The 71890-nt window shown below is 38.2% G+C and overlaps 6 protein-coding genes across 6 annotated transcripts in view; 3 read left to right on the forward strand and 3 right to left on the reverse strand.

Moving 5' to 3' along the window:
- The window catches only part of LOC103514355 (ATP-dependent RNA helicase WM6), a 15497-nt gene extending 15130 nt beyond the window's left edge, over positions 1 to 367 (reverse strand). Inside the window, exon 1 of the mRNA XM_026827039.1 lies at positions 229 to 367. The gene's annotated coding sequence lies outside the window, so the exon portion shown is untranslated. The remainder of the gene's footprint in view (positions 1 to 228) is intronic.
- A 645-nt stretch (positions 368 to 1012) lies between these two features.
- Positions 1013 to 2387, forward strand: LOC113469384 (ATP-dependent RNA helicase WM6-like). The gene is made up of 2 exons (XM_026827043.1): positions 1013 to 1291; positions 2304 to 2387. The coding sequence occupies exons 1-2, from the start codon at positions 1013 to 1015 to the stop codon at positions 2385 to 2387; spliced, it is 363 nt and encodes a 120-aa protein (XP_026682844.1).
- Positions 2388 to 6796: 4409 nt separating this feature from the next.
- On the forward strand, positions 6797 to 20261 carry LOC103514365. Its single transcript, XM_026827175.1, has 4 exons — positions 6797 to 6957; positions 7476 to 7618; positions 15292 to 15458; positions 20082 to 20261. Exons 1-4 carry the CDS (start codon positions 6815 to 6817, stop codon positions 20223 to 20225), a joined length of 597 nt encoding a protein of 198 aa, XP_026682976.1. The 5' UTR covers positions 6797 to 6814; the 3' UTR covers positions 20226 to 20261.
- Positions 20262 to 27360: 7099 nt separating this feature from the next.
- Positions 27361 to 33849, forward strand: LOC103514376 (synaptotagmin-9). The gene is made up of 7 exons (XM_008479254.2): positions 27361 to 27542; positions 27835 to 27977; positions 30454 to 30620; positions 30863 to 30970; positions 31727 to 31847; positions 32368 to 32567; positions 33721 to 33849. Exons 1-7 carry the CDS (start codon positions 27400 to 27402, stop codon positions 33847 to 33849), a joined length of 1011 nt encoding a protein of 336 aa, XP_008477476.1. The 5' UTR covers positions 27361 to 27399.
- Positions 33850 to 38351: 4502 nt separating this feature from the next.
- LOC103514386 (zinc finger protein 319-like) lies at positions 38352 to 53223 on the reverse strand. The gene is made up of 5 exons (XM_008479261.1): positions 53208 to 53223; positions 52453 to 52608; positions 51813 to 52113; positions 38632 to 38735; positions 38352 to 38414 (listed from the first exon to the last, which is right to left on the reverse strand). The coding sequence occupies exons 1-5, from the start codon at positions 53217 to 53219 to the stop codon at positions 38352 to 38354; spliced, it is 636 nt and encodes a 211-aa protein (XP_008477483.1). The 5' UTR covers positions 53220 to 53223.
- Positions 53224 to 53269: 46 nt separating this feature from the next.
- On the reverse strand, positions 53270 to 53668 carry LOC113469394. Its single transcript, XM_026827055.1, has one exon. It carries the CDS (start codon positions 53666 to 53668, stop codon positions 53420 to 53422), a length of 249 nt encoding a protein of 82 aa, XP_026682856.1. The 3' UTR covers positions 53270 to 53419.
- Between the last annotated feature and the right edge of the window lie 18222 nt (positions 53669 to 71890).

Below are 71890 nucleotides of genomic sequence, written 5' to 3' on the forward strand. Positions count from 1 at the left end.
TCAAGAAGAAATCACGTAGTTCTACAGCCTTTTGATTGTCCTTTTCTTCTGACTTTGCTTGTAATTTTATTATAAATCCCATCACTTTATGGCCTACCAAAGGAAACTTGCTCATGCGGCGTGATCCGCCGGTTACAACAAAAGGTGCAAGATAGGAAATCAAGAGCCATTTCTTGGAAAGATCAGAGTTGGTTGACGTTCTACAAGTAAATTTAGAGGTGGACTTACTTTGGAATGCGGAAAAGATGAGGAAAATCTGATGAAAGCTCGGAAAAAGAGGAAAACGTTACCGCTACCACAAGAAAGCTTCTCTTGACTTGAACGGCTTTCTTCCACCTTCCCCACAACCCACAAATGAATGAATGAAAACAAAATGGCGCCGTGTTGTTTTCTTTTACCTCTGTGGCCACAGAGATTTGTGTTTGAGCGTATTTTTTTCAAGGCTGGAGCTTACCACTTTTTATTGAAGATCAATCTAAATAAAATACGTTTACGAGTAGGTACATTTTTTTTGCTCTCTCAAAAACACTAGGAAATCCAGATGGATTCCATGTTCGGCATGTTCCATGGGTAGGTAAGTTAGTAAGTACCTACTTACTTTAATAGTAAGTACCAAGTTTATAGAGGGTAATGTAACTTAGTGTAACTGTAAAGGTCTTATCGTCCCGAAATCGAAGAGAGAAGGAAGACAGGATAGGAGAAAGCCAGCCGTTCCGAGAACAAACATCATGTCCGTGGAAAAGAAAGGCTCCTTTTTGTATTTAACCTAACCGTATAATAACACTAATCACTGCTCTAATTGTGAAAACTCCTTCTTGTGTTTAACATAACCCTTTAATAACACTGGTCACTGCTTGTTTGTGCCAGTTCCTTTGGTAGCAATATTCCACAGATGTGACTTCTGCACAAGTACTGTTATTTCTAGAATAGTTGAAAATTAATAAGCCATTCAGCTTTTCATATGCTTTGGTTCTCATTAATTCGGTTATAATATCCTCCCCCATTTTCAAATATGTACCAGCAATGTGAATTTCTTGTAAGTAATCAATTGCTCTCTATCTTGTTTTCAGTTCAACATGAATGTATACCCCAGGCAGTTCTTGGCATGGACATCCTTTGTCAAGCCAAGTCTGGTATGGGAAAGACAGCTGTGTTTGTTCTGGCTACACTTCAACAATTAGAGACAACGGACAGCAATGTGTATGTGTTGGTCATGTGTCACACCCGAGAGCTGGCATTCCAAATCAGTAAAGAATATGAACGTTTCAGCAAATACATGTCCAACATTAAAGTAAGTTTAATAATGAAAAGAGAAAATTTTAAAAATACAGCTTTTAAAATAGATACAGGAAAAATATTGCAAAAAAACCTAGCTAGGTATAAAAAGATTCTTGTGGGTGAATGGGATTCTGAGAATTATCTGAGTAGGTATTATTAGATAGGTACCTACCCAAAAGTAAACAAACAGCATTGTTGATTTTATTCATAAAGAAAGGTATTTATCTATTTTTTTTTTTTCTTTTTTTTTCTCTCTTGGGAATATTAAATTTCTTTGTCGAGTTCCCAGAAAATTCAATAATGGTGGGTACCTACCGAGCGAGTAATAGGTAAATACCTACCTACATAAATATTACATTTAGGTAGGTACCTACTTATTGTCGTATGTATCTCATATTACGTCTCCCATTTTCCTCTATTGATCGAACAAAGTGAGTTTTACGTTTCATCTCGACGATTTTGCATTTGGCATTCTCCGTCTGAGTACCTACCTAGAAGTTCTTTGGAAAAAAAGAGCATTTTTGCACATTGCATATACACCTGTATATGTCAGGCGTTCATACAATTTCGACTTGAGCGTTTCATCTCGACGATTTTGCATTTGGCATTCTCCGTCTGAGTACCTAGAAGTTCTTTGGAAAAAAAGAGCATTTTTGCACATTGCATATACACCTGTATATGTCAGGCGTTCATACAATTTCGACTTGAATAATGAAAATCTCCTCATGATTTATTATTTAAATTTACTTGAATATGTAATACTCAACAGATAACTATTTCTGTTTGTAATCTTGAAGAGGTAGGAGTTCTTTCCAATCTAATTTATCTGCACAACTTGATTTTTACCTTAATGAAAATCTCCTCATGATTTATTATTTAAATTTACTTGAATATGTAATACTCAGCAGATAACTATTTCTGTTTGTAATCTTGAAGAGGTAGGAGTTCTTTCCAATCTAATTTATCTGCACAACTTAATTTTTACCAAGATATTTATGTTAATTATTTTGTCTTTTTTGTTTTAGGTTGGTGTGTTCTTTGGTGGTCTCCCCATTCAAAAGGATGAAGAATATCTGAAAACTCACAATCCTCAGATTGTTGGGTACTGAAATTTCAGCAAAATCTGATAAACCGTTTCAGAACTTTCAGGTCGCGGTGTGTTAACAAGTTAGTCCATTTTGTCTACAACACTGAAATTTCAGCAAAATCTGATAAACCGTTTCAGAACTTTCAGGTCGCGGTGTGTTAACAAGTTAGTCCATTTTGTCTACAACAGATGTTTACATAACCTTTTGTCAACAGACGTGAAATAGGTGTATTTGCCTTTCGGTAAACTGTGACCTCTAAACACTGGCAAATGGACCACTGCTCCAATAGAAGCTGAATGGAGAAGTGGTCAAATTTCCAATGGTCAAGTTTCACGAAAGAAAAATTTACCTTTTGTGTACCTAAAAGTACCCACCAACCCACCGAATTGTAACTATGTACTACCTACCTACCTACCTACCTGAATACTTGTAGTTTTGTGTTTTACACCTATTTACTAGGTACCTATATGTAGGTATACTCGTATTATTGCATTGTATAGCTATACAGGTAACTTTCTATTCGAAGTTTGGAAACTTCTATGTACATAATTATTTGAATACGGCACAGTTTGGTCAATTATGAGACCAACCTCAGTGGTGTAGTGGTTAATGTAATGGACGTCAGATCTGGAGGTTGGTGGCTCGATCTTGAGGCCTTAATTTTATCAAAGTGTGCCTAATAGAAGTGGGGAACGACAATTGTGATAAGCATTTCAGCACTGCTTACACAAGTGAAAATTCTCTTTTTTTCTGTTCTTACGTTTAAGTGAATTTATTGATGAGTTTTTGAAGTCAATTATGAATTTTATTATGATGAACTTATCTTTTTATCCATCTAATCAGAAAACTATATATTGTATATAGGACAACATTACTGTAGGATCAACCTTGGGAAAAAATATCCACGTACCTACCTAATTAAATTAGTTAAAAAGAAGATAATTGCTGACCTACATACATTCTACATAGCAAAGATACATACATGATTTCAACGTAATGGACGTCAGATCTGGAGGTTGGTGGTTCGATCTTGAGGCCTTAATTTTATCAAAGTGTGCCTAATAAAAGTGGGGAACGACAATTGTGATAAGCATTTCAGCACTGCTTACACAAGTGAAAATTCTCTTTTTTTTCTGTTCTTACGTTTAAGTGAATTTATTGATGAGTTTTTGAAGTCAATTATGAATTTTATTATGATGAACTTATCTTTTTATCCATCTAATCAGAAAACTATATATTGTATATAGGACAACATTACTGTAGGATCAACCTTGGGAAAAAATATCCACGTACCTACCTAATTAAATTAGTTAAAAAGAAGATAATTGCTGACCTACATACATTCTACATAGCAAAGATACATACATGATTTCAATAAATTGACACAACATTTAGAATACAAATGATTTGCATAAATTTGCCTCAAAGCAAATAATAGTAAAAGGAGGTAAAAGAGGACGAAATTGAAAACAAAGTTCGCTAACATATGGCAGGTAAACTTGTTGATTTCGAAAGCAACAATGTAGAAAGGAATTCCGAAGGCATTTCATCCTCCCACCTCATTTCTCCAGATGTGAAATATTTTTCGTGACAAATTCTTCACAAATTGTTGCATAAAACAAAGAAAAAAAGGGTACTTACATTTTTATGTCCTCCGGATCTGTAGGAATTTTTTACAACTATTCAGACAAAGAGAATCATGGGGCCAAAATATCTTATGACACAATGAATTATTTTTTTTATAACTAAGACTTCTGTATCGCGGCCTTTCACAAATTGTTGCATAAAACAAAAAAGTAAAAAAAGGGTACTTACATTTTTATGTCCTCCGGATCTATAGGAATTTTTTACAACTTTTCAGACAAAGAGAATCATGGGGCCAAAATATCTTATGACACAATGAATTATTTTTTTTATAACTAAGACTTCTGTATCGCGGCCTTTGCAGCAAAGTTTATTACAATATGGATAGGAAAAAAAAATTCACTCGTGACCGAGAACGCACGAAAGGGAAATCGGGTTGGGTGGTACAGGGAGGGGGGGATTGGGTGTTAAATGGGTGGGGAGAGGTGGGGGTTATGGAAAACTTGTGGGTGTCGTATGTAAAGTGTTGCCATAGTAACAGAAGAGTTTTCTTTTGGTATTAATGAGAACCTCTTAAAAGCTCTTAAGAAAGAATTACTATGTAGGCATCACCTACAAAGGTGCTCGTACCTTTGATGGGCACCTTACAGCTACCTTCACATACCTAGGAACTAAAATTGTGTTACAAAAAGAGGTACCTACCTATACATGTTTTTTTTTTTTTTACAGACGTAGGACGTAGATAGATACCTATCTGGGGGGGGGGGGGGGTCTCTCTTCGCTTTCGGGACGATAAGACCCTAGCAGTTACAGTTCCCTCTGTCAAACCTCTTAAAAAAAATACCTTCGCACCCAAAAGATGTTGTTTTACAGCTTACACTTTACACCACAGTGCTGAGTGCAAAATTTGTAAAATGAGACGCGTTCTTCCGTCTCCACCAGAAATTTGCCTCTGGCGCTTAGCATATTTTTCTTTATCAACATTCAGACCTAGGTACCATGTCCATGTATCTACCATCAAATCCTATGTATGATTAGACAGATACCTACCTATTTGTGCTCTAGCTAAACGTGCCCTTTTTCTCTTCGATTCCGGAACTATGTCAGTTCCCTTTACCAAACCTTTTGGAAAAGCTAGTATTCTAGTAATCATAACACATGCATGTATCCATTTTTCCTTTATATTTATCAGTTGTCGTTGAGAAGTTAATTAGGAAAGTCGTGTTTTGGTCTGTGTTTCGAACATTTTTTAAAAAATTTTGTTTTCCGGAACTACCTATGTCAGTTCCCTTTACCAAACCTTTTGGAAAAGCTAGTATTCTAGTAATCATAACACATGCATGTATCCATTTTTCCTTTATATTTTGGTAGTTCGATAACTAATGTATCTGTGGTTACTAGGTAAGTACTTTGAACATTCTGACCAAACACCGTTCTTGTTCGTCTGAATATGGAAACTACAATCCGTACCCAGCCCTGGTATCTAAAAGCGTGTGTTTTGTTTGTCAAAGCACGTTAAACCCGTAGAAGCGTCTAATTAAACAAGACAGGAAGATCGTTTTTTTTTTCGTCCCATCTTTCCTTTTCAATCAAGAAAATTTCGGGGGGAAGAAAAGTACAAGGCGCCATGTCGGACAATCTCGTTCTGTCGGGAAATTTTATATCTCACACCCCATCTCGGTAGACTCAAATTATCCTTCATAGGTACTAGTCGTATTTTATAGCACAGAGGTGATTTTTTACCACTTTTGCTGTCAGGCGCCACTTATGTATTTTCTATGTGTATCTGAAAGAGGGCCTCCGAGTGAAGTTTTCCTATTGTTTGATGAAAAAATTCCAAGAATTAAAGAGTCTGTCTCTCACTTAAAGAAGATGTTTTCATAGGTACTTTTGGATTTCTGTGGGTAAACAGTGTAATCACACTAATCACCCATGGAATATGCTTTGGCAGCCAGATTTAAAATATCCCTCACCCTCACACTCTCACGTCAAGTGTTGACATACTCGTAAAGCGTCGAGCGGTCAGCGGGAAATGTGTGGTGGAAAATAAACTCCCTCACGAATTTCTAATTATTTCGTGTTCGAAATTTCCAGCCATAAGTGTTTTGTCCATAAGTGTGTCAAAAAAAAAAAAAAAAAAAAAAAAAAAAAAAAAAAAGGTGCTGTGTTACTGAGTATGCCATAAGTACAGACCTCTATTACATAGTACTCTCATGTGATTAGGGTAATAGCGAATTGATACTCGTATGTAAAAAAAGGCTGTAAAAGCGTGTGTCTGTAACACTTGACTAGTACATACTCATTACAATAGCTATTTAGAGGAGGGAGAGCGGATTCGGAGGAGAGTTACATTGGTAGATTAGGTATGGTTATGTTATACACAAAGAAGACACCAAAAAGAGAAAAATGGAGGAGTTATGTTGACAGTAAGGATATCTACTATGCGTGTGGGAGAGAGAGAAGAGAGAAGGGAAGAAGAAAAAAAAAATAACAAAAGTTTGAGCTATAAATAAATTAATTACGTACCTTCTAAAAAAAGGGGAAAGGAACATTAGAAACAAGCAGAAGAGGAAGAAGAAGAAGAAGAAAGAAGAAAAGAAGACGCAGAAGAAAAGGAGGAGAAGAAAAGAAAAAATAGTAAAAAAAGGGTGGGGTAAAACATGAACGAATCCACTCATCAGACTTTTTTTTTTACTCAGCTCGCTATACGTACTTTCGCACATACTAGTACTTTAGTAACTCATTACTAGGTATACAGCGAAAGCCTTGTAGAGTAAGAGAAAGTTTGCAATTGGCTTCAGGTAAAAAAAAAAAAAAAAAAAAAAAACTGTTCTCGTTCCAGGAACGCTAAGGACTACCGGCTCATGTACTTGGGCCTCTATGCCACCTTTTCCTTCCTGTTTGTCATTTTGGCGGCCCTACTATTCTATGTGGCGTGCTCCCGAAGATATCGACTCAACTGGTTCGAGAAGAATCTGCTGGAATCTGCCGAGGAATCCATGCAAAGGTAAAGAACACCCTATCATGAAAATTTGTAAATTTCTTCAAAGGTTTTTTTAACCTCCATTTGGTGAAAAGCGACAAGCTACCCAGTCTGAGTGGGACCAGAACCTCACTCGGTCTGAGAGGGGCCAGAAAAAGTCAGAATCACGCGATTGCCCAGATGGTCACCCATGGGGATATTAACCAAGCACAAATGCTGTTTAACCTCTGTAATCTATGGGAAACTGGTGCATGTAAATTGTCCTACATCTTATGTGCTTAAATCATCCTAGCTATGTACTTCTTCTGTCTCCAGTGAAAGCGACAAGCTACCCAGTCTGAGTGGGACCAGAACCTCACTCAGTCTGAGAGGGGTCAGGAAAAGTCAGAATCACGCGATTGCCCAGATGGTCACCCATGGGGATATTAACCAAGCACAAATGCTGTTTAACCTCAGTAGGTAATCTATGGGAAACTGGTGCATGTAAATTGTCCTACATCTTACGTTAAATCATCCTAGCTATGTACTTCTTCTGTCTCCAGTGAGGAAGCATTAGTCCGTGTGATATCTGAAGCAGGCAGCTCCCGATCCCTGAACAAGTCTCCCTCGCTTTCCAGTGACAAGTTCTGGGTTCCTGCCAATGTCAAGCGACACAGTTTGGTTTCCCCCGCCGACAGTTCTGCAGGTGAGTAACCTTGATTTTTTTATATTTGAGCTTTAATATAATATGGGTTATTATTAATACTTTTTAATTTAATAGCACAAATACAGTCATTTCGTTAGCAAACCTTATCTAAACGATTAAAGATCGAGCTAGGCGGGAATCCAAACAGCGCTTACCCAGGAGTCTAACAAAGGATAGATGTCCAAAAGTACCCATCACATAGATGAAGATTAGAAAAAAGTAGATAAAAAGTGGGAGTATAAAGTTGGACATCCATTCTACCTTTTTCAAATTTCGTAAATCCTCGAATATAAAACCTTTTGCTCTTAGCTTTTTACTTGATATTATTTTTCCCTCGTCCTCCTCTTCCTCCTCCTTCTTTTCTCTGAATTTTTCCAAAGCACACACACACTAGGTAGTTTTCCAAATTAAAACCCAAGTCCCAGGTGGCTATCATTGTTTTATTTCTTTTTTTTTTTTTTTGTTTTCGTTTACTTTATTTTCCAAAGAAGGACAAGGGGAAACATTAGAGAAATCCTCTCCTCTCCAAAAATTTCACTTACTCTTTGTTTTTTCCATCCCTTCGTCCTTTTTTCTATCTTTTTATCACTTCTCTTCCTCCCTTTACTTTCTCTTCCATTTCTTTTTTCTAAAATGAAATTAAATTCAAATTTCATCCTCTTGTTCTCCTTTCTCCTATTCCATTTCTCTTACCCTCTTCTTCTCCCTCCTCTTCGCTTTCAATTCCTTCCCATCCCTTCTATTGCTTCTCCTTGTTTCCATTACTTTTACACTCTTTCCCTCTCGTTTATGCTCCCTTTTCAAATTCTCTGCTCAATATTTTGCGTGGGATTTTTTGGCGAAGTATTTTTCCCCCCCCCTTCTTGTATACCGTCTGTAAAATCTCTCCTGAGAATTCTCCCTCCGTCCCTCCCTTCCAGTGCTATGATTGATGTAGGTACCTACGTGTTATAATCCCTCCACAACAGGAGCATTTTTAATGTGAAAATAAAATCTCGCCCTATGTTTTACTATTATTTGCTTTGAGGCAAATTTATGCAAATCATTTGTATTCTAAATGTTGTGTCAATTTATTGAAATCATGTATGTATCTTTGCTATGTAGAATGTATGTAGGTCAGCAATTATCTTCTTTTTAACTAATTTAATTAGGTAGGTACGTAGATATTTTTTCCCAAGGTTGATCCTACAGTAATGTTGTCCTATACATAGTTTTCTGTTTAGATAGATAAAAAGATAAGTTCATCATAATGAAATTCATAATTGACTTCAAAAACTCATCAATAAATTCACTTAAACGTAAGAACAGAAAAAAAGAGAATTTTCACTTGTGTAAGCAGTCATATTATTTTTCCCTCGTCCTCCTCTTCCTCCTCCTTCTTTTCTCTGAATTTTTCCAAAGCACACATACACTAGTTTTCCAAATTAAAACCCAAGTCCCAGGTGGATATCATTGTTTTATTTTCTTTGTTTTCGTTTACTTTATTTTCCAAAGAAGGACAAGGGGAAAAAGAAGAAGAAAACTCCCAATATTCTCAATTAATTTCTAACAAAATCATCCACTCCAGTTTCTTCTTCTTCTTCGTCGTCGTCTTCTTCTTCTTCTTCTTCTTTTCCTCTCCTCCTCTTCCTTCTTCTTCTTCTTCTACTTCTTCTCCTCCACCTTCTTCTCCTCTTCCTCCTCCTCCTTCTTCTTTTCCTCTTCCTTCTGCTTCTTCTTCTTCTTCTCCTCCTTCTTGTTTCTAGCTTTTATAAAGATTTGAAAGTTTGTTGTTGATGTTTTTTTTTTCTTCTTCATCATCAAGTGAACTATTTTTAGACTAGGTAAGGTAATTATCAACTTATCAAGTACCTACTTAGGTAGGTATTCGAAAGTGTGTTTTGTGTGTACTGTTAAGCTTATGGAAAGGGAAACTGCGGGGTTGTAGGGAACGATACACGAGTACTACCTCACCTATACCCACACAGCATGTTAAAATTACCTACTCATGTAACTCAAGCGGTGAACTTTTGAACATGCAATAACTATTCGCCTTGAAGCTGTGAGCCAAAGTAGTTTAGATATCCAGTAGTTTTCCAATAGGTTACTTATCAGTTTATCACATTTTATCATTATCACACATTAATATTTAGGCCTTGGGAATCTTGGGATACACAATTTTGAATTCAGATTTGGATTTCCCGCACATTTTAAATGGCATTTGACTTTGTATTACATACTTTCCCATCAAATATAGGAGACCTTGTTTAGACCCCTGCGCGCTGGGATAAACGGACTTTTCAGTCCCATTCAGGCAGGATATACAAAGAACGTATGTACCTATATTCTATTTTATAGGGCCTTCCGTCATAAATGTTTACCCAAAAACATAATAGGCAAAACCCTTTTCTTATTTTTCGCATGATTATTATAACTTTCTATTATTTTTCTTCCATTCGTGAAAGGTATTTGCGTGTGGCTACCTACCTGTTTTATTCAAGGTGTCTTGAATGAATTATAAGAACGGCTCACCTGTTGAAGATTTCAGGGGTAACTTTTATTCCACACTTTCGTGGAATGAGGCCCTGGTATGGAATGAAAAATGAAACCCACCGACAACGGTAATTTAATATTTTAGCTTCTCCTCGGGGGAACTAGAAAAAATGCCGGCAATTAACTATAGGGATATTTCTAATTAAATAAACAGAAGCGTATTGAAACGCAATACTCCACTCGGGGGGCGAGGACAGGCGGAAGGGAAAATAAATAAAATTGCAGAGGGAAAATTTAAGCGGACTTAAATTGCAGACGCTTTAATGCTTCGGAACTTCGGTGGCGTAGCTGATTGAATTCGGAGAAATGGACAGTGGAGGATGGACGAAATATGTATGTATCACGTGTTTTTGGAACTGACTCTCAGACTAGTTAGCTTGGAGGGTAGCGCGTCTATCTTGACAGCGCTAAGTCGCCGCGCCGCGTCCGTTAGATCTCCGAATAGGGCTAACTTTATCCTACGAAAATAGACGCGGCACACAAGGGATCAAGAAGAGACCGCCTTAACATAATAATACCGTTCTCGGAACGTTCTCGTTCGTTCTCGGAACGGCTGGCTCTCTTCGATTTCGGGACAATAAGACGTCCGTTGCTACAGTTCTCTCCATCGTACCTACTTTATTTATTTAAGAAAGAAAGGGGGGGAAACAAACTAACTATAATAACTAACCAACTAACTGAACCCTTCAAACTGATTGACTATTAACAACATCACAATAGCTGCGGCACTACTCACAACTCTGTTGATGGGGTTTTCATCAATTTCATCACAGGAGAGAATGTAACCTTCATAAATTTGGGAAATTCAATTATTTTATTATTCATATTTATCGAACGAAACATAGCAGCACCACTACATCGACAGCTTATAGTTTATTCACAGATAATAATTTGATTTTAAAGTTTGTTGTAGATGGATGAATAGGTAGTTATTTTATACGTAGTTCAGTAGTTATAAAACAGCACAAAGAATAGATAAGTAGATTGATATTTAATTTATGAACTTGAGCAAGATTGGTGGTGGCAAATTTGAAAAGTCCATGTTGTCAGTTTTGAAAGGATACTGGGTTCCACTTATAAAACATGGGTACCTAGAGGTATTATGATTTTAGAGAAATGGGGGACAATATAGGAGAAGGAGAGGATAGGAGAAAGCCAGCCGTAGGAGAGCCCTATAAGTTCAGGATAAAGTTCACCCTAGGCAAGAATCGAATCCCCAACCTAGTGCTTACAAGGCAAACGCGAAGCTAACTCTTCTTCTTCCTAGCCTTTTCGCCTATCTTAGAAGCATAGATTAAGCTTAGGATAAGAAACTCTTTGTAAAAAAATTGATATCAAATGATAGATAGGTAAGTAGATTGATATTTAATTTATAAACTTGAGCAAGATTGGTGGTGGCAAACTTGAAAAGTCCATGTTGTCAGTTTTGAAAGGATTCTGGGTTCCCACTTGTAAATCTTGGGTAGAGGTATTATGATTTTAGAGGAACGGGGGACAATATAGGAGAAGGAGAGGATAGGAGAAAGCCAGCCGTAGGAGAGCCCTATATGTTTAGGATAAAGTTCACCCTAGGCAAGAATCGAAGCCGCGACCTAGTGCTTACAAGGCAAGCGCGAAGTTAACTCTTCTTCTTCTTCTTCCTAGCCTTTTCGCCTATCTTAGAAGCATAGATTAAGCTTAGGATAAGAAACTCTTTGTAAAAAAATTGATATCAAATAAACCATAACTATACCTATTCCTATTTAAATAGGGTCGACGTACCTTCGAAGCTAACTAGACTGGCAATTTTTATTATTTCAGAGGACACAACTTCAACTTCCTTCCTCTCTTTGGGTTCTCTCTCTCTCTCTCACTTTCTTTTTCTTTCAATTTATCTTTTTTTTTCCTCTCTCTCTCTCTCTACCTCTCTTTCTTCTTCTATTCATCAGATTCCATATTTACATCTCCCTCTTTCCCTTCCTCTTCTTCTCTCTCTCTCCCCTTCTTGCTCTTATTTGTCCTCTTTGTGGCGGTGCTTTTTATTTTTTCCATTATATTCAGAAATAAATCCACCTTTGACCTCCACACTTTTTTTTCCTTTCACTCTTTCTTTCTCCTCCTCGTCTCTCTCTCTCTCTCTCCAAAGACTTCACATCCTCTTTAGTTCCCTTGCTTTATCGCCTTTTCATTCCTCTCCCTCTCTCCTTTTCTGCCAAAAAGGTTGTTATGGTTAGCACGGTGGTTTTTCGACTGCGAAAGACTAAAAGCTAGCGTAGTGTATAAATCGAGGAACGATATTTGTGACAAGCAGTTGTGGCTCAATTAGAGAAATCCTCTCTTCTCCAATAATTTCCCTTACTCTTTGTTTTTTCCGTCCCTTCGTCCTCTTTTCTATCTTTTTATCACTTCTCTTCCTCCCTTTACTTTCTCTTCCATTTCTTTTTTCTAAAATAAAATAAAATTAAAATTTCATCCTCTTGTTATCCTTTCTCCTATTCCATTTCTCTTACCCTCTTCTCCTTCCTCCTCTTCCAATTGCTTCCCATCCCTTCTCTATTGCTTCTCCTTGTCCTCCCCTTTCAAATTCTCTGCTCGATATTTTGCGTGGGATTTTTTGGCGAAGTATTTTTTCCCTCCCCTTCTTGTATACCGTCTGTAAAATCTCCCCTGAGTTTTCTCCCTCCGTTCCTGCCACCCAGTGCTATGATTGATGTAGGTACCTACGTGTTATAATCCCTCCACAACAGGAGCATTTTTAATGTGAAAATAAAATCTCGCCCTATAGAACCCCCCCCTCACTCTCTTCTCGACTCTTTTGCTAAATCTCCCCCTTACCAAGTTGAGAAATATGGCACTCGGTATTTGCCCTACATCAACGTTAGCCGTCTAAAAGGTAGCCGTCTAAAAGTTATAGCTATATATATTAGTATGATTATTTGATTATGCATTGTAGAGATAGGGAGGTAAGTACCTACCTCATTTTAGGTACCTTGGCATTTTTTTCCTCTAGAGCTAGAGTCTAGAGCAGGGGTTCTTAACCTTTTAGAATTGGCGGACCACTATTGATAAACCGAAAATCTCGCGGACCACTTGAGATTATGTATGTATAATTGTATATGCAATCAATTGTACATTGTACACGCTATGTGACAATGGGTATGTACAATCCTACATCAACGTTAGCCGTCTAAAAGGTACTTAGTCTAAAAGGTAGCTGTCTAAAAGTTATAGCTACATATATATATTAGTATGATTATTTGATTATGCATTGTAGAGATAGGGAGGTAAGTTCCTACCTCATTTTAGGTACCTTGGCATTTTTTTCCTCTAGAGCTAGAGTCTAGGTCTAGAGGTTTGATAGAGGAAACTTTAATTACGGATATCTTATCGTCCCGAAATCGAAGAGAGAAGAAGGACAGGATAGGAGAAAGCCAGCCGTTCCGAGAACGATCCTTATCTGTTTACGATAAAGTCCATCCCAGGTGGGAATCGAACCCACGACCTAGCGCTTACGAGGCAGGCGCACTACCCTCCAAGCTAACTAGGCTGGGTACTTTCACTTATTTCAGGTATTTTTCTCTCTACTAGGTAGTAGACACTAAAGTTATCCTTTCCCATAGCTGTGCCTCATTCCACGAGTAGGAGGAAATAATAGAATTTTCAAGAGTAAAGTTACCTACAATAATATAATAGTTTAGAAAAGTAAATTGTCACTATTGTAACTTTTACTCATGTAAGTTATTATTGTAACTCTACATTTGTAACTTTTATTCCACACTTTCGTGGAATGAGGCCCTGGTATGGAATGAAAAATGAAACCCACCGACAACGGTAATTTAATATTTTAGCTTCTCCTCGGGGGAACTAGAAAAAATGCCGGCAATTAACTATAGGGATATTTCTAATTAAATAAACAGAAGCGTATTGAAACGCAATACTCCACTCGGGGGGCGAGGACAGGCGGAAGGGAAAATAAATAAAATTGCAGAGGGAAAATTTAAGCGGACTTAAATTGCAGACGCTTTAATGCTTCGGAACTTCGGTGGCGTAGCTGATTGAATTCGGAGAAACGGACAGTGGAGGATGGACGAAAAATGTATGTATCACATGTTTTTGGAACTGACCCTCAGACTATTAGTTATCTTTGAGGGTAGCGCGTCTACCTTGAAAGCGCTAAGTCGCCGCGCCGCGTCGGTTAGATCTCCGAATAGGGCTAACTTACGAAAATAGACGCGGCACACAAGGGATCAAGAAGAGACCACCCTAACATAATAATACCGTTCGTTCTCGGAACGGCTGGCTCTCTTCGATTTCGGGACAATAAGACTCCGTTGCTACAGTTCTCTCCATCATACCTACTTTATTTATTTAAGAAAGAAAGGGGGAGAAACAAACTAACTAACTAACTAATTGAACCCTTCAAACTGATTGACTATTAACAACATCACAATCACAATAGCTGCGGCACTACTCACAACTCTGTTGATGGGGTTTTCATCAATTTCATCACAGGAGAGAATGTAACCTTCATAAATTTGGGAAATTCAATTATTTTATTATTCATATTTATCGAACGAAACATAGCAGCACCACTACATCGACAGCTTATAGTTTATTCACAGATAATAATTTGATTTTAAAGTTTGTTGTAGATGGATGAATAGGTAGTTATTTTATACGTAGTTCAGTAGTTATAAAACAGCACAAAGAATAGATAAGTAGATTGATATTTAATTTATGAACTTGAGCAAGATTGGTGGTGGCAAATTTGAAAAGTCCATGTTGTCAGTTTTGAAAGGATACTGGGTTCCACTTATAAAACATGGGTACCTAGAGGTATTATGATTTTAGAGAAATGGGGGACAATATAGGAGAAGGAGAGGATAGGAGAAAGCCAGCCGTAGGAGAGCCCTATAAGTTCAGGATAAAGTTCACCCTAGGCAAGAATCGAATCCCCAACCTAGTGCTTACAAGGCAAACGCGAAGCTAACTCTTCTTCTTCCTAGCCTTTTCGCCTATCTTAGAAGCATAGATTAAGCTTAGGATAAGAAACTCTTTGTAAAAAAATTGATATCAAATAAAACATACCTATACCTATTCCTATTTAAATAGGGTCGACGTACCTTCGAAGCTAACTAGACTGGCAATTTTTATTATTTCAGAGGACACAACTTCAGGCCCTGGATCCCCCACATCTCACGGCTCTGAACCCTGCGTCCGAAATGACAAACAGATCGTCCTAACAGCCCCCCTACCCCGGCCCCGCGTATCTTCCATGAATACGGCCCTGGACCATACCAAAATAGACACCTCCTTGTATCCGAATAAGGTAAGTATGCAACATTTCCCAATGGGTCACTGAAGTGAAGTAGCGTTGCGGGTGGTTGGATGGATGGTCATCTGGTGATGGTGGCTTCTCCTGACTCTATATACACCCATTTGACACATTATTTAGCTTGGGAGGAAGAGCGCCTGCTTTGTAAACTCTAGGTCGCTTGGTCGCGAAAAAATGTATGTTCAACTTGATTCTGTAAATCAAAACGTATTTGTCTTTTCTTCTTTAATTTCCAGCCTGAACCAGATGAGAAGAGCAAAGAGCCGGAAAATTGTCGAGGCATCATTCTGATTGGATTATTCTATGATCCGGCTGCTGAAATCTTGAATGTAAAATTAGTGGAGGTGAGTGGAGTACGCAAAAAGATCACATGGCTATATAGGTAACATAAAATAGAATATACCTTGTTCATCCTGCGCAAATGAGACTAAAAAGTCCCTTTACCTCAGCAGTCTTCTAAACAAGGTCTCTTCTATTCTACATAGTAAATAGTACATATACATAGTACATATATATTTAGTAACATAATACACAATGTTTACAACAAAAGGCATAACATAGATATATTATGTACATAGGTATATTTTAGCGTATTAAACTGTTGTAATGAAGGTACAGTCTAACTACACTACATAATATTATACAACTCATACTCATACATTACTATCCAAATATATCACAACAGATTATCCAAAAATATCACAACAGAGTGTTTATGACAGGTTTGACATTTTTTTAGTCTGGAATCATAAAAACAAGACTTCTAGAGCGATAAACGTACGAGTAAGTACATGGGTAAACAAACCAAGATAGTAATTTCTTTTATAGCCTTTTGCTTTGTTTTTATCGTCTTTGAATAAGCACATTTTTTTACATCATTACAACAACAAAAATTACACACAAAAAAGAGGGTTAGAAAAAGTTCATGGGGTAGGTGGACATATAAAAAAAAAAAAAAAAAAAATGTGTACATATTTTTATCGTTTCAAAGGAATGTTTTTCGTCGTTGTTGCGTTTGCGGTCTCTTCTTCTTCTCCTCTTCCTTTTTCTCTGCTCTTTCTCCTTGTGTTCATTCTTTTTTCATGCCTTGTTTATGATGGAATAGGACTGATAAGTCCCTTTACCCCACCAGTCTAAAAAGGAACAAGGACTCTTTTACTTGATGGGATGATAATGCGTAATTATGTATATAATTGAGAGTGAATCCCATTTCTCCAAGGAAGACAAGGTATGGGTTTTAGAGGTATGTCCCACTATTTTTTCAATGAGGTAGGTAGGTACCTATGTCGTGTAAGACGAGGAAATCATGACAACCACGTCTAACAATCCTCAAGTTACCTGAAGGTCCTGAAGTATGTACTTCATAAGTACCTTTTGTCACCTATTCGGGTAGACTATCCATTTAGTTTGTCCTGAAAAGGTCCATAAGATTGAAATAGACATGGAGATATTGCCCTGAACTGCTCTAAAGTGTCGGCTAAAATGACAGAGGGAATTGTAACTGCTAGGGTCTTATCGTCCCGATATCGAAGAAAGAAGGAAGACAGGATAGGAGGAAAGCCAGCCGTTCCGAGAACGAACATTATCCCATCAGGATAAAATCCACCCCGGGCGGGAATCGAACCCGCGGCCGAGCGCTTACAAGGCAGACGCGGCACCAACCAAGCTAACTAGGCTGGCCCTGTCATACCTTTGACCACAATTTTATTACAGGTTTTATGATTTTAAATTTTTATTAACATTTTACCTATTACTCACAGCTACGCAATACCTATACCTATTTTATGTTCTGAATTTTGAAAGATTTGCAGACCATTCAGCATTCAGCTATAAATTTAACTTTTTCTTCATGTCTTCAAGTCATGAAAAAGCATCATGTCTTTAGAAAACTCTCTCGTGTTGCATTGAAATTTCTTGTGTTACCAAATTAATAAGTTATAACTTACCTTAGTATATTCAATATTCACCTATTTTATTACCATTTATTTGAATTACCTATACTATACTAATTATGGTACTTTTTCATGCCTATACCGATATACCTATTATATAGCTATGCGAATTCCCTTTATTTTTTACAATAATTACCTTAAGTCAATTTTATTAATTTTGTAAATTGTATACCTATATCCTAAGAACTAATCAATTAATCAAAAGATATATAAATTATATATATAAATAAATTATATTTGAAAGTAAATACTATAAATATATACCTACAAAATGAAATTAGAGTTTTTTTCATTATCTGTACTTGTAAAGTTTAAGTAGTTGTGATGCAGGACAAGACGAGAAATGGATTTTGTCTCGTCTCTTAATAAAAAGACTAGGTAGAATTTCTCGTCATATACATAGGTAAAATACTTGAGTGATTAATTACAAAGGTAGATGTAAGTAGCGACGTATAAAATTATTCATGTTCTACACATCTACACCCTCGATTTTGACAAAATAGCTAATCAGCTATTAAATAATTCAAGTACATATGTGATCATGTCCAGTTGATGGTATCCCTCGTGTTCCTGCCGTCAGCAGAAAGACTCACTGTAAACATACTGAAAGCTCGCAACCTCCGAGTAGTGGACGATTCACGAAATTCTTCAAGTAAGTTCTAGTAATTTAGAATTAGGATTATGCTAAGCCACGCTCCAGCCTAGTTAGCTTGGTTGGTAGCGCGTCTGCCTTGCAAGTGCTAGGCCGTGAGTTCGATTCCCACCCAGGGAGGATTTTATCCTGAACGGATAATGTTCGTTCTCGAAACGGCTGTCTTCCTTCTCTCGTCGATTTCGGGACGGTAAGACCTTAGCAGTTACTAGCTTCTGTGGTGCAAGGAAAACAACAGCTAAAATTTATACAGTGGCGTCAAACCCTCACAAAAATAAAACAAATATCTGTGTACAAAAAATAAAACAAATAGGTAACATCATACTGTTCAGGGCCTAGTTTCTGGGACCTACTGTTGAGTGCTCTTGTTTTGTACCTGTACGTAATATAAGTGGTCATTAGTTACAAGAGTCTCGAAAATTTGGGGAAAAGTCACGTTCATAATAATGTAGGTGTAAGTCCTGCGTCCTCTTATGATAAACGCTCCGGAATCCCGCTAGTTCATCCCGAGGCATGGCCAAACTTGTGGAAAAGGCATGGCCGAACTTGTAGTTATCAAACTAAAAACATAAACGAAACTCAAATATTAGGCGAGCGAGGAAAAGTTTTCTCTCCCGCAGTCTCTGCAGCTGCACTCTGTGTATTTCTTATGGTGATTTTAGCGAATTGCGAAATTGTGATTTTAGCGATCAAAAATTGATCATATCTCAGGACCGGTTTAGATTTTCGCAAAATCCTTTCTTATTGCACACCCAGACCATAAAAGGAATATTCCTACCAAATTTAAGCTTTCTAGGTGTTGTGGTTCTCGAGATAGAGCGATCAGTGTGTGAAATGTGAAATGTGAATGAGTGAATGGATCTCGTTCTTATAATATAAGAAGATAGGGTGTTACCATTATGTAATATTTTGTCAATTGCCTGTATTGTATTCACTTTAAATAAATAAATTACAAAACTGTTCTCAAGTTTTTTGTAATTAATAATAAATATCTTAAAACACTAGAATTGACTAGAGCACTAAAGCAACCTGCGTGGCCGAGTGGGTATCACACTAGGCTTGTACACCGGAGGTGCCGGGTTCTTTCCAGTGGAAATTAATTGCAAAGGAGGCACTTAGTAATGCTGTGATATCCACAAAAGTTGTAAAAAAAGTCTGCTTTATCACAAATAAATTTCGAGAGAGATACATTCATAAACTATACACATATTACCCATTCCCCACGTACATTTTCAGATCCATTCGTGAAAGTGTCTATCATTCACAACGGGCGTCGCATCAAGAAGAAGAAGAGCACGGTATTTCACAACACGGTCAATCCGGGCTGGAGTGAAGCCCTCACATTCAGCATCAGTAAAGAGATCCTGGGGAGAGCCAAGATTGAGTTCCTGGTCATGCATGACAGTATTCTCAGTGAGTGACGATTGTAACGAGTCAAAATGTACCCATTTCTTATTCTCCAGACGGCATAAGCCTTTTTGTACACCTTCTAAGCGCTAGATTCGTAGAAGCATAACCCAACCTTTAGGGCATTCCTATTTAAATAGGGTCGACGTACCTTCGAAGCTAACTAGACTGGCAATTTTTATTATTTCAGAGGACACAACTTCAGGCCCTGGATCCCCCACATCTCACGGCTCTGAACCCTGCGTCCGAAATGACAAACAAATCGTCCTAACAGCCCCCCTACCCCGGCCCCGTGTTTCCTCCATGAATACGGCCCTGGATCACACCAAAATAGACACCTCCTTGTATCCGAATAAGGTAAGTATGCAACATTTTCCAATGGGTCACTGAAGTGAAGTAGCGTTGCGGGTGGTTGGATGGATGGCCATCTGGTTAATCTGGTGATGGTGGCTTCTCTCGGCTCTATACACCTATTTGACAGATTATTTAGCTTGGGAGGAAGAGCGCCTGCTTTGTAAACTCTAGGTTCCTTGGTCGCGAAAAAATGTATGTTCAACTTGATTCTGTAAATCAAAACGTGTTTATCTTTTCTTCCTTCATCTCCAGCCTGAACCAGATGAGAAGAGCAAAGAGCCTGAAAATTGTCGAGGCATCATTCTGATTGGATTATTCTATGATCCGGCTGCTGAAATCTTGAATGTAAAATTAGTGGAGGTGAGTGGTTTACGCAAAAAGTTCACATGGATATAGGCAACATAGAATAGGATATACCGCGCACCGCGCAGGATGCGCGAATGAGACTAAAAAGTCCCCTTACCCTAGCAGTCTAAACACGGTCTCGTGTATTTTGGTTTTAATAACATAATACATAATGTTTACAACAAAAATCATAACAGATATGTACATAGCCTACATAGATAGATATTATAGCGGTATTAAACTGTTAAAATGAAAGGACAGTCTAACTACACTATACTAACTTATACATATTTATATTACTGGTGGTTGTCAAAAAAAAAAAAAAAAACGATTGTAACGAGTCACCCATTTCTTATTCTCCAGACGGCATAAGCCTTTTTGTACACCTTCTAAGCGCTAGATTCGTAGAAGCATAACCCAACCTTTAGGGCTTTTGTGTATGGAGTTAAGTTTCTAAGCGCTAGGGTGTGGGTTCGATTTCCGCCAGGGGGGAATTTTATCCTAAACAGATAGCATTTGTACTCAGAAGGTTCAGAACGACTGGTATTCTTCTATACTGTCTATCTTCCTTCTCGATTTCTGGACCTCTGTTGTTAGTTCCCTCTATCAAACCTCTGGAAGAAAATTATTGAGACATGAGACTGTTAGTTGAATGAAATAATAAATTGTGAATATGTTCAATGACATTTCTTACTTTTCTCCCAACAGGTGGTGGAGAGGTGCTGGGCAAGGCCGAAGTGAGCCACGAGTGCGAGCGACAATTCTTCCATGAAATGCTGACCAACAAATCCGCCACTGCTCGCTGGCTGCTCCTCTCGGATCCCGAATGAGAACTGGAGAGCTCGTGCACTGACGAACTGGAGCTAATCGATCTGTGGAAAACTCTGTAACTCCGCGGCAGTTACTTCCGCAAAGTCGCGTTTTCAGCGGGTGATTGAAGACTCTGGGGTCGTGTGAAAGAAGCGTTCAAAAAGCTTCTGCTTCCTCTTTGTATTATTTTTCGTCGTTGTTGCGTTTGCGGCCTCTTCTTCTTCTCCTCCTCTTCCTTTTTTTCTGCTCTTTCTCCTTGTGTTCATTCTTTTTTTTATGCCTTCTTTATGATGGAATAGGACTGATGAGTCCCTTTACCCCACCAGTCTAAACAAGGAACAAGGTCTCTTTTATTTGATGGGATGATAATGCATAATTATGTATATGATTGAGAGTGAATCCCATTTCTCCAAGGAAGACAAGGTATGGATTTTAGAGGGCCAATAATTACCGATTATTATGTCCCACTATTTTTTCAATGAGGTACCTATGTATGTCGTGTAAGACGAGGAAATCATGACAACCACGTCTAATCCTCAAGTTACCTGAAGGTCCTGAAGTATGTACTTCACAAGTACCTTTTGTCACCTATTCGGGTAGACTATCCATTTAGTTTGTCCTGAAAAGGTCCATAAGATTGAAATAGACATGGAGATATTGCCCTGAACTGCTCTAAAGTGTCGGCTAAAATGACAGAGGGAATTGTAACTGCTAGGGTCTTATCGTCCCGATATCGAAGAAAGAAGGAAGACAGGATAGGAGGAAAGCCAGCCGTTCCGAGAACGAACATTATCCCATCAGGATAAAATCCACCCCGGGCGGGAATCGAACCCGCGGCCGAGCGCTTACAAGGCAGACGCGGCACCAACCAAGCTAACTAGGCTGGCCCTGTCATACCTTTGACCACAATTTTATTACAGGTTTTATGATTTTAAATTTTTATTAACATTTTACCTATTACTCACAGCTACGCAATACCTATACCTATTTTATGTTCTGAATTTTGAAAGATTTGCAGACCATTCAGCATTCAGCTATAAATTTAACTTTTTCTTCATGTCTTCAAGTCATGAAAAAGCATCATGTCTTTAGAAAACTCTCTCGTGTTGCATTGAAATTTCTTGTGTTACCAAATTAATAAGTTATAACTTACCTTAGTATATTCAATATTCACCTATTTTATTACCATTTATTTGAATTACCTATACTATACTAATTATGGTACTTTTTCATGCCTATACCGATATACCTATTATATAGCTATGCGAATTCCCTTTATTTTTTACAATAATTACCTTAAGTCAATTTTATTAATTTTGTAAATTGTATACCTATATCCTAAGAACTAATCAATTAATCAAAAGATATATAAATTATATATATAAATAAATTATATTTGAAAGTAAATACTATAAATATATACCTACAAAATGAAATTAGAGTTTTTTTCATTATCTGTACTTGTAAAGTTTAAGTAGTTGTGATGCAGGACAAGACGAGAAATGGATTTTGTCTCGTCTCTTAATAAAAAGACTAGGTAGAATTTCTCGTCATATACATAGGTAAAATACTTGAGTGATTAATTACAAAGGTAGATGTAAGTAGCGACGTATAAAATTATTCATGTTCTACACATCTACACCCTCGATTTTGACAAAATAGCTAATCAGCTATTAAATAATTCAAGTACATATGTGATCATGTCCATCAGGGAATCAGCTATTTTCATGTTTATTAGAGAATCAGTCAATGATTTTCATGTCCATTAGCCAGAAGAGAATTGATTAATCATTTTGATATCTTTTAATCCATTCCATCAGAAAATCAGCCAATAATTTTCACGTCCATCACAGAAACTGAAATCAGATGAAAATACTTTCAATTTATTGAATAGAATAGGTATTCAATAAATGGAAACTTCCGGAAAAATATAATAAAAATGATCAAGGTGAGGGTTGTTGCCTTACACCTCAGCCTAGTGTCACTCACTATTCACAGTCGAAGCTCCGTCCTTCATAAGAACCATGGTTCTCGTATTGACCATAAACACACACAGCAAATAATTTCAATTTATTGAATAGAATAAGTATTCAATAAATGGAAACTTCGGAAAAAATATAATAAAAATGATCAAGGTGAGGGTTGTTGCCTTACAACTCAGCCTAGTGTCACTCACTATTCACAGTCGAAGCTCCGTCCTTCATAAGAACCATGGTTCTCGTATTGACCATAAACACACACAGCTTGGCAATCACATCCACTTCAAACGCGACCACCTTGTTGTTTTTTTTCACCAGACGACTTTCAGTGAGGACTTTGGCCTGAGGAACCAACACCAGGGTGAATTGAGAGGCCGTAATCCGAGCCACGGTCATGATTTTCGAGCAAGCTTTGTGAAATATGACCTGCACGAACGGCGTCGCTTTGAGGGAGTTGAAATGGGAGTTGTACAGTTTGAGATGATCGGATAGTTTGCCCTTGACATTGATCTGTGAAAAAATAAATTAATTTTTCACCACCAATTTTATTACATTCTATTTTTCCCTAGCTATACATAGGTGTACAACAATTCCCAATGTTTACTTTTGTATTACATTATGTAAGGGGGGAATCTGTAGAATGCAATGAGAAAGTAAGAAAGTGGATCCAAATTTTCAAAATCTCCGAGAAGTCCAATTTATTTTTCTCTTATTGTAGCAATAAACAATCTAGCACCTACAGAGATCTGAGAATATTTTCTATACGTCATATTTCCTCGATACTCCCGTTAAAAGTTGCTCCACACACAAATAACTCAGCAAAATAAATATCATTATGCAAATTCAAATCGGTCTGGTTTTCAATGTCATAAATTTGTTTTTCTTATTCGGGAAACTTTGAGATAGAACACTGAATAATTTATCGTAGAGCGACATGGAAATCTCCCACAAGACTATGTGTGACCTATTTACAATAGATTATGACATAATTTATACAATACTATTTTGTATTATTTTTTATATTTATTGCCTGTCATAAAACTAGTTCATTTCAAGCAACTTGGATGTGAATTAATTCTTCGTGTTATCGCCGAAGCATAAATATCATATCCTCTTTGTTTTCTTCGTTTAATATCTTTTTTCCTGATGCGAGACATACTATAAAATAGTCAAAAGAGACATGCTATTACACAGGAGCTGTTTCATTACTACGATAAAGAAACCAAAAAAAGTTTGTAACCTGAGCACACACACTATCAGGTGTACCTGTTGTCAGGTCTATATGATAGCGAGTGGCTGGCCTTAGATGGCCACAATATTTTCTTTGTTGGCTCTGAAAAGAGTCCCTCCCCTTTCAATTTTCCCTCTTTTTTTTCCCTTGCTAAAACTCACCTCTTATAATTTTACCAGATAGGTATGTAAAACGAAACGTATTTACAAGAAGAATACATATCATTGTCCGCCATTTCGTTATCCCCTCCCCCTCTCTCTCTTCTTTCCCTCTTGTCCTTCTCTCTTCTCGCCAGCCTAGTTAGCTTGGTTGGTCGTGCGTCTGCCTTGTAAGCGCTAGGCCGCGGGTTCAATTCCCGCCCTGAGCGGTAACGGATATTATTCGTTTTCGTAGCGGCTGACTTTCTCCTATCCTGCCCTCCTCTTCGTTTTCGTTACGATATTTCAGTCCCTCTATATTAAACAAGAGTTTATATCGGAATCACAAAAGGCCCAATCCGAGGCTTGGGTGTAGGCGCAGACAGCCCTAAAGAATGGGTTAAGCATCTCGAAGTTAACACATCATGTGGTGCTACCACTCATAAAGGACTGATATCTTTCTGAAGTGTGATTATAAATTACCACTAGCACCTGAAGAAAAAAAAAGTCCTAAAAGACCCCCGGCCATACTAAAAGACTAGAGCTAACAACAAAATAAAGTTTCAGTTGCAGTGACATAGGACATAGGCTACATAGAGCCTGATAGCCGATGGTCCTAATTTTACTAATACCAACTTATTTCCAGGGAGATCTAGGAGAGTTGATGGTACAAGAAAACTCGTTTGTGGAAATGGAAAAAGAAAACAAGGTTTTCATTTTTAATTTCCTTTAGAAACAATAAAACAAAATAAAGTAAGGGGAAATACCTGTCAGGAAAGCTAGGTTAGAGGGGTAAACATTGCTCCACTAAATTGTACGTTAAGGCCCCCACACACGAGACCATTCATCTCCAGTCCATTGTGGTATGGTGGTCTGCCTCGGTGGTGTAGTGGTCAAGACGCTCGCCTGGTGAACAGGAGGGCGTGGGTTCAATCCCATCCGAGGTATGGAATTTTATTCTCAATATAATTTGAGTATCAGACCACAAAAATAGTACCTAGTAGCCCACTGCTGGAGTAAAGAGACTTTTTAGTTCTATGCGAGCAGTATAAATGTTTATTATTATTACTATTAACCAACCTCAGGAGCGCACTAGTAAGCACGGTGGATTCTGGATCTGGAGGTTGGTGGTTCGAGTCAACTTAAGTCAAGTCATAAAATTTAGCATACTGTGTACAGGGTTAAAATTCCTTAATATTTGTCAAATAGGTAGCCTACTGCTGGAGCAAAGAGACTTTTTAGTTCTATGCGAGCAGTATAAATGATTATTATTATTATTACTATTAACCAACCTCAGGAGCGCACTAGTAAGGTTGGTGGTTCGAGTCAACTTAAGTCAAGTCATAAAATTTAGCATACTGTGTACAGGGTTAAAATTCCTTAATATTTGTCAAATAGGTACCTTATGGCGTCTTACACGACGCGTCCATAAATAAATTCCGAATTGATGTCAATTTATTCACTACAAAATTTCGAGTTGCACTTGTCTCTTTTGTCAGAGGTAAATACTGTTTGGTTTGGTAAAGGTAGCTTATGGTATTAAGTACATACTTAATACCATAAGCTACCTTTACTGTAGATGCACCCACACACACATTCATTTTTATAATAGCATTATTATGAGTAAGCTCTAGAGCTACAAGCTGTGACATAATCTTTCACATGGATAAAGCCAATATACTCGTATGTAGAAAAGGCTGAAAAAGCGTGTGTTGTGGACAGCTTGCACACAGATGTGACCACATTTCATCTTAATGAGAGAGAGAGAGAGAGAGAGAGAGAGAGAGAGAGAGAGAGAGAGAGAGAGAGAGAGAGAGAGAGAGAGAGAGTCACAGCTTGCAGCTCTAGAGCTTACTCATAATAATGCTACTATAATTTTATTATTCTAGTAATAATTTCATTATACCTAATTATAAGTAATGTGGTAATGGACGGGTAGCTTGCCGCCGAATGGAGGGTGAAACTCCCGTCACTAAACACCTTAGCAATTCCGTTCCGAGAACGAACCTTATCTGTTTCGGATAAAGTCCGCCCCAGGTGGGATTTAAAGTCTGATTCTTTTAAAGTTTTAAACTGTTCAAATGGGTAGTCTATGATTGCTCCGTCAGTCCATCCTTTTCATTTTTTTTTTTTTTTTTTTTTTTTTTTTTTTTTAAACCTTTTTGTAAATACTGTTTGGTAAAGGTAGCTTATGGTATTAAATACATACTTAATACCATAAGCTACCTTTACTGTAGATGCACCCACACACACATTCATTTTATATGCAAAAATATCCATCATTTTCCAGTCCCTCCCTTTCTCTATCTCTCTTTTCTCTCCCTTCCTCTCTTTCCCAACCTCTCTCTTACTTCCTTCCTCTCTTTGAGTTCTCTCTCTCTCTCACTTTCTTTTTCTTTCTATTTATCTTTTTTTTCCTCTCTCTCTCTACCTCTCTTTCTTCTTCTATTCATCAGATTCCATATTTACATCTCCCTCTTTCCCTTCCTCTCTCTCGCTCCCCTTCTTGCTCTTATTTGTCCTCTTTGTGGCGGTGCTTTTTATTTTTTTCCATTATATTCAGAAATAAATCCACCTTTGACCTCCACACTTTTTTTTCCTTTCACTCTTTCTTTCTCCTCCTCGTCTCTCTGAGAGATATCTACTATGCGAGAGAGAGAGAGAGAAGGGGGAAGAAGAAGAAAAAAAAATAACAAAAAGTTTGGAGCTATAAATAAATTAATTACGTACCTTCTAAAAAAGGGGAAAGGAACATTAGAAACAAGCAGAAGAGGAAGAAGGAAGAAGAAGAAAAAGAAGAAGCAGAAGAAAAAGGAGGAGAAGAAGAAAAATAGTAAGAAAAGGGTGGGGGAAACATGAACGAATCCACTCATCAGACTTTTTTTTTTACTCAGCTTCGCTATACTTACTTTAGTACTCATTACTAGTATAGCGAAGCTAGTAATGAGAAAGTGTTGCAATCGGTCAAAAAAAAAAAAAAAAAAAAAAAAACTTTCTCCTTCCCGGTAAAAAAAAAAAAAAAAAAAAAAAACTGTTCTCGTTCCAGGAACGCTAAGGACTACCGGCTCATGTACTTGGGCCTCTATGCCACCTTTTCCTTCCTGTTTGTCATTTTGGCGGCCCTACTATTCTATGTGGCGTGCTCCCGAAGATATCGACTCAACTGGTTCGAGAAGAATCTGCTGGAATCTGCCGAGGAATCCATGCAAAGGTAAAGAACACCCTATCATGAAAATTTGTAAATTTCTTCAAAGGTTTTTTTAACCTCCATTTGGTGAAAAGCGACAAGCTACCCAGTCTGAGTGGGACCAGAACCTCACTCAGTCTGAGAGGGGTCAGGAAAAGTCAGAATCACGCGATTGCCCAGATGGTCACCCATGGGGATATTAACCAAGCACAAATGCTGTTTAACCTCAGTAGGTAATCTATGGGAAACTGGTGCATGTAAATTGTCCTACATCTTACGTTAAATCATCCTAGCTATGTACTTCTTCTGTCTCCAGTGAGGAAGCATTAGTCCGTGTGATATCTGAAGCAGGCAGCTCCCGATCCCTGAACAAGTCTCCCTCGCTTTCCAGTGACAAGTTCTGGGTTCCTGCCAATGTCAAGCGACACAGTTTGGTTTCCCCCGCCGACAGTTCTGCAGGTGAGTAACCTTGATTTTTTTATATTTGAGCTTTAATATAATATGGGTTATTATTAATACTTTTTAATTTAATAGCACAAATACAGTCATTTCGTTAGCAAACCTTATCTAAACGATTAAAGATCGAGCTAGGCGGGAATCCAAACAGCGCTTACCCAGGAGTCTAACAATCTTTCTGAAGTGTGATTATAAATTACCACTAGTACCTGAAGAAATAAAAAAAAGTCCTTCAGTTGCAGTGACATAGGCTACATAGAGCCTGATAGCCGATGGTCCTAATTTTACTAATACCAACTTATTTCCAGGGAGATCTAGGAGAGTTGATGGTCGGACAGTGGAGGATGGACGAAAAATGTATGTATCACATGTTTTTGGAACTGACCCTCAGACTATTAGTTATCTTTGAGGGTAGCGCGTCTACCTTGAAAGCGCTAAGTCGCCGCGCCGCGTCGGTTAGATCTCCGAATAGGGCTAACTTACGAAAATAGACGCGGCACACAAGGGATCAAGAAGAGACCACCCTAACATAATAATACCGTTCGTTCTCGGAACGGCTGGCTCTCTTCGATTTCGGGACAATAAGACTCCGTTGCTACAGTTCTCTCCATCATACCTACTTTATTTATTTAAGAAAGAAAGGGGGAGAAACAAACTAACTAACTAACTAATTGAACCCTTCAAACTGATTGACTATTAACAACATCACAATCACAATAGCTGCGGCACTACTCACAACTCTGTTGATGGGGTTTTCATCAATTTCATCACAGGAGAGAATGTAACCTTCATAAATTTCAGCCATTCTTAACCTATGGTCCGTGGACCACTAGTGGTCCGCGAGAAGGTTTCAGGTGGTCCGCGAGAGTTTGTTTCAATTTTATACCAACTAGGCTGGGTACTTTCACTTATTTCAGGTATTTTTCCTTTCCCACAACTGTGCCTCATTCCACGAGTAGGAGGAAATAATAGAATTTTCAAGAGTAAAGTTACAATACCTAATATAATAGTTTAGAAAAGTAAATTGTCACTATTGTAACTTTTACTCATGTAAGTTATTATTGTAACTCTACATTTGTAACTTTTATTCCACACTTTCGTGGAATGAGGCCCTGGTATGGAATGAAAAATGAAACCCACCGACAACGGTAATTTAATATTTTAGCTTCTCCTCGGGGGAACTAGAAAAAATGCCGGCAATTAACTATAGGGATATTTCTAATTAAATAAACAGAAGCGTATTGAAACGCAATACTCCACTCGGGGGGCGAGGACAGGCGGAAGGGAAAATAAATAAAATTGCAGAGGGAAAATTTAAGCGGACTTAAATTGCAGACGCTTTAATGCTTCGGAACTTCGGTGGCGTAGCTGATTGAATTCGGAGAAACGGACAGTGGAGGATGGACGAAAAATGTATGTATCACATGTTTTTGGAACTGACCCTCAGACTATTAGTTATCTTTGAGGGTAGCGCGTCTACCTTGAAAGCGCTAAGTCGCCGCGCCGCGTCGGTTAGATCTCCGAATAGGGCTAACTTACGAAAATAGACGCGGCACACAAGGGATCAAGAAGAGACCACCCTAACATAATAATACCGTTCGTTCTCGGAACGGCTGGCTCTCTTCGATTTCGGGACAATAAGACTCCGTTGCTACAGTTCTCTCCATCATACCTACTTTATTTATTTAAGAAAGAAAGGGGGAGAAACAAACTAACTAACTAACTAATTGAACCCTTCAAACTGATTGACTATTAACAACATCACAATCACAATAGCTGCGGCACTACTCACAACTCTGTTGATGGGGTTTTCATCAATTTCATCACAGGAGAGAATGTAACCTTCATAAATTTGGGAAATTCAATTATTTTATTATTCATATTTATCGAACGAAACATAGCAGCACCACTACATCGACAGCTTATAGTTTATTCACAGATAATAATTTGATTTTAAAGTTTGTTGTAGATGGATGAATAGGTAGTTATTTTATACGTAGTTCAGTAGTTATAAAACAGCACAAAGAATAGATAAGTAGATTGATATTTAATTTATGAACTTGAGCAAGATTGGTGGTGGCAAATTTGAAAAGTCCATGTTGTCAGTTTTGAAAGGATACTGGGTTCCACTTATAAAACATGGGTACCTAGAGGTATTATGATTTTAGAGAAATGGGGGACAATATAGGAGAAGGAGAGGATAGGAGAAAGCCAGCCGTAGGAGAGCCCTATAAGTTCAGGATAAAGTTCACCCTAGGCAAGAATCGAATCCCCAACCTAGTGCTTACAAGGCAAACGCGAAGCTAACTCTTCTTCTTCCTAGCCTTTTCGCCTATCTTAGAAGCATAGATTAAGCTTAGGATAAGAAACTCTTTGTAAAAAAATTGATATCAAATAAAACATACCTATACCTATTCCTATTTAAATAGGGTCGACGTACCTTCGAAGCTAACTAGACTGGCAATTTTTATTATTTCAGAGGACACAACTTCAGGCCCTGGATCCCCCACATCTCACGGCTCTGAACCCTGCGTCCGAAATGACAAACAGATCGTCCTAACAGCCCCCCTACCCCGGCCCCGCGTATCTTCCATGAATACGGCCCTGGACCATACCAAAATAGACACCTCCTTGTATCCGAATAAGGTAAGTATGCAACATTTCCCAATGGGTCACTGAAGTGAAGTAGCGTTGCGGGTGGTTGGATGGATGGTCATCTGGTGATGGTGGCTTCTCCTGACTCTATATACACCCATTTGACACATTATTTAGCTTGGGAGGAAGAGCGCCTGCTTTGTAAACTCTAGGTCGCTTGGTCGCGAAAAAATGTATGTTCAACTTGATTCTGTAAATCAAAACGTATTTGTCTTTTCTTCTTTAATTTCCAGCCTGAACCAGATGAGAAGAGCAAAGAGCCGGAAAATTGTCGAGGCATCATTCTGATTGGATTATTCTATGATCCGGCTGCTGAAATCTTGAATGTAAAATTAGTGGAGGTGAGTGGAGTACGCAAAAAGATCACATGGCTATATAGGTAACATAAAATAGAATATACCTTGTTCATCCTGCGCAAATGAGACTAAAAAGTCCCTTTACCTCAGCAGTCTTCTAAACAAGGTCTCTTCTATTCTACATAGTAAATAGTACATATACATAGTACATATATATTTAGTAACATAATACACAATGTTTACAACAAAAGGCATAACATAGATATATTATGTACATAGGTATATTTTAGCGTATTAAACTGTTGTAATGAAGGTACAGTCTAACTACACTACATAATATTATACAACTCATACTCATACATTACTATCCAAATATATCACAACAGATTATCCAAAAATATCACAACAGAGTGTTTATGACAGGTTTGACATTTTTTTAGTCTGGAATCATAAAAACAAGACTTCTAGAGCGATAAACGTACGAGTAAGTACATGGGTAAACAAACCAAGATAGTAATTTCTTTTATAGCCTTTTGCTTTGTTTTTATCGTCTTTGAATAAGCACATTTTTTTACATCATTACAACAACAAAAATTACACACAAAAAAAGAGGGTTAGAAAAAGTTCATGGGGTGGACATATATAAAAAAATGTGTACATATTTTTATCGTTTCAAAGGAATCTCAGAGATTTAATCACTTTTTTGTTGTTGTTCAAAATTTACAAGTATGTAAACCTTTCACCAAGTGCACTTACCTTTACCGGGACTGGCCCGTATGTTTTTTGCTTCAAATTTGACAGGCAAGAAATCTACAAACAGCAGAGCTGAATGGTTCCGTGGATCCCTACGCTAAGATTCGACTCCTGCCAGATCGTAGCAACATGTGGCAAACACATATTCACAAGAAAACCTTAAGTCCAGGTAAGATGGTTTTAGCAATCTTAGCATCCAATGATCTAGGATTCTAGGACCTAGGACTGCTCCTTAACCTTTCAATGTAGTTAGGGTTGCGACAGGAGACACTATTTGCTTAGGATATCTGAGTGCACGGTAGTGCGCCAGGCCAAGTTCCAGCTCGTAAATGCCAAGAGGCAGTGCACCAGGTCAAGTTCCAGTAAGCACGCCCGTTTATAAATGCCAAGGTCTTTTAGGCCCGTTTCACATTGGACGCGTAGACGCTCGACTTTGAGTAGCGCGTAGTCGGATGTAAAGCCAAACCCATGAGGATCTCTGTCATTTTCATAGGTTTGGTTTTGCAGCTACGCGTTACTCAAATTTGCCCGTCTACGGGTGCAGTGTGAGACCAGCCTTACCTATCATTTGGCTACAGGTTACCACACTATTCACATTAACCTCACCTAGCCCGAGGGGGGCCGGGCAATGCCAGTATGCAATCGCCTAGATAGTCAACACTTTATGAGATTTTGGATTTTTCTTTCAGTATTAGACGAGGATTTCATTTTCGAGGCGCGTCCCAACAACATCAGCAAGAGAACTCTGGAGGTGATCATGTACAACTTCGATGCCTACTCCCGCCACCACAGCATAGGTCATGTGAAGATACCTCTGGCAGATGTGGACCTGTCAGATCGGAGCCTCATGTGGAAGTACCTTGAGCCTTGCACCACAGAAGATACCAAGGTAACACATACAGCTTAACTCCATAAGTCCATACACAAAAGGCCCAATCCGAGGCTTAGGTGTAGGCGCAGACAGCCCTAAAGAATGGGTTAAGCATCTCGAAGTTAACACATCATGTGGTGCTACCACTCATAAAGGACTGATATGAGTCCAGGTAAGATGGTCTTAGCAATCTTAGCATCCAATGATCTAGGACTGCTCCTTAACCTTTCAATGTAGTTAGGGTTGCGACAGAAGACACTGTTTGCTTAGGATATCTGAGTGCACGGTAGTGCACCAGGCCAAGTTCCAGCTCGCCTGTTTATAAATGCCAAGAGGCAGTGCACCAGGCCAAGTTCCAGTAAGCACGCCCGTTTATAAATGCCAAGGTCTTTTAGGCCCGTTTCACATTGGACGCGTAGACGCTCGACTTTGAGTAGCGCGTAGTCGGATGTAAAGCCAAACCTATGAGGGTCTCTATCATTTTCATAGGTTTGGTTTTGCAGCTACGCGTTACTCAAATTCGCCCGTCTACGGGTGCAGTGTGAGACCAGCCTTACCCATCATTTGGCAACAGGTTACCACACTATTCACATTAACCTCACCTAGCCCGAGTGGGGCCGGAAAATGCCAGTATGCAATCGCCTAGATAGTCAACACTTTATGAGATTTTGGATTTTTCTTTCAGTATTAGACGAGGATTTCATTTTCGAGGCGCGTCCCAACAACATCAGCAAGAGAACTCTGGAGGTGATCATGTACAACTTCGATGCCTACTCCCGCCACCACAGCATAGGTCATGTGAAGATACCTCTGGCAGATGTGGACCTGTCAGATCGGAGCCTCATGTGGAAGTACCTTGAGCCTTGCACCACAGAAGATACCAAGGTAACACATACAGCTTAACTCCATAAGTCCATACACAAAAGGCCCAATCCGAGGCTTAGGTGTAGGCGCAGACAGCCCTAAAGAATGGGTTAAGCATCTCGAAGTTAACACATCATGTGGTGCTACCACTCATAAAGGACTGATATCTTTATCTTTCTGAAGTGTGATTATAAATTACCACTAGTACCTGAAGAAATAAAAAAAAGTCCTTCAGTTGCAGTGACATAGGCTACATAGAGCCTGATAGCCGATGGTCCTAATTTTACTAATACCAACTTATTTCCAGGGAGATCTAGGAGAGTTGATGGTATCCCTCGTGTTCCTGCCGTCAGCAGAAAGACTCACTGTAAACATACTGAAAGCTCGCAACCTCCGAGTAGTGGACGATTCACGAAATTCTTCAAGTAAGTTCTAGTAATTTAGAATTAGGATTATGCTAAGCCACGCTCCAGCCTAGTTAGCTTGGTTGGTAGCGCGTCTGCCTTGCAAGTGCTAGGCCGTGAGTTCGATTCCCACCCAGGGAGGATTTTATCCTGAACGGATAATGTTCGTTCTCGAAACGGCTGTCTTCCTTCTCTCGTCGATTTCGGGACGGTAAGACCTTAGCAGTTACTAGCTTCTGTGGTGCAAGGAAAACAACAGCTAAAATTTATACAGTGGCGTCAAACCCTCACAAAAATAAAACAAATATCTGTGTACAAAAAATAAAACAAATAGGTAACATCATACTGTTCAGGGCCTAGTTTCTGGGACCTACTGTTGAGTGCTCTTGTTTTGTACCTGTACGTAATATAAGTGGTCATTAGTTACAAGAGTCTCGAAAATTTGGGGAAAAGTCACGTTCATAATAATGTAGGTGTAAGTCCTGCGTCCTCTTATGATAAACGCTCCGGAATCCCGCTAGTTCATCCCGAGGCATGGCCAAACTTGTGGAAAAGGCATGGCCGAACTTGTAGTTATCAAACTAAAAACATAAACGAAACTCAAATATTAGGCGAGCGAGGAAAAGTTTTCTATCCCGCAGTCTCTGCACTCTGTGTATTTCTTATGGAGATTTCAGCGATCAAAAATTGATCATATCTCAGGATCGGTGTAGATTTTCGCAAAATCCTTTCTTATTGCACACCTAGACCATAAAAAGAATATTCCTACCAAATTTCAGCTTTCTAGGTGGTGTGGTTCTCGAGATAGAGCGATCAGTGTGTGAAATGTGAAATGTGAACTGTGAATGAGTGAATGGATCTTGTTCTTATAATATAAGACTAGCTGAATTCCGTCGCTTCGCTCCGGAAGCCCGCTAGTTCATCCCGAGGCATGGCCAAACTTCTGGAAAAGGCATGGCCGAACTTGTATTTATCAAACTAAAAACATAAACGAAACTCAAAAAGTTGGTCGAGAGCGGAACATTTCTCTCCCGCAGTCTCTGCACTCTGTGTATTTCTTATGGAGATTTCAGCGATCAAAAATTGATCATATCTCAGGATCGGTTTAGATTTTGGCAAAATCCTTTCTTATTGCACACCTGGACCATAAAAGGAATATTCCTACCAAATTTCAACTTTCTAGGTGTTGTGGTTCTAGAGATAGAGCGATCAGTGTGTGAAATGTGAAATGTGAATGAGTGAATGGATCTCGTTCTTATAATATAAGATATCTTATATTATAAGAACGAGATCCATTCACAGTTCACAGTTCACATTTCACATTTCATAGTTCACACACTGATCGCTCTATCTCAAGAACCACAACACCTAGAAAGCTGAAATTTGGTAGGAATATTCCTTTTATGGTCTAGGTGTGCAATAAGAAAGGATTTTGCGAAAATCTAAACCGATCCTGAGATATGATCAATTTCTGATCGCTAAAATCACCATAAGAAATACACAGAGTGCAGAGACTGAGGGAGAGAAAACTTTTCCTCGCTCGCCTAATATTGAGTTTCGTTTATGTTTTTAGTTTGATAAAAATACAAGTTCGGCCATGCCTTTTCCACAAGCTTGGCCATGCCTCGGGATGAACTAGCGGGATTCCGGAGCGAAGCGACGGAATTCAGCTAGTAAATAAATAATAATGTTAATTTTTCTCATTTTCTATCTCTTTTCCTACAGGTAGATATAGGTCCTCTAATACATACCCATTGTTACATAGCGTGTACAATGTACAATTGATTGCATATACAATTATACATACATAATCTCAAGTGGTCCGCGAGATTTTTGGTTTATCAATAGTGGTCCGCCAATTCTAAAAGGTTAAGAACCCCTGCTCTAATTGTTTCAATTACTTTGGTAAATTTCAAATTTATATGTTCCATGCAATGTGTGCAGGTAGGTTTACCAAAAATGTAAATTTCTAATGTAGGTAACAGTTAGGCATTTATGTATATACCAACCATTGTAACAAAATTTATTTAAATACAAAAATCTATTAATTCAAATTAGTTTGTAACCAACCTTTAGATGGTCATCATCTACAGAGCCTTCCATTTCAAGTTGTATGAAGGTTGATTGATAAAAGATTGTTTGTAACCAACCTTTAGATGGTCATCATCTACAGAGCCTTCCATTTCAAGTTGTATGAAGGTTGATTGATAAAAGATTGGGCACCAACCAAGCTAACTAGGCTGGCCCTGTCATACCTTTGACCACAATTTTATTACAGGTTTTATGATTTTAAATTTTTATTAACATTTTACCTATTACTCACAGCTACGCAATACCTATACCTATTTTATGTTCTGAATTTTGAAAGATTTGCAGACCATTCAGCATTCAGCTATAAATTTAACTTTTTCTTCATGTCTTCAAGTCATGAAAAAGCATCATGTCTTTAGAAAACTCTCTCGTGTTGCATTGAAATTTCTTGTGTTACCAAATTAATAAGTTATAACTTACCTTAGTATATTCAATATTCACCTATTTTATTACCATTTATTTGAATTACCTATACTATACTAATTATGTATAAATTTAACTTTTTCTTCAAGTCATGAAAAGGCATCATGTCTTTAGAAAACTCTCTCGTGTTGCATTGAAATTTCTTGTGTTACCATATTAATAAGTTATAACTTACCTTAGTATATTCAATATTCACCTATTTTATTACCATTTATTTGAATTACCTATACTATACTAATTATGGTACTTTTTCATGCCTATACCGATATATTATATAGCTATGCGAATTCCCTTTATTTTTTACAATAATTACCTTAAGTCAATTTTATTAATTTTGTAAATTGTATACCTATATCCCTATTATATAGCTATGCGAATTCCCTTTATTTTTTACAATAATTACCTTAAGTCAATTTTATTAATTTTGTAAATTGTATACCTATATCCTAAGAACTAATCAATTAATCAAAAGATATATAAATTATATATATAAATAAATTATATTTGAAAGTAAATACTATAAATATATACCTACAAAATGAAATAAGAGGTTTTATTCATTATCTACTTGTAAAGTTTAAGTAGTTGTGATGCACGACAAGACCAGAAATGGATTTTGTCTCGTCTCTTAATAAAAAGACTAGGTAGAATTTCTCGTCATATACATAGGTAAAATACTTGAGTGATTAATTACAAAGGTAGATGTAAGTAGCGACGTATAAAATTATTCATGTTCTACACATCTACACCCTCGATTTTGACAAAATAGCTAATCAGCTATTAAATAATTCAAGACACTTCGCTTCTTATGTATTTTTTGTTATTTTTATTTGAGCACAAAATTCAAACGAAATGATAGTTCTACCTACCTGTCTCCAAACTACCTCCTTTCAAGACTCTTCGCTTCTTATGTATTTTTTGTTATTTTTATTTGAGCACAAAATTCAAACGAAATGATAGTTCTACCTACCTGTCTCCAAACTACCTACTTATCCATCCTACAGTTCTTCGACCTATCGAAATTCAATCTCCCACATCTTGATGTATTTACTCTCACACCCTCTCTTTCAGGGCCGTATTTTTTTCTCCTTTACTGTAGACCAGACTCCCGCACCATTGACCCTAGCCTATACCCTGCACCATCAACCCTAGCCTAGACGCTGGACCATCGACCCTTGCCGCTTTTGCCGATTTATTCAGCGTATTTTTGGGTGGTATAATAAAAGAGAAGTTAGTCAGGTTTGTCATAAAACTCGCAGCAGTTAGTGATCGAACCCAGAACCTTGTAAAGGTAGATCTCTTACCTCGGCTGAATTTTGTTCGGCTTCCGTGTCCTCATACTTCACGCTGGAACTCCCTAGAAAATGATGACTATTGAGGGCTTTGGCAGATTTGAAGCCCTCCTTGCAGATGTCACACATGTAGCCATTCGTAGACTTGGGCAGGGGCGATTCCTGGTCAAACGGGGCTAAGGTACCAGGGCCCATGTCTGTGAACCTGAGTGGGTTGGGGTCAAGAGGGTCCTGTTCTCTGGACGGGGCCGGTTTGTTGGACAGGTCTTCGATGGTGTAATCATCCGCCATGGTGGGCTAAGGTACCAGGGCCCATGTCTGTGAAGCTGAGTGGGTTGGGGTCAAGAGGGTCCTGTTCTCTGGACGGGGCCGGTTTGTTGGACAGGTCTTCGATGGTGTAATCATCCGCCATGGGTGACTGTGAAAGAATAGGAAGGAGGGTAAAGGCCCGTTCCCATTTGTCTTCTTCGTCTTTTCCTGTGTACAGACGGGGTTAGCGTTTTTTGTCAGCCTCTCAATCAGCCTTAACTAGGGTGATTGCTTTGGGCTGACATTTGGTTTTGGCTACACAAATTTTACGAGTGGATTCGCACTCAACCTTTGCTCTTTCTTTAGCAAAAGGGAAATTCAGGCTGGTATACTCCCTGTTTAAAGTCCCTTAGCCTGATTCATAATACCACCTACCTATCTAAATTGTTTCACTTTTCAAGTTTTGCATTTTCTATTAATCAGTTGTCGGTACTATTTCTGATAGACCTTAATTCAAATTCTTCATCTACATAGGCGAATCTCTAGAAGGGAGAGCATATATTGGTTAACTTATTGAATCATACAAATAAGGTAGAACCTAGCAATGTATACTTTTACATAATAGCACTGAAACTCAGAGCTCTTTTTTTCTCTGGAGGAATAAAGGTCTAGAACAATGCCATTCAAAGGCGAATCTCTACACAAGGTATATTCTATTCTAGGCAGGATAAACAAGGTATATTCTATTCTATCTCTTACCAAGTGAAACTTGAGGTTGTTGACGGTTTTGAAGTGCGTCTCACACAGGAAGCAGGACATGTTGATTCGCTGAAAATGTCGCTCTTCATGTCTGGCCAAATGTCCTGAAATCAAGTACAAGTATTATTTTATACCTTTCTTAAAGTTTCTTTCCAGTCATCCTAGTTAGCTTGGTTGGTAGCGCGTCTGCCTTGTAAACGCTAGGCCGTGGGTTCTATTCCGCCCGGCCCGGATTTTATCCGAAATGGATAATGTCAGTTCTTGGAACGGCTGACTTTCTACTATCCTGTCTTCCTTCTCTCTTCGATTTCGGGACTATAAGTCCCTGGCAGGTGCAGCTCCCTCTATCAAACCTCTTCGGTTGATAATGTTGATATCGAATTCCAGGAAATTCTTTTGAGAAAAGTCGCCGAGTATTATTTTATACCTTTCTTAAAGTGTCTTTCCAGTCACCCTAGTTAGCTTGGTTGGTAGCGCGTCTGCCTTGTAAACGTTAGGCCGTGGGTTCTATTCCGCCCGGCCCGGATTTTATCCGAAATGGATAATGTCAGTTCTCGGAACGGCTGACTTTCTACTATCCTGTCTTCCTTCTCTCTTCGATTTCGGGACTATAAGACCCTGGCAGGTGCAGCTCCCTCTATCAAACCTCTTCGGTTGATAATGTTGATATCGAATTCCAGGAAATTCTTTTGAGAAAAGTCGCCCATACATGTGGGTACATACCTACGTTACATATTGGATTTTCGAGTATGAGGATTTTCCTTTTCCTTTCAAGGTTTGTAACCAACCTTTAGATGGTCATCATCTACAGAGCCTTCCATTTCAAGTTGTATGAAGGTTGATTGATAAAAGATTGGTTCCATAATAGGCTCAATGCTGATCTCAAAGATAGAGGTGTGAGCAGTGGACAAAATGTGGCTGGAAAACTGGAAGAAAATGAAGCAGAATGGAAAAAAAGGGTGAAATAAAATAGAATATGTTCCAGGAAATTAAGTATTTTGAGAAAAGTCACCCATGTACGTATATGTAGGTATGTGGGTACATAAGTACATCAAGGATCCATTCTCGACTGAAACCGCACATTGCCTCGACAACATAGATTCACCTCTTCACCTCGTCGATCGACGGAGTTGTCTATGAGTGGACAGCTGGATACATTTTCGTTTGTTTTGATTTTGTTGTTTTCTTTTCGTGTTTGGTCGAATGATTTCTTTTTTCTTTTCGTATTTTTTTTTTTGTGTCTGTATTTCCACTATAAAAGATAAAACCTACATAGATGAATACACCCTATATATCTCTACATTGTAGATGGATAGACAATAAGTACATAGGCACTTGACATTTGATAATATCACAGTTATATTATAACAAGATACAAGAAAATAAAATAGAATATGTTCCAGAAAATTAAGTATTTTGAGAAAAGTCACCCATGTACGTATAGGTATGTGGGTACATAAGTACATCAAGGATCCATTCTTGACTGAAACCGCACATTGCCTCGACAACATAGATTCACCTCTTCACCTCGTCGATCGACGGAGTTGTCTATGTCTGGACAGCTGGATACATTGTCGACTTTGGTCTTTACACCTTGTTTAGAATGCGAGAAAAAAGGGACTTTTCAGTCTCATTCTGGCAGGATAAACAAGGTATATTCAATTCATCTACATAGCTAATACCTACCTGAATAATAGGTATAATTTAACTGTTCTCAAGTTTTTTGTAATTAATAATAAATATCTTAAAACACTAGAATTGACTTCAGACTCCCAAAATTTGGCATCCGTCCCCTATATCACTGTTTCTACTCTCACCCCTCCCCCCTCGACAAAATCCTGGATACGGCCCTGCTCTCTTTACTCTCTCTCTCTCTCAACAAGGTATATTCTATTCTATTCTATCTCTTACCAAGTGAAACTTGAGGTTGTTGACGGTTTTGAAGTGCGTCTCACACAGGAAGCAGGACATGTTGATTCATTGACTAGAGCACTAAAGCAACCTGCGTGGCCGAGTGGGTATCACACTAGGCTTGTACACCGGAGGTGCCGGGTTCTTTCCAGTGGAAATTAATTGCAAAGGAGGCACTTAGTAATGCTGTGATATCCACAAAAGTTGTAAAAAAAGTCTGCTTTATCACAAATAAATTTCCCAGACTCCCAAAATTTGGCATCCCTCCCCTATATCACTGTTTCTACTCTCACCCCTCCCCCCTCGACAAAATCCTGGATACGGCCCTGCTCTCTTTACTCTCTCTCTCTCTCTCTCTCTCTCTCTCTCTCACTCCCTTTCTTCACTCTCTCACGGACTTTCAATGTTTATTTTTAATCTTTTTCTACAGAATGCAGTCACACCTGTTACAAAGGTTAACGTGGTTATTGCTTACAGAAGCTACCTCAGAACTAACTTGGTGTGTCACTATAGCACTTATCTACTACTTACGTATACCCTTTATATGCGTGGATAAAATGTAGGTAGGTACTCTTGTCCAGGTATAAATATTAACCCGTGAGTACACGCGTTAAAAATCCGAACGTCAGTACACGCGTGTAGAGAAAAAATCTCACACCTGGTTTTGCTTTGTAGCAGGTATAAATATTAGGAAGGTATGTACTCATATGTACCCACTAGATATAGGTAGGTAGGGACACAGGAAGGCTAGATAGGAAGGTAGTTACATAGGTGAGTAAACCTTTTTTCCTCAGCTCTTTTTTATGAAGCCAAATGTAATAAATTCAAAGCTTTTCAGCAGGAGGGGAATATGACGCATTGCATAAGCAGAATAATTACAGGCGTTCATACAATATATGCGCACTTTCCAGGTAAAGATGGTACAAAGGTTGTAGAACGCTAGACTGCTTAACAAAAATTTACTGTCTTTAATAAAACTACTTTTCCGTCTACTTTTGACAATACAGGAGGTATCTACTTGTTAGGTGGTCGTTGCTGTTCTTGATCTCTAGATTATCAAGATGCAAAAGTCTACATTTTGCATTTGGTTGAATGCAAAGTATGAACTTTGGCTGGCAAGTGTGGGGTTTAACAACCCAATTCAGGGACCCCTGAGTGTAATAATATGTATACTAGACATATTTGCCCAAAATTTGGAGCATCCAGCCCCCCCTCCAAGTATGTAAGTCACCGTTTGGGTTCTGCCCCTCCCCCTCGCTAAAATCCTGGATGCGACCTGCAACGACCTACTTTTAGGAACCTACTTGGTCGAATTTGAACAATTCTAAGGCCAGCCACTCACTATCAGGTGTAATGTAGCGGTGTAGCTGCACCGACGAGGGTTGATGGTCTCTTACCAAGATTACCTGGCCCATCCCAAACCGTAGTCAACCATCATGAGGACCTGTGCTTTTCATTTGAGCATGATAAACCCTTTGTAACCTCCAGCTAGACAGGCTGGTTAGAGTTTGGCTGCTCTGATCCCTATTTATAGTCTCACAGCAAGACACTGGTCTGCTCCCTGTTTAAGGTCCTCCAACCAGAGTGATACCCACTCAGCCCCGGTGGTTGTTCATGACGATTAATATCTATTTACCTTGAGCGTTTCATATTGTGAACGGAGGATTCCATAGAGGAGGGATCCTTGTGTTGGGGGTACTCGACATACAGAAGAGGGTTGCCTTTGGACACGCCTCCCTTGAGCAGTAGATCGCTCAGGTAGGCGATAAACTCGTCGTAGTCATGGGGCTGCCGAGGTTCTATCGGGGCGTCGAAAATGTTGTTCAGCTCCGAATTCGTGTCTTCGTCTGGAAACAGAAGGGTGGATAGATGAATTAAGGTGAAGATGGAAATACTTACATTATCAAAGGACAAGGACGACGGAAATGGATGAGGTGATGAAGATGGGAATGATAGAATAGAATCCCATACCAATAAAAAGTGGTGCTATAATTGTTTAAAAGAAGGGACTACCTACTTGCCCTAATTTTCAAGTTAAAAATAATCACTATACTCATACCATTGTTTATCCTGTTAGGACCTGGAACAAGACTGAAAAGTTCATGAATTCCATTGCTCAATTACCTAGTGGGTATTGGCTATTGGATAAGATGCTCTCCTGATTAGCGGATTTCACAGGTTTCAAATGTTTCAATCTCAACTTTGCTTTTCCTCTGTGATCCGTCGAGAACTGGTGTATTCAAAGTGCTGGAGATGTTGGGTCAAGAACCTTTGTTTAGAGGCATTAAAAAGACGGAAAAAATTGTGCAAAAAAGAAAAGAGCTAGATCTATCTTTAAACTTACGATAGATGGGCTGATATTCTTCCAGTGACGTGGGAAGTGTAGCAATTTGGTTGAAACAATAGATAACAATAATTGACAAGGTAGACGTCAATCCCAAATGTCGTACCATGCTAGATTGCATCACCGACCTGTAACATATAATAAGGATACAAAAAGGTTATAACACCATTATAACCACCGGAAAAATTCAAAAGAAAAAAAAAAAAAATCCCCTTAAGTCTTTGAGGGAAAAGAGGTAGGTAAGAATTCCGCCCCGGCGGATTTTATTCTCAACAGAAAAGGTGCGTTCTCGGAACGGCTGACTTTCTCCTATCCAGTCTTTCTTCTCCCTTCGCTTTAGGGATGATAGGGATAGGGCAGTTACAGTTCCCTCTGTGAAACCTCTAAAAAATAATAATAATAAAAAAAAAAATCATCTGCTATGTCGCCATAACGAATGAGCTTTTCAGCTTTTCAAGAATATGTGAAGACTTGAACTCCCTACAATATTGGCATTATTACCAACTATTGCCATTTCCCCTCTACAGTAAGAGTAAATCCATCACCATAATCACAAACAAAGAAAGTTTTGCAGGATTTCTCTTTTCATAAAGTAGGTATACGGAACAAAGTTCTGTATTCATAGCTTGTAAAAATGTAAACAAAAGGATTTCCAGCTCCACCATAAGTTTGGGTAGATATGGCGTCTTCTTCTTTATCTACTCCTCTTTCTCCTCCTTTTTCTTTCTTCTACTCCTACTCCTCCCCCTCCTCCTCTTCATTCTTCTTCTTCTTGTTGTTGTTCTTCTCCTTCTTCTACTCCTCCTCCTCCTTCTATTCGTTTCGAACATTGGCGACCATCGTGGCAAATAACTTTGTTGACGGCTATGTTGAAAAGTCTCAGTGGTTGTTTTAGATATGCAACCCTCTGTCAAACATCTTAAAAGTAACCATGTCTTCAGGGTCTTCAGCCATGACATTTTTCTTCTTTCAGGTCCTCTTTTACGACTTTGACTAGACACTGTCCCTCGGAAAATAGCTTTTAGGAGAATAGCTTTATACCTACTTTGTGTCATTCTCATTAAATGAAAAAGAAATTTTCTTATTACGTGTCCAAGTCCATTTCAACATCAACATACGAGTAGATGACGCATACTATGTGAAATCGTAAAAACAGGATGCAAATGGGGCATGCAGGACGGGCCAAAATAGCTCAAAGTTTTAAATAACATGGAAGGAAATGATCACCAAAGAAAGTTTGATTAAAAATACAAGAAAATAGAATCACAGAGGAAAAGGGAACCAGAATTTAATGACAGTCGTGCAGGGTAATGACTGTAATGTGGTAATGAGGAACAAAGATATCTCACAGAAGACGAGACATAAAAATGTCATTCGGATTTGTATCTGAAAGTTTTGAAAAGGTTTGGGACAAGGTTCCATCACCTTTCAGTATCAGTAAGGTACTTATAAGTCTTATTCAAGATATCAGAAGTCACAGGCCTCAAGGGAAATCAAAACACTTTTATTATCACATTTCTCGTCAAAAGAGGAAAAAGCCGGTCTCCTATTTATTACACGCTACATTAACCCCTCGTTACCCCCTCGTCTCCTCTTGTACCCCCTAAATGGTAATGGTGTCTTTTAGTACTTTTACAGTCTTGTTCCTCTTATTTTCCCCCTTTTGATCACCCATTTCCCTTACCTTTCCTTCAGGATATCAAGGAGGGGGAAAGAAGGGAAGAAGAGGGAGAGGATGGCGGATATGGAGAGAGAAAGAAAAGGGGTTAAAAGGATAAATGTGGGAAATATGGAGGGAAATAAAAATATGGGAGGAGGAAAAGAAGGAGAGCTATGGGGAAAAGGAAGAGAAAGAGAGAGGAAAAGATAGATGTACATAAGCACTAGATATTAGGAGTTGGTACCTAGTGGTACCTACACTGAGAAAAACAAGGGTGGCAGGGTGCCACAAGTATAATAAGGTGGAAGAACTCTATTGTTGGGTTACTTTCCCTAATTTAGACTGTTGGAATGCTAGATTATAGTGTCGAGCTTCCCGATTAGAGTGCTGGAACCCAGTAGTTTTTTTTTCTCTCAGTGCACCTACTCAGTATTTAGTACATACCTGTAAGGGAACGAAAAATTTCAAAACATTTAATACTTGGCAAAGCACCTACCTAGTACATACCCTTGGTAACAAACAAAAAAAGTGTTTTCCAATTTACACTGATTTTGTGATGTTTACTTTGTAGTCCAGAGTAAACACGACACACTTAATGATGAGAGAGAATTGTTACCTATTAAATTACCTGAAGATAACCCAGAAGGTGCTTCGAGCTTCGACCCATGACAAATCTTCATAATATTAATCTCCTCCTTCTGTTGGATATTATTTATTTCTTCCTTCGTTTTCATTACTTACGTCGACCAGCTCATTATTTATCATTTTTAATAGATTTAAGATGTTTTTCTCTTGATAAATTAGAACTCATAAAACTAGGTATGGTGGAAACTTGAAAGGATAATAAAAACACACGAAAGAAGAAAAAAAAGGTGTTTCTCTCCTCATTCTTTTTTTTACAATAATAACTTATGATGATAATGATAAATAATTAGAATATTTTATTAGATTATTAGAATTAAATATAGAATAAATAATATCATATATGTATTACCTAATCATAAGAATAATTGAGAAGGTAATTTAGAATAATATTAATCTGATAAATTTTATATAAATCTTTTATGAAAAACAAAGTCTAAATTTCAGATTTCAATTTTATTAGAAAATAAATAGAGATGAAATTTCCTAAACAGATATCATTTAAAAACCTTTTTCTCAAAGGTATGTAGATGGGTACGATTTGTACCTTGGCAGGAAGACGCCAGAAATACAATCATCTAAATAACTTGAAACCATAGGTAGTCCATTTTATAAAGATTAATTTAATAACAAATAACTAACTTTGGAATAGAATGGAGGAAGAACAATGAGCTTTCTCAGGAAATTAGACAGGATCTCAGGAAGTTATTAAAATTATTTCTGCCTTTTTTTTAAAGCAAAATAATAAAAGGAAAATAAAAACAACAATATCAAAAGTTTTGTAGAGAGGTAAATCTATTGTAGACGAGGTGGATTTATCCCTTGGAATTTCGAATTTTCGATATAATATTTTTTTTACCTCATACAGTTTATAGGTATGTACGTACCTGCATAAATATTTAGGTACTGGAATGCTTACCCACCTAAAAAAAAAAAAAAAAAAAAAAAAAAAAAAAAATTTTTAAAAAGTATTCTCATCCCTCGGCTGTCTTTCTGAGCTCTTTCTTTCACGAAAGACAACATAAATTAATTTGAAAAGCGAAGTTGAAACAAGATAATGAAATTTTTTATTGGAGTTTTTCAACTGTGCAGAGCCAATAGGGATTTTTAAAGTCCCCTTATGGGCTGGAAGTTAAATAATGCAGATCTTCAATTCTCATGAGGATGATATGTGACAATACCATGATTTAAGGAACAAATCAGCCCAAGTGTTCTGTCCTTACGAGGCTAAGTGCCGGGGATCGAGTCCACGACCACCGGTAAGCAAGCTTAATGTGATAACCAATGTTGTTGTTGTAGCGGTGTAGCTGCACCGACGAGGGTTGATGTTCTCTTGCCAAGATTACCTGGCCCATCCCAAACCGTAGTCAACCATCATGAGGACCTGTGCTTTTCATTTCAGCATGATAAACCCTTTGTAACCTCCAGCTAGACAGGCTGGTTAGGGTTTGGCTGCTCTGATCCCTATTTATAGTCTCACAGCAAGACATGGGTCTGCTCCCGTTTAAGGTCCTCCAAATACCCACTCAGCCCCGGTGGTTGTTCATGACGACTAATATCTATTTACCTTGAGCGTTTCATATTGTGAACGGAGGATTCCATAGAGGAAGGGTCCTTGTGTTGGGGGTACTCGACATACAGAAGGGGGTTGCCTTTGGACACGCCCCCCTTGAGCAGTAGATCGCTCAGGTAGGCGATAAACTCGTCGTAGTCATGGGGCTGCCGAGGTTCTATCGGGGCGTCGAAAATGTTGTTCAGCTCCGAATTTGTGTCTTCGTCTGGAAACAGAAGGGTGGAGAGATGAATTAAGGTGAAGATGGAAATACTTACATTATCAAAGGACAAGGACGACGGAAATGGATGAGGTGATGAAGATGGGAATGATAGAATAGAATCCCACACCAATAAAAAGTGGTGCTAAAATTGTTTAAAAGAAGGGACTACTTGCCCTAATTTTACAGTTTAAAATAATCACTATACTTATACCATTGTTTATCCTGTTAGGACCTGGAACAAGACTGAAAAGTTCATGAATTCCATTGCTCAATTACCTAGTGGGTATTGGCTATTGGATAAGATGCTTTCCTGATTAGCGGATTTCACAGGTTTCAAATGTTTCAATCTCAACTTTGCTTTTCCTCTGTGATCGTCGAGAACTGGTGCATTCAAAGTGCTGGAGATGTTGGGTCAAGAACCTTTGTTTAGAGGCATTAAAAAGACGGAAAAAATTGTGCAAAAAAGAAAAGAGCTAGATCTATCTTTAAACTTACGATAGATGGGCTGATATTCTTCCAGTGACGTGGGAAGTGTAGCAATTTGGTTGAAACAATAGATAACAATAATTGACAAGGTAGACGTCAATCCCAAATGTCGTACCATGCTAGATTGCATCACCGACCTGTAACATATAATAAGGATACAAAAAGGTTATAACACCATTATAACCACCGGAAAAATTCAAAAGAAAAAAAAAAAAAATCCCCTTAAGTCTTTGAGGGAAAAGAGGGAGGTAAGAATTCCGCCCCGGCGGATTTTATTCTCAACAGAAAAGGTGCGTTCTCGGAACGGCTGACTTTCTCCTATCCAGTCTTTCTTCTTCCGCCCCGGCGGATTTTATTCTCAACAGAAAAGGTGCGTTCTCGGAACGGCTGACTTTCTCCTATCCAGTCTTTCTTCTCCCTTCGCTTTAGGGATGATAGGGATAGGGCAGTTACAGTTCCCTCTGTGAAACCTCTAAAAAATAATAATAATAAAAAAAAAAATCATCTGCTATGTCGCCATAACGAATGAGCTTTTCAGCTTTTCAAGAATATGTGCAATTTTTCACCACCAATTTTATTACATTCTATTTTTCCCTAGCTATACATAGATGTACAACAATTCCAAATGTTTACTTTTGTATTACATTATGTAAGGGGGGAATCTGTAGAATGCAATGAGAAAGTAAGAATGTGGGTCCAAATTTTCAAAATCTCCGAGAAGTCCAATTTATTTTTCTCTTATTGTAGCAATAAACAATCTAGCACCTAGGTACAGAGATCTGAGAATATTTTCTATACGTCATATTTCCTCCATACTCCCGTTAAAAGTTGCTCCACACACAAATAACTCAGCAAAATAAATATCATTATGCAAATTCAAATCGGTCTGGTTTTCAATGTAACTCAGTGACTTTGTGAAGGCTCATTCTAACCATGGGTTGTATGGAAAACGGATATGCGTTTACCATACAGCCCAATAGATAAGAGAACTTGTTTAGCCTGCTGGGGTAAAGGGATTAAATTTTTCAGTCCTATTCGGGCAAGATAAGGAAGGTATATTTCTACCTTTATATTATAGGTACTCGTAACTACCTAAGTAGGTATTAGCTCTTTGAACAAAAAAGTCTAGTTAGCTTGAAGTTTAGCGCGTCTGCCTTGTAAGGGCTATGTTGCAGATTCAATTTCCACCAGGGCGAACTTCTTGGAACAGCTGGCTTTCTCCTACCTGTCCTCGTTTTTCCTTGAAATAGTTTACTTTATTTTTAACAACAATAACTTCAGTATTCAATAAAAAATATAGAAGCTCCCAAGACTTCTGGCAGGACGTCGGTTGTTACATTTCCCTCTATCAAAACCACTTACTATAATCAGATATTTACCAAATCTGTCATGACGTTGTCCTTAGTACCGTCAGTGTCTCTAGGGTAGGCGGGTTCCTGCTCATAGTAGGACTGGGGGTAAGGATACAAGGTGGGGTAAGGGAATCCGAATCTAAACCCCTGCAAATATGGAGGAAGAAGAAATTTGAAGAAAGTCCCGAATTCAATATCGACCATTGGCATCGAAAAAAACCCCTACAGTCCGTTCACACTGCACGAAACGAATTTCCCTTCGTCAAGATTTTTTTTTTTTTTTTTTTTTTTTTCGGCGAATACCTACCTACACCTACATAATTCAGTAGTGTGTTCACATTGCCAACGATGAAAAATTGTAACTTAGGTAGGTATTGTTATTGTTGTCTATGTTATCTCGTTTGTTTTGATTTTGTTGTTTTCTTTTCGTGTTTGGTCGAATGATTTCTTTTTTCTTTTCTTATTTTTTTTTGTGTTTGTATTTCCACTATAAAAGATAAAACCTACATAGATGAATACACCCTACATATCTCTACATTGTAGATGGATAGACAATAAGTACATAGGCACTTGACATTTGATAATATCACAGTTATATTATAACAAGATACAAGATCAAAGGATTTTTTTTTGTTCCACAATAACAAATAATTGATTGTTAAATGTAGGTATGTGAGTGATTGTTGAGTATACCTTCCTAGTACCTATGTACCTCTCCCACATGTAGAAATTCGAGTAGGATTTCTGAAGTCTAAAAAGTGGAAATTCAACCTACGAGTAGGTAGATACTTTCTGTAAACGACTGTAAGTGCGCGTCCACATAATCCACATCGAGGACCATCGACCCTTGCCTAGACACTGCACCATTGACCCTAGCCTACACCCTGCACTATTGACCCTAGCCCACACCCTGCACCATCGACCCTAGTCTAGACGCTAAACCATCGACCCTAGCCTAGGCCCTGCATCATTGACCCTAGCCTAGATACTGCACAATAGACCCTAGCTTAGACCCTACACCATTGACCCTAGCCTATACCCTGCACCATCAACCCTAGCCTAAACGCTGGACCATCGACCCTTGCCGCTTTTGCTGATTTATTCAGCGTATTTTTGGGTGGTATAATAAAAGAGAAGTCAGTCAGGTTTGTCATAAAACTCGCAGCAGTTAGTGATCGAACTCGGAACCTTGTAAAGGTAGATCTCTTACCTCGGCTGAATTTTGTTCGGCTTCCGTGTCCTCATACTTCACGCTGGAACTCCCTAGAAAATAACAGGATAGGGAAAACAGTAGATCAATAAAAACTAGATCCGGGTAAGTCTATACTGAATAGGTCAGATGTCACCTATTCAAATAAGAACCACGCAAAACGTTGCTTAACCTCAGTGATCCGTCGGCAGTTAGATTCAACGTGCTGATGCCCGCCAGCTCAGACCGTCTGACAGACCGCGGTCTGAGTGTCAGTGGTGGGCATTCTGTTACTGGCTGAGGAGGTATTCCTAACCCTGTGGTATTTATGGATTTTAGTCAACTCAAAATTGGAATCCCTCGTTTAAAGTGAACAAACAAATTTGGCCTCCGTTTTGGAATTCGGCCAGATAAAATCTGATTTAGTAAAATCTTTGAGCATTGAATAAAAGGCCAGATAAAATCCGACCAATTGGTATCTAACTATCTACAGATTAGAAAACCCCTGATGAACAGCGTGTACTAACCTTTTTCGCCGGACATTGCGAAAATGAACAGGCCGATATTTTGAAATGAAGAAAACAGTAGTGCACGAAAATCAAAGAAACCACTAAATTATTCAAAAATTCACGACTGGCTACAAATTTTACAGGAGCACACTGTCCTTGAGAAAAATCCAAATGAAATGAATGCTGGAATATCGAACACACTTTTTTGTGCAGATTAAAACGAAATCTTGAAAAAATTGGCTAAAAACTGAAAAAAATAGGTAGGTAGGTATAAGCACTATGCAGTGATTTTACTGTTCTGCTGAAAACATATTTCCTTTCTAAACAAAGAGATGAAAATTATTTTGAGGAATGTCAAGGTCATTTGAAGGACAAAGCGATTGGCCGAGTTGCTGACATACGAGGCGATTTGTTGTAGAGAGCGATTCTACCCAGCAGTCGAGTTTCTTGTATTCGTTGGTTTTCTGATCCTTTCAAGCTTCATGTGCCATATCGCCCGTTATCCTTACGAGGCGTAGTTTATCCCGGAAGGAGCAATTTTAAGATAAAGATATTCTACGGTTAAGAAGGTATGTACTCATATGTACGCACTAGATATAGGTAGGTAGGGACATAGGAAGGCTAGATAGGAAGGTACCTACTTACATAGGTGAGTAAACCTTTTTTCCTCAGCTCTTTTTTATGAAAGCCAAATGTGATAAATTCAAAGCTTTTCAGCAGGAGGGACGTATGACGCATTGCATAAGCAGAATAATTACAGGCGTTCATACAATTGATGTGTACTTTCCAGGTAAAGATGGTACAAAGGTTGTAGAAAGCTAGACTGCTTAGCAAAAATTTACTGTCTTTAATAACTACCTACCTTTCCGTCTAATTTAACGATGGATTAATTTGACAATACAGGAGGTATCTACTTGTTAGGTGGTAGTTGCTGTTGTTGATCTCTAGATTATCAAGATACAAAAGTCCACATTTTGCATTTGGTTGAATGCAAAGTATGAACTTTGGCTGGCAAGTGTGGGGTTTAACAACCCAATTCAGGGACCCCTTGAGTGTAATAATATGTATACTAGAAATATTTGCCCAAAATTTGGAGCATCCAGTCCCCCCCCCCCAAGTAGGTAAGTCACCGTTTGGGTTCTGCCCCTCCCCCTTGCTAAAATCCTGGATGCGACCTGCAACGACCTACTTTTAGGTACCTACTTGGTCGAGTTTGAACAATTCTAAGGCCAGCCACTCACTATCAGGTGTAAGGTATACCTGATCAGGTGTGCCTGTCAGGTCTACCTGAGTGAGTGGCTGGTCTAACTCACCTGGGGTGTTAAATTTCTTGGTGCAGAATTTACACTGGAACATTCTATCATTCCCATCCTCAACATGAATGGTAGCTCGATGACTATTGAGGGCTTTGGCAGATTTGAAGCCCTCCTTGCAGATGTCACACATGTAGCCATTCGTAGACTTGGGCAGGGGCGATTCCTGGTCAAACGGGGCTAAGGTACCAGGGCCCATGTCTGTGAACCTGAGTGGGTTGGGGTCAAGAGGGTCCTGTTCTCTGGACGGGGCCGGTTTGTTGGACAGGTCTTCGATGGTGTAATCATCCGCCATGGGTGACTGTGAAAGAATAGGAAGGAGGGTAAAGGCCCGTTCCCATTTGTCTTCTTCGTCTTTTCCTGTGTACAGACGGGGTTAGCGTTTTTCGTCAGCCTCTCAATCAGCCTTAACTAGGGTGATTGCTTTGGGCTGACATTTGGTTTTGGCTACACAAATTTTACAAGTGGATTCGCACTCAACCTTTGCTCTTTCTTTAGCAAAAGGGAAATTCAGGCTGGTATACTCCCTGTTTAAAGTCCCTTAGCCTGATAGTGAGTGTAGCTGGCCTTATTGGGTCGTTTCCCCTGCTCTGAGACAGTCACTGGACTGGGCTTCCGACACCATAGTGTAAGTACTTACCACTGGTCTCTCGACAAACCCATTCAAATATGGATTTGCAAACGGTTCCAAAGGCGTGAAAAATGATTGGAGATAATTACAGTAGGCGTCATAGGAAGGTATTTGAGACCCTGAGGTAGGAGGTGTGAAGTTATCCATGGAGGATGTCTTGGAATCCTGATGGTCAAGTGAAGATGGGGATGGAATGAATACCATGTATTGTTATTTTATTATTGCTGCATGTATTATTTATATTATTTAGGTATCAACCTATCAATATAGGAGACCTTGATTGAAGACTCAGTGACTTTGTGAAGGCTCATTCTAACCATTGGTTGTATGGAAAACGAATATGCGTTTACCATACAACCCAATAGATAAGAGACCTTGTTTAGCCTGCTGGGGTAAAGGGATTAAATTTTTCAGTCCTATTCGGGCAAGATAAGGAAGGTATATTTCTATTGCTCAAGTACCTTTATATTATAGGTACTCGTAACTACCTAAGTAGGTATTAGCTCTTTGAACAAAAAAGTCTAGTTAGCTTGAGGTTTAGCGCGTCTGCCTTGTAAGGGCTATGTTGCGGATTCAATTTCCGCCAGGGCGAACTTCTTGGAACAGCTGGCTATCCTGTCCTCGTTTTTCCTTGAAATAGTTTACTTTATTTTTAACAATAACTTCAGTATTCAACAAGTATAGAAGCTCCTTAAGACTTCTGGCAGGACGTCGGTTGTTACATTTCCCTCTATCAAAACCACTTACTATAATCAGATATTTACCAAATCTGTCATGACGTTTCCTCCTCCAATCCAAGGAAAGCAGCCTACAAAAATACCTATCAGTCCCTTTGTATCATTGTATTCGATACAATACAGTACCTAACATTAATAAAAATCATAACACTTAATTATCTATTAAATCCAAATGGAGTCCACTCATCCACTCATTGTTGGCGATCTCAGCCAAACTCGACCTTCTTTGTTTGTGGGAATTACTTTCGACGGCCGATAAACCGGATGTTGGTGAAGATGGACGTGGCTGGCCGTTTCCGATTGCAGAAGTTGACGGTGCGGCCGTTAGCGCCTTCCCTGGCTTCGTGGAGGGCCACCAATAGTTGTACGACGTCCTCACGGCTAGGGGTACACATGTAGACGTCCGGCTCATAACCGTGGCCGTTTTGACGTTTCCAAGGATACTTCCGGTAGTACCTGTCACAGATACAATCAGAGACAGTTTTCATTTGGAATCCGTCGATTACGGGACAAACGGGAACGTCAGCCTCTCAATCAGCCTTAACTAGGGTGATTGCTTTGGGCTGACATTTGGTTTTGGCTACACAAATTTTACAAGTGGATTCGCACTCAACCTTTGCTCTTTCTTTAGCAAAAGGGAAATTCAGGCTGGTATACTCCCTGTTTAAAGTCCCTTAGCCTGATTAAACGGGAAGAAAGTTCAGTTTAGGGGATAAAGATGTGTGAAGAGTGAGTGATTTTAGAAAAGCCAAATACTAAAACATCTTAAACCTAAAACATCTAACTTCAACTCCTTATACCTATTAGGGAGTTCTGACTCATTGACTGAGTAGTCCACTGAAAAGTGTATAAGAAGTATTTTTTTTTTCAACTAGTGTCCTGCTCTTCAATTATCCTTGCAAGGATCCTGAAGAGTAGGTACTCTCAATCAAGGATTCTTTTTCTTTTTTTGCAAAGGAAACTGCAGTATCCCCCAAACATATCCCCAAAGAATACGCAATTCCTTGGTGTGTATGTGACAGCACTTGGAACAGACATTCTTATTTATTACCTACCTACTCATTGTAAGGGAAAGTCAAACTAATTTATTTGTTTAATTTCAAGTCCTTCTAGTAGGTAGGTCACTAGTTACTAGAGCAAACGGGAAGAAAGTTCAGTTTAGGGGATAAAGATGTGTGAAGAGTGAGTGATTTTAGAAAAGCCAAATACCTACTAAAACATCTTAAACCTAAAACATCCAACTTCAATTCCTTATACCTATTAGGGAGTTCTGACTCATTGACTGAGTAGTCCACTGAAAAGTGTATAAGAAGTATATATTTTTTTATTATTTTTTTTTTTTTTTCAACTAGTGCCCTGCTCTTCAATACTTCAATTATCCTTGCAAGGATCCTGAAGAGTAGGTACTCTCAATCAAGGATTCTTTTTCTTTTTTGCAAAAGAAACTGCAGTATCCCCCAAACATATCCCCAAAGAATACGAAATTCCTTGGTGTGTATGTGACAGCACTTGGAACAGACATTCTTATTTATTACAGACCTACCTACTCATTGTAAGGGAAAGTCAAACTAATTTATTTGTTTAATTTCAAGTCCTTCTAGTAGGTAGGTCACTAGTTACTAGAGGAGGTTTAGATGTTTCCTACTTGGAGTATTCTTATCACGTTTTAAAATGAGCAATATTTTTTCACTTCTCATCCCTTGGCTGTTTTTCTGAGCTCTTTCTTTCACGAAAGACAAAATAAATTAATTTGAAAAGCGAAGTTGAAACAAGATAATGAAATTTTTTATTGGAGTTTTTTCAACTGTGCAGAGCCAATAGGGATTTTTAAAGTCCCTTTATGGGCTGGAAGTTAAATAATGCAGATCTTCAATTCTCATGAGGATGAGATGTGACAATACAATGATTTAAGGAACATATCAGCCCAAGTGTTCTGTCCTTACGAGGCTAAGTGCCGGGGATCGAGTCCACGACCACCGGTAAGCAAGCTTAATGTGATAACCAATGGGGGGAAAAGGCTAATAGCATGTTGAATGCACCAGATCCCAATGAATCTCAACCAATGAAGCAACGCTGTACGGGGTTAGCATACAGACAGTTAAAAAAAAGACCTTCAATTCGATTTTCAACCATGCCACTGGTGTTCCTGCTCTTGTATTAATCTTGACTCGTATGGAATTTGTTCCGGTTGAACAGGTCTGAGTAGATATGTATGTGCTCGCCACTAGGGTGCCAAAGGAAACAATTTATACATCATGAGGAAGAAGTAAGAGAAAAAGGCAGAAGGAGAAGAAGGAGGATTAGTAGAAGAAGCGAAAGGGAAGAACGAGAAGGAGACGGAGGAGGATTAGGAAAAGAGAGGGAAGAAGAAAGAGAAGAAGAAAGAGAGGAAGGAGAGGAGAAGAGAAAGGGGAGGACAAGATGCAATTTGCTAAGACTAGAGATGAGTAAGAACATACATAGGTACATTAGATAGCTACTAGCTAGGTACATCTCGTTTCAAAATGTTAGTATAACGGCTTGTTCAGTGCCTTCATACTTATTTCTATGCCTCCCTGATTAATTTACACACCTCGCTAAATTTCATATAACTTTCAGATCATGACAGGACTCGAACCACTAATCTCGAGAAACCAAAGCTACCGCGATAACCTAAATCACTGAGGTACTCACGCTAAGAAGGGAGGTTTTAGATTTTTCCAAAAACGATCGTGTAAAAAAATTAATTTTATATTTTAGCACATTGCATATTCAACTCTATTAACAGGCGTTCACACAAATTCTGTTTCTAATCAGTTGTGTTTTCAGAAACCATGATTATTTTGGGGGGATGAATGTTCTATGTCAGTCAGCTAATGATCTTGACTGTTATGAGTCTAGTTTTCTTTCAGCTATGACTGTCCTGATTTTTTCAATATCGAATAGGTAAGAAATAATAAGAATTCCCATTGAAATGCAGCACAAAAGGGTAATGTTGCACAATTGGTACGAAATGTTTGAAACAAATGTTCTTTTATGGTAATTTCATGTAACTCCGGCGGTCGAAGGAAGGAAGACATTTTTATCAAAATAATAAAACGAAAAGCTGGGAACAATTAAGAGCGAATAAAACTTTATAACACCTCATTAGGTTGATGAGGGTAGAAAATTTAGAAAAGCTCAGTTGAAATTTTATGAGTCAGAATGTCGGAATACCAATAAAAAGTGGTGCTATAATTGTTTAAAAGAAGGGACTACCTACTTGCCCTAATTTTCAAGTTAAAAATAATCACTATACTCATACCATTGTTTATCCTGTTAGGACCTGGAACAAGACTGAAAAGTTCATGAATTCCATTGCTCAATTACCTAGTGGGTATTGGCTATTGGATAAGATGCTCTCCTGATTAGCGGATTTCACAGGTTTCAAATGTTTCAATCTCAACTTTGCTTTTCCTCTGTGATCCGTCGAGAACTGGTGTATTCAAAGTGCTGGAGATGTTGGGTCAAGAACCTTTGTTTAGAGGCATTAAAAAGATGGAAAAATTTGTGCAAAAAAGAAAAGAGCTAAATCTTTAAACTTACGATAGATGGGCTGATATTCTTCCAGTGACGTGGGAAGTGTAGCAATTTGGTTGAAACAATAGATAACAATAATTGATAAGGTAGACGTCAATCCCAAATGTCGTACCATGCTAGATTGCATCACCCACCTGTAACATGATAAGGATACAAAAAGGTTATAACACCATTCATTATAGCATTATACGTATAACCATTATAGCATTATACGTATAACCGCCGGAAAAATGCAAAAGACAAGAAAGTCTTTGAGGGAAAAGAGGGAGGTAAGAACTCCCACCCGGGGCGGATTTTATTCTCAACAGATAGAGTACGTTCTCGGAACGGCTGACTTTCTTTTATCCTATCTTTCTTCTCCCTTCGCTTTAGGGATGATAAGACCTTAGCAGTTGCAGTTCCCTCTGTGAAACCTCTAAAAAAAAAATCATCTGCTATGTCGCCATAACGAATGAGCTTTTCAGCTTTTCAAGAATATGTGAAGACTTGAACTCCCTACAATATTGGCATTATTACCTACTATTGCCATTTTTACCATTTCCCCTCTACAGTAAGAGTAAATCCATCTTAAACCATAATCACAAACAAAGAAAGTTTTGCAGGATTTCTCTTTTCATAAAGAAGGTATCCGGAACAAAGTCCTGTATTCATAGCTTGTAAAAATGTAAACAAAAGGATTTCCAGCTCCACCATAAGTTTGGGTAGATATGACGTCTTCTTCTTTATCTACTCCTCTTTCTCCTTCTTTTTCTTTCTTCTACTCCTACTCCTCTCCCTCCTCTTCCTCCTCTTCATTATTCTTCTTCTCCTCCTCCTCCTTCCTCTTCTTCTTCTACTCCTCCTCTTCCTCTTTTTCTCCTCCTCCTCTTCCTCTTCTTCTGCTACTCCTCCTCCTTCCTCTTCTTCTTCTCCTCCTCCTCCCTCTTCTTCTTCTTCTTCTTCTCCTCCTCCTCCCTCTTCTTCTTCTTCTCCTCCTCCTCCCTCTTCTTCTTCTTCTCCTCCTCCTCCTTCCTCTTCTTCTTCTTCTACTCCTCCTCTTCCTCTTCTTCTCCTCCTCCTCTTCCTCTTCTTCTTCTACTCTTCCTCCTTCTTCTATTCGTTTCGAATATTGGCGACCATCCTGGCAAATAACTTTGTTGACGGCTATGTTGAAAAGTCTCAGTGGTTGTTTTAGATATGCAACCCTCTGTCAAACATCTTAAAAGTAACTATGTCTTCAGGGTCTTCAGCCATGACATTTTTCTTCTTTCAGGTCCTCTTTTACGACTTCGACTAGACACTGTCCCTCGGAGAATAGCTTTTAGGAGTTTGTACCTACTTTGTGTCATTCTCATTTCTTATTACGTGTCCAAGTCCATTTCAACATCAACATACGATAAGGTGACGCATACTATGTGAAATCGTAAAAACAGGATGCAAATGGGGCATGCAGGACGGGCCAAAAGAGCTCAAAGTTTTAAATAACATGGAAGGAAATGATCACCAAAGAAAGTTTGATTAAAAATACAAGAAAATAGAATCACAGAGGAAAAGGGAACCAGAATTTAATGACAGTCGTGCAGGGTAATGACTGTTATGACTGTTATGTGGTAATGAGGAACAAAGATATCTCACAGAAGACGAGACATAAAAACGTCATTCGGATTTGTATCTGAAAGTTTTGAAAAGGTTTGGGACAAGGTTCCATCACCTTTCAGTATCAGTAAGGTACTTGTAAGTCTTATTCAAGATATCAGAAGTCACAGGCCTCAAGGGAAATCAAAACACTTTTATTATCACATTTCTCGTCAAAAGAGGAAAAAGCCGGTCTCCTATTTATTACACGCTACATTAACCCCTCGTTACCCCCTCGTCTCCTCTTGTACCCCCTAAATGGTAATGGTGTCTTTTAGTACTTTTACATCCCGTGACCCCCTCGTCCTGTCTTGTCCCCCCTAAATGGTAATGGTGTCTTTTAGAGTACTTTTACAGTCTTGTTCCTCTTATTTTCCCCCTTTTGATCACCCATTCCCCTTACCTTTCTTTCAGGATATCAAGGAGGGGGGAAAGAAGGGAAGAAGAGGGAGAGGATGGCGGATATGGAGAGAGAAAGAAAAGGGGTTAAAGGTTAAAAGGATAACTGTGGGAAATATGGAGGGAAAGAAAAATATGGGAGGAGGAAAAGAAGAAGAGCTATGGGGAAAAGGAAGAGAAAGAGAGAGGAAAAGATAGATGTACATAAGCACTAGATATTGGGAGTTGGTACCTAGTGGTACCTACACTGAGAAAAACAAGGGTGCCAGGGTGCCACAAGTATAATAAGGTGGAAGAACTCTATTGTTGGGTTACTTTCCCTGATTTAGACTGTTGGAATGCTAGATTATAGTGTCGAGCTTCCCGATATAGAGTTCAATATTAGAGTGCCGGAACCCAGTAGTTTTTTTTTTTTTTTTTTTTTTTTTTTTTTCTGTCCCCATGAGAGAGAAAGAGAGAGAGAGAGAGAAAGAGAGAAAGAGAAAGAGAAAGAGAGAGAGAGAGAGAGAGAGAGAGAGAGAAAGAGATAAAGATAAAGAGAGAGATAATGAGGAGGAGTGAGAGGTGAGAAAGAGAATAAAATTGTGAAGGGATGAGAGAAAGAAACAAGAAAGAGTGTGTGAGGATGAAAAGAGAGAATGTAGGAGGGAGGGTTGGAGAGGGGGAAAAGGAGGGAGGGTCGGAGAGGGGAAACGGGAGAGGGAGGGAGGGAAAAGGGGAGAGAAATAAGTAAAAAGTGAAATATGGAAGGGGGAAAAGGAGGGAGGGTCGGAGAGGGGAAACGGGAGAGGGAGGGAGGGAAAAGGGGAGAGAAATAAGTAAAAAGTGAAATATGGAGACAGACATACCTAGCTATATACAGTAATAGAGAGAGAGAGGGAGGGAGAGAGAGAGGGAGGGAGAGAGAGCCTTCAATTCCTCAGGTGATAAAGAGGGAGCGTGAAAGTAATGTAGGTGGTTTGTAAGTGGGAGGCGGGGGACACAGAGGTGTTGAAATAAGGTAAGAGTTAATTATCATTAAATTGAGATTTTCGTGATTTAAATTAGTGGGATTTAAATTGGTTTCTCGAGACTTTACTGGCCGGGTCCAGACTGATAGATTGAGCTAGTAACGTTTCAAATAGGTACATACCTTACCTACTTACTCTTGATAGAAATGGGGCATGTTTCAAATGGAATCTTGCAATAATAGGCATAGGTACGTAGGTAGGAATAAATTCAAGTGTTAAAAGACTTTAATGGCCGGGTCCAGACTGATAGATTGAGCTAGTAACGTTTCAAATAGGTACATACCTACCTTACCTAGTTACTCTTGATAGAAATGGGGCATGTTTCAAATGGAATCTTGCAATAATAGGCATAGGTACGTAGGTAGGAATAAATTCAAGTGTTAAGAAGAGTGTCTTCAGATGTAATGGAAGTTCTATTCTCAACACTCAGTAGCGTAGCGTGGAATGTAAAAAAAAAAAAAATATGGTTTAATAAATATGGTGATGAGAGAATTCACTTAGTCCATTCATTTGGAAATGGAGCAGGTTCTTCCTAATTCAGAACTTGGGAATAATTCATTACCAAAGATGACCAAAGAAAAATCAGGTTGGTCAGAGATTTGTGTTAAAGAGGTTGGCCATTTCCTTCTTATAAAGCGCTCAAACCAGCCTGAAACTCATTAGCCCAAACTGTCCAAAAATTACTAAGTCCGCCTTATTGAGCTAATTAAAAAAGGGGGAAAAGGCTAATAGCATGTTGAATGCACCAGATCCCAATGGATCTCAACCAATGAAGCAACGCTGTACGGGGTTAGCATCCAGACAGTTAAAAAAAAAGACCTTCAATTCGATTTTCAACCATGCCACTGGTTTTCCTCCTCTTGTATTAATCTTGACTCGTATGGAATTTGTTCCGGTTGAAGAGGTCTGAGTAGATATGTATGTGCTCGCCACTAGGGTGCCAAAGGAAACAATTTATACACCATGAGGAAGAGGTAAGAGAAGAAGGTACAAGGAGAAAGAGAAGATGGAGGAGTAGAAGAAGCAGAAAGGGAAGAAGGAGGAGAAGAAGGGGAAGAAAGAGGAAAAAAAGAAGAAGAAAGAGAGGAAGGAGAGGAGAAGAGAAAGGGGAGGACAAGATGCAATTTGCTAAGACTAGAGATGAGTAAGAACTTACAGAGGTACATTAGATAGCTACTAGCTAGGTACATCTCGTTTCAAAATGTTAGTAATAACGGCTTGTTCAGTGCCTTCATACTTATTTCTAATATTTCTATGCCTCCCTGATTAATTTACACACCTCGCTAAATTTCATATAACTTGATCAGGACTCGAACCACTAATCTCGAGAAACCAAATCTACCGCGATAACCTAAATCACTGAGGTACTCACGCTAAGAAGGAAGTTTTAGATTTTTCCAAAAACGATCGTGTAAAAAATTCATTTTGTTTTTTAACACATTGCATAATCAACTCTATTAACAGGCGTTCACACAAATTCTGTTTCTAATCAGTTATTTTGGGGGGATGAATGTTCTATGTCAGTCAGTTAATGATCATGACTGTTATGAGTCTAGTTTTCTTTCAGCTATGACTGTCCTGATTTTTTCAATATCTAATAGGTAAGAAATAATAAGAATTCCCATTGAAATGCACCACAAAAGCGTAATGTTGCACAATTGGTACGAAATGTTTGAAACAAATGTTCTTTTATGGTAATTTCATATAACTCCGGCGGTCGAAGGAAGGAAGGAAGACATTTTTGTCAAAATAATAAAACGAAAAGCTGGGAACAATTAAGAGCAAATAAAACTTTATAACACCTCATTAGGTTGATGAGGGTAGAAAATTTAGAAAAGCTCAGTTGAAATTTTATGAGTCAGAATGTCGGAAAACTGGTCGGTTCTTGGAATTTTTAATCGTTTATGGAAACAGTATTTAGTGGGAAACGTTGCGTCATTTGGAAAGTTTTGTTTTTAAACTTTAAATTGTCCAGGGTGATGCAATTTTCAATTCATGCAATTTTGAACTATCATGAATAAGATTGAAATGGCCAAGAAATGACCTAGTAAAGCTTACTGCCCCGGTAGATAAATACCCTCAAGAAAAATTATGTACCTACCATCTACGAGTAATATATAAAAATTAATATTTGTTTGTGTGTGTGTGTGTGTGTGTGTTTGTTCGGAATTTTTGCCTGGCCAAACCGCTCATTCGATTGCTATGAAACTTTGTCAACTTGTTGCTTGCACTCCCGTGAAGGTTATAGGCTATTTTCCGGTTCGTTTTTGTTAAGCTACGCCGAGCAAGACCACTAAATGGATGAGTGACATGAACGGCCATGATCCGGAGCGAAGCGTCGGATTTCGGCTAGTAGGTAATATATTTATGTACCCACAACCCACATAATTTTATTATAGGTACCTACCTATTATACCTTCAAGTATGTACCTGAAAGAAAATAAAAGTTTTCCGTTCATTGGGGTTTTCATTTTTTTTCAACTTTGCTCGAACTCTGTTTTTATTGTAAACATCCCACGGTGTTTTTTCTACAATAAAACGTTCAAGTTCCAGATTTTTCGACAAACGTACAATTTAAAAACACTAAAGGAACATGATTGCTCACACCAAGGGAAATCTGAAGCCCCTCATTCATTTGGAAACGGAGCAGGTTCTTCCTAATTCAGAACTTGGGAATAATTCACTACCAAAGATGACCAAAGAAAAATCAGATTGGTCAGAGATTTGTGTTAAAGGGTTTGGCCATTTCCTTCCTATAAAGCGCTCAAACCAGCCTGAAACTCATTAGCCCAAACTGTCCAAAAATTACTAAGTCCGCCTTATTGAGCTAATTAAAAAGGGGGGAAAAGGCTAATAGCATGTTGAATGCACCAGATCCCAATGAATCTCAACCAATGAAGCAACGCTGTACGGGGTTAGCATACAGACAGTTAAAAAAAAGACCTTCAATTCGATTTTCAACCATGCCACTGGTGTTCCTGCTCTTGTATTAATCTTGACTCGTATGGAATTTGTTCCGGTTGAACAGGTCTGAGTAGATATGTATGTGCTCGCCACTAGGGTGCCAAAGGAAACAATTTATACATCATGAGGAAGAAGTAAGAGAAAAAGGCAGAAGGAGAAGAAGGAGGATTAGTAGAAGAAGCGAAAGGGAAGAACGAGAAGGAGACGGAGGAGGATTAGGAAAAGAGAGGGAAGAAGAAAGAGAAGAAGAAAGAGAGGAAGGAGAGGAGAAGAGAAAGGGGAGGACAAGATGCAATTTGCTAAGACTAGAGATGAGTAAGAACATACATAGGTACATTAGATAGCTACTAGCTAGGTACATCTCGTTTCAAAATGTTAGTATAACGGCTTGTTCAGTGCCTTCATACTTATTTCTATGCCTCCCTGATTAATTTACACACCTCGCTAAATTTCATATAACTTGATCAGGACTCGAACCACTAATCTCGAGAAACCAAATCTACCGCGATAACCTAAATCACTGAGGTACTCACGCTAAGAAGGGAGGTTTTAGATTTTTCCAAAAACGATCGTGTAAAAAAATTAATTTTATATTTTAGCACATTGCATATTCAACTCTATTAACAGGCGTTCACACAAATTCTGTTTCTAATCAGTTATTTTGGGGGGATGAATGTTCTATGTCAGTCAGTTAATGATCATGACTGTTATGAGTCTAGTTTTCTTTCAGCTATGACTGTCCTGATTTTTTCAATATCGAATAGGTAAGAAATAATAAGAATTCCCATTGAAATGCAGCACAAAAGGGTAATGTTGCACAATTGGTACGAAATGTTTGAAACAAATGTTCTTTTATGGTAATTTCATATAACTCCGGCGGTCGAAGGAAGGAAGGAAGACATTTTTGTCAAAATAATAAAACGAAAAGCTGGGAACAATTAAGAGCAAATAAAACTTTATAACACCTCATTAGGTTGATGAGGGTAGAAAATTTAGAAAAGCTCAGTTGAAATTTTATGAGTCAGAATGTCGGAAAACTGGTCGGTTCTTGGAATTTTTAATCGTTTATGGAAACAGTATTTAGTGGGAAACGTTGCGTCATTTGGAAAGTTTTGTTTTTAAACTTTAAATTGTCCAGGGTGATGCAATTTTGAACTATCATGAATAAGATTGAAGTGGCCAAGAAATGACCTAGTAAAGCTCACTGCCCCGGTAGATAAATACCCTAAAAAAATTGCATACCGTTAGTTTTTGCACAGTTACTTCTGGCTATGCCTTAAGGATTCACTAGCAGAAATCCGGAGCGAAGTGTCGGATTTCGGCTAGAAGGTAATATATTTATGTACCCACAACCCACATAATTTTATTATAGGTACCTACCTATTATACCTTCAAGTATGTACCTGAAAGAAAATAAAAGTTTTCCGTTCATTGGGGTTTTCATTTTTTTCAACTTTGCTCGAACTCTGTTTTTATTGTAAACATCCCACGGTGTTTTTTCTACAATAAAATGTTCAAGTTCCAGATTTTTCGACAAACGTACAATTTAAAAACACTAAAGGAACATGATTGCTCACACCAAGGGAAATCTGAAGCCCCTTAGGAGAGTTTCTTGACATTCGAATTCAAAACGTTTAAACAAAACGTGAATTCAGACGTGCGGTGGTGGGACAGGACAAAAACTGGTACGTCAGGAGTTTAATAGAGGGGAATGGATTAGAAGTTCCAATTTGAAGATGTGCATTGGAACACAATCATCATATACCTTTAGGCACACTTCATTTGTCAAGGGTAAAGGGGTTTATCTTGCCCTTGGGGTCAATTTAATTTGAAGGTAATAGGGGCATCCTCAGGAGTTTGATAGAGGGTAATGGATTAGAAGTTCCAATTTGAAGATGTGCATTGGAACACAATCATCATAATTATACCTTTAGGCACACTTCATTTGTCAAGGGTAAAGGGGTTTATCTTGCCCTTGGGGTCAATTTAATTTGAAGGTAATAGGGGCATCATATTTTTTTTCTTGTCAGCTCTCTTCTTCTTTTGTCAAAGATTCTAAACATCTTAGGTACCTATATATACCTCTTTGGAATTTTTGGGCGTACTTAGGTATGTACAAGACTGAGTGCTTGCGAATCCTGGGTCATAATATCTTTCTTTTTTTTACTACCCTTTATTCTATGCTTTATTCTGCATCACTTCAAAATATTATATAGGTAGATTGTGTTTGTATTTGTTTTGAAAACTGTAGAGTGCAGAGTTGCGATATGGACTTATTTAGAAGTCAGACTTCCGTCTATTTTAGCAGGAGGACTTGGCTTTCGTTTTCACAATAATAAGGTCTTATATTGACTTGACAGATTGAGATTGCAACGTTTGGGGGATTTGCAAATAATTTCCCATTTCCCTATAATAGGAGCATACCACATTTGTTACCCACTGAATTTAGGAAACGTGGTGTTTAAGACAGAAAACACAAATTATCATGTGAAGTGAGAATAGAAGATAAGATTTTTTGCCCTCTTCCGATGTTGTACACAAATATCTTTCAGGATGTGTGTGTATGTTTTGGAATGTATTTCCAATACAATCTTTGTTGCTTTTCTATCTCCTTTCTAACGTTCACATGCTTCAATGACTGACTGATATGCTATCATCAAACGGAAAACGTACCTACTCTTTGATATCCGTGTATTTTCTTCTTCTTCTTCTTTTTCCACGGAGGTATTTTTGAACAGCGAAAATCCTTTTTTAAAATATTGAAAATAAATTGGGACAAGGATTCTGATTGCTATAGTTTCTTTTTGTAAATAACTCTGAATAAGACTGAAAATTTCATTTATTTATAACATAACCCGACTACTAATACTTAGGCCCGTGGCCCCATTTGAGATTAAAGTGAATCCAAAAGGATTAGGCAATCTGAGGGGTTAATTTGACTGATGAGACTCGATGGATTTCCAACCATTTCAAAATCCATCGCGCCACTCCAAAAGTCCATCACTCCAACTTTCCATCAATGGTGAAACTTTGGAAAGGGGGGAAAAAGCAGGGAAAGAGGCCCAACCAGGGCCGTATCCGGGCCCCCTCGACCCCAATTTTTCGGAGTCTGACGTACAGTAAAGGAGAAAAATGGAGCTCGATGGGAGTGGCGCAGGCCCACTCGCTCTCCCTAAATAATGCCCTGGGCCCGACCTAGTGATAAACTTGTGTTAATTTAATTAAATCAAGACTGTGGTAACATTCTCATTACGGTTATGTGGTAATTATGAAGCTGCGATGAAATGTTGACGGAACGTTTTATGACAGTGATAATGCTCGTATTTACGAGGTACTAAAACTAAAAGCATCTAGGTACAAACTTTCGAATGACAACGATCGACAGTGGAGATTTTATTATAGCGGTTGCTAAACAATCTTCCGCCAGCATGTTTTGATAAAAATTAAATTAATTTTTTTTTCAACGTCTAAATTTACTATTAATGAATTTATTTAATTTTGACATCCTTTGTAAATACTTTTTTACTAAAGTTATATTTAACAAACATCTTAGGTACCTATACCTCTTTGGAATTTTTGGGCGTACTTAGGTAAGTACAAGACTGAGTGCTTGCGAATCCTGGGTCATAATATCTTTCTTGTTTTTACTACCCTTTATTCTGCATCACTTCAAAATATTATATAGGTAGATTGTGTTTGTATTTGTTTTGAAAACTGTAGAGTGCAGAATTGCGGTATGGACTTATTTAGAAGTCAGACTTCCGTCTATTTTAGCAGGAGGACTTGGCTTTCGTTTTCACAATAATGTCTTATATTGACTTGACAGATTGAGATTGCAGGGTTTGGGGGATTTGCACATATCTACTTTCCCATTTCCCTATAAATAGGAGCATACCACATTTGTTATCCACTGAATTTAGGAAACGTGGTGTTTAAGACAGAAAACAGAAATTATTATGTGAAGTGAGAATAGAAGATAAGATTTTTTGCCCTCTTCCGATGTTGTACACAAATATCTTTCAGAATGTGTGTGTATGTTTTGGAATGTATTTCCAATACAATCTTTGTTGCTTTTCTATCTCCTTTCTAACGTTCACATGCTTCAATGACTGATATGCTAGCATCAAAACGGAAAACGTACTCTTTGATATCCGTGTATTTTCTTCTTCTTCTTTTTCCACGGAGGTATTTTTGAACAGCGAAAATCCTTTTTTAAAATATTGAAAATAAATTGGGACAAGGATTCTGATTGCTATAGTTTCTTATTGTAAATAACTCTGAATAAGACTAAAAATTTCATTTATTTAATAACATAACCCGACTACTAATACTTAGGCCCGGGGCCCCATTTGAGATTAAAGTGAATCCAAAAGGATTAGCCAATCTGAGGGGTTAATTTGACTGATGAGACTCGATGGATTTCCAACCATTTCAAAATCCATCGCGCCACTCCAAAAGTCCATCACTCCAACTTTCCATCAATGGTGAAACTTTGGAAAGGGGGGAAAAAGCAGGGAAAGAGGCCCAACCAGGGCCGTATCCGGGCCCCCTCGACCCCAATTTTTCGGAGTCTGACGTACAGTAAAGGAGAAAAATGGAGCTCGATGGGAGTGGCGCAGGCCCACTCGCTCTCCCTAAATAATGCCCTGGGCCCGACCTAGTGATAAACTTGTGTTAATTTAATTAAATCAAGACTGTGGTAACATTCTCATTACGGTTATGTGGTAATTATGAAGCTGTCGATGAAATGTTGACGGAACGTTTTATGACAGTGATAATGCTCGCATTTACGAGGTACTAAAACTAAAAGCATCTACAAACTTTCGAATGACAACGATCGACAGCGGAGATTTTATTATAGCGGTTGGTAGTAGGCTTTTTGCTATACATTATTTTTTTACATCTTACCTAGGGAGAAAATTCAAGTCGATACAAAAACTTTTTCTTCCGAAGTGTACAATTAATTTTGAATTCCCCTCATGTTGAAATTCGAAGCAGACCAGGAAACTTTTTAATTGGAGAGAGTTTGATTACTTTTTTTATATCCGTGTACGTATAAAGTAAGTTGTAAATGTGTTTCTTCTTCGGCCTTTTTACGTATGCCTGGGTAGGTCTTTTCAAAAGTTTTACAGGATTTTTGTATTAGCCCCACAATTATCTGGGTAAGATCTGAACTTTGAGCTTCCAGAGGATTTCCATTGTAAGGATAAGTAGGTAAGTATAAGACTATAAGTACCTACCTATACCTACTTACCTAATTTTGGAGCCAATTATTAACTTTAATTCTTTTTTTTTCAATGAAATTCGGCCAGGTATGTATAACAGATATAACCTTCATGAACAATAATAATATAATGTACATGTATGTACATTGAAGAACAAACAAACAAACAAACAAACAGAGATCTCAAGTTAAGTAAAACCATGTAAAAATGGATACTTACGTTTCCCTTGAAAATGTCTATGAAATAGACGAAATTCCGAGTCGGGATATAAAAACCTACTCGTAAGTATCCATTTTTATATATAACTTGAGTAAAAAAGTCTAAATTTACCATCGACCACACGTGCCCACTTGGTTATACAAAAACAATTTGTAATAATAAAGCATGAAGCCAAAGGATATTCTTGATTTATTTTATTTTTTTACCGATACGTAGGTAGGCGGATATTTTTTATTTATGAATATTAAAATAGCGATTTTAATATTCATAGGTATTTTTATTCATAGGTAACCAGAAATACAACAAAGCACTTTTTTATTTATAAAATTGTAACAGGCTAACCGCTAACGGCTAACAGGATCATTGATTCATTGCCTTACAGTACATTTTTATATTACCAAGGTACCTACTTTTTTTTCGTTTTTATTTTTGTTTTATCCCAAGGCACAATATAAAAACAAGAAATTCAAATCTCAACTCGTGTACATAATTCCAACATTTCTAACTACCTACCCCAGAGCACCTACTGAAGTAGTGTCCTAGTGTGTAACTGTGTTCTGTGTCTGTTATCTTGTAAGGAGCTTACAATAAAATTATTCTTGTAACATGAGTCACTTGAGTCCGTACATGAAAACTTAACATAATAATACGAGTATCTTTTCATTTTGACTTCTTCTCCATTCAAAATGCTCAAATGCATATTTTATTTCTAAATATATCTTTCTTATTCTTCCTTCGTCTCACTCTCTTACATCAGTGCACACTGCACACCCACATTCATATATACATAGGTATTTCTTCGAAATTTACAACTACATTTCATATGGAGAGCAATTTCTATGGCTATTTGAAATATTAGTGGAGATGTCAAGTGAACCTATTCACCTCCTGTACATCTCTCCTACACAAAAAATAATGATTTTACTATCAATGATAATTTAAATATTTAAAATTTTCCCTCCCAAGCAGCGGCCACATTGAATGCATCAATTCCCTATGAATCACTGAAGTTAAGCAACGTTACGCGTGGTTAGTATCTGAATGGGTGACCTTAGCAGTTTTAGAGTAACATTAAACCTCTATTAAACCAAACTGGGGAGAGTAGGGGTAGAAACACACTACTATCACGTCACATGAGCTTACGTGATGTGAGAGTATTGTGTTTCTATTTTCTATACCTTAATTAAAGCTCCCTCAATAGGTAGACAGGTAGACAGATAACTTTAAAAATATTCATACTGGAAAAAAAATCTGTAGCTAGTCTGATCTCAAGGAGTCAAAGGGATTTTTTTTTTTTTTTAAGAGGTTTGACAGAGGGAACTGTAACTGCTACCACATTCATATATATTTTCTTCGAAATTTACAACTACATTTCATATGGAGAGCAATTTCTATGGCTATTTGAAATATTAGTGGAGATGTCAAATGAACCTATTCACCTCCTGTACATCTCTCCTACACAAAAATAATGATTTTACTATCAATGATAATTTAAATATTTAAAATTTTCCCTCTAAAAGCAGCGGCCACATTGCATGCACCAATTCCCTATGAATCACTGAAGTCAAGCAACGTTACGCGTGGTTAGTATCCGAAAGGTCTGATCTAGTAGCTAGTCTGATCTCAAGGAGTCAAAGGGATTTTCTTTTATTTATTACGTATATTGTGGGTAGAAATATTTTGCATTATTTATTGTGGTGGATATACTTTGGTCATGTTTTTCCACTCAAGTGCACATTGAAAATAGGATTAGTAGAAGGTGTGTTCTCAAATCCATTGAACAATCCTAAAATTCTCGATGAAAAAATCCAATTGGAATAAATGTGTATATATAAAATAAATTCAATGGATGGATGATTTATGAAGTATAGGTGCTTACATAGTACATACCTAGCAGGTATGAATTTTATTGTAGGTATCGTACAAGCCAAGGGAATTTTTTTTCTAACCCCTTAGCCATTGTTTTTCAGAGATGAGGGCAGGGTTTATACGCTTTTCCTGGAATTAAATTCCATGACTTTTCCAGAAAATTTCCATGCGTTTTCCAGAAATTAGGGAGCGGAGGTACTTGAAAATCAGTAAGATTACCCCTTCATTTAAATAAAAAATACATGTATGCAATATGCAGAACGTAAAGGAATATGAGGGATGAGGGGGAATGCGCCGTAGGCCGTTTTTCGGAAAAATTTGACATTTAATTTGAACATTCTTAATTTTTGGCCGATTCTCAGATTCCATGACTTTTCCAGTTTTTCCAGGTCGCGTATAAACTCTGTGAGGGCCAATAAGGTCATAAAAATTCTTCCATGTCGGGATTCGAATCTTGGATCTTGTCGGATTTAGAGTCAGTGCTCTAAACTCTTTTTTTTTTTTTTAAAGAGGTTTGACAGAGGGGACTGTAACTGCTAGGGTCTTATCGTCCCGAAATCGAAGAGATAAGGAAGACAGGATAGGAGGAAAGCCAGCCGTTCCGAGAACGAACATTATCCCATCACGATAAAATCCGCCCCGGGCGGGAATCGAATCCGCGGCCTAGCGCTTACAAGGCAGACGCGCCACCAACCAAGCGCTCTAAACTCTACGGCTCGTTTTGGTAACTTTTGGATAAGTACCTACAAGCCTAACTAACGTATCTTGTTTTATTCACCAACTCACTTTACTTATCTAGCTCTGTTTTGATTAAATTTGCGATGAAGATAAATTGAAGCTTATCAACTAGGTACATAATTTATAAAATTAATGTTTACCTTGAATTTCTTTGATAACTTTTTTTCGCTCCAACCACACAAAAAACTTGAAATTTAATTACCGACCTGAGTTACGTCAAAACTTCGTGCTTTGGTCAGAGAGAAAATGGTTCGATGTAAATTTAGACTCTGCCTCAGGTGTTTAACATTTAAACATGCGTTCATATGGAACAAATGAAAACATGTGGGTTAGAATAATCGTACATAATTCTATTTGATGAAGCATTTTGTGGGCTGTTTTATTTTTTATTATTTATTTATCACTACTTCTACTGTTACTGATACTACTTATAGATAGGGATTGCCCAAGGCAATGATATTTCTCTCCTTTTTTTTGTACGAGTAGTAAATTGACCAATTTTAATACAAAAGACAAACTACAGATTCTACACCCATAGACGTTATACAGATGACTTTGTGAAAATAACATTAACCTCATTTTTACATTTTTTTATATACTTAATAATAATGAAAATGGAACAACTGAATTCCGAGTTTTTTTTCTGTTTGTATAATTTGATGAAGTTTTCACTAATTCTCTTTTTACTTTCTATTTTTTTATAATGTTCACATTTTTTTTTGAACCCGTAACAGAGACGGAAATTAGCCAGCGGGGATAGCAAGTTGAATGCATTAGATCCCAATGAATCACTGACAGTAACGCAACGTTGCGCTTGGTGGGTATCCGGATGGTAGAACGTCTGAGTGATTCGCGTGCTGTTAGCTTTTCCCGGCCCCACTCAGTCTGAGTAATGGTAATGTGAGTAGATCACTGGGCAAGGTTAGCCCTAACGTGCTTGCTTGCGATGCAGAAGGTCCCGGGTTCGATGCCCACCATCGACAAAAAATTGTAATCGTTTTTTGATCGCAAATGTTTCAACGGGTTATTTTCTGGTATTCTTGTATTAAACCCTGCACCTAAATGGCAAATAAACAAAAAGTCATTTGTATTCGAGAAGAACCTTAAAGGAAGT

Source organism: Diaphorina citri, unplaced genomic scaffold (genome assembly GCF_000475195.1).
Source record: "Diaphorina citri unplaced genomic scaffold, Diaci psyllid genome assembly version 1.1 scaffold43, whole genome shotgun sequence".
NCBI classification, from domain to species: Eukaryota; Metazoa; Arthropoda; class Insecta; order Hemiptera; family Psyllidae; genus Diaphorina; species Diaphorina citri.

Bases quoted from the DNA above. Each gene is read 5' to 3' on its own strand.
- LOC103514365 (XM_026827175.1), top strand. From the start codon at position 6,815: ATGTACTTGGGCCTCTATGCCACCTTTTCCTTCCTGTTTGTCATTTTG. The intron at 6,958-7,475 runs GTAAAGAACACC...TTCTGTCTCCAG, and splicing joins GCCGAGGAATCCATGCAAAG to TGAGGAAGCATTAGTCCGTG. The intron at 7,619-15,291 runs GTGAGTAACCTT...TTATTATTTCAG, and splicing joins CCCCGCCGACAGTTCTGCAG to AGGACACAACTTCAGGCCCT.
- LOC113469394 (XM_026827055.1), bottom strand. From the start codon at position 53,668: ATGAAAACTGTCTCTGATTGTATCTGTGACAGGTACTACCGGAAGTAT.
- LOC103514376 (XM_008479254.2), top strand. From the start codon at position 27,400: ATGTACTTGGGCCTCTATGCCACCTTTTCCTTCCTGTTTGTCATTTTG. The intron at 27,978-30,453 runs GTGAGTAACCTT...TTATTATTTCAG, and splicing joins CCCCGCCGACAGTTCTGCAG to AGGACACAACTTCAGGCCCT. The intron at 32,568-33,720 runs GTAACACATACA...ACTTATTTCCAG, and splicing joins GCACCACAGAAGATACCAAG to GGAGATCTAGGAGAGTTGAT.
- LOC113469384 (XM_026827043.1), top strand. From the start codon at position 1,013: ATGTACCAGCAATGTGAATTTCTTGTAAGTAATCAATTGCTCTCTATC. The intron at 1,292-2,303 runs GTAAGTTTAATA...TTTTTGTTTTAG, and splicing joins AATACATGTCCAACATTAAA to GTTGGTGTGTTCTTTGGTGG.
- LOC103514386 (XM_008479261.1), bottom strand. The intron at 52,114-52,452 runs GTAAGTACTTAC...ATTCTTTCACAG, and splicing joins GGTTTGTCGAGAGACCAGTG to TCACCCATGGCGGATGATTA. The intron at 38,736-51,812 runs GTGAGTTAGACC...ACTTGATTTCAG, and splicing joins CAAGAAATTTAACACCCCAG to GACATTTGGCCAGACATGAA.